We start from the raw sequence: 72089 nt of genomic DNA on the forward strand, positions 1-72089 counted from the left end.
CCGGCAAGAAACCACCAGAGAAATGAGCTTAAATAGCGACACCCACTACTGATGGAACCAGGTGAAACAGGAAAGAGGATGACAAGTCCAATTCCACAAGCGGCCACCGGGGGAGCCCAGAATCCAAATTCACAACAGTACCCCCCCCTCAAGGAGGGGGCACCGAACCCTCACCAGATCCACCAGGGCGACCAGGATGAGCCCTATGGAAGGCACGAACAAGATCAGAAGCATGAACATCAGAAGCATTGACCCAAGAATTATCCTCCTGGCCGTAACCCTTCCAGTTGACCAGATACTGGAGTTTCCGTCTGGAAACACGAGAGTCCAAAATTTTCTCCACAACGTACTCCAACTCACCCTCAACCAACACCGGAGCAGGAGGCTCAACTGAAGGTACAACAGGTACCTCATACCTGCGCAATAACGACCGATGAAAAACGTTATGAATGGAAAAGGACGCAGGGAGGTCCAAACGGAAAGAAACAGGATTAAGAATCTCCAATATTCTATAAGGGCCGATGAACCGAGGTTTAAACTTAGGAGAAGAGACCCTCATAGGGACAAAACGAGAAGACAACCACACTAAATCTCCAACACAAAGCCGAGAACCAACACGACGATGACGGTTGGCAAAACGCTGAGTCTTCTCCTGGGACAACTTCAAATTGTCCATAACCTGCCCCCAGATGTGATGCAATCTCTCCACCACCGCATCCACTCCAGGACAATCCGAGGATTCCACCTGACCGGAGGAAAATCGAGGGTGAAACCCCGAATTACAGAAAAACGGGGACACCAAGGTGGAAGAACTGGCCCGATTATTGAGGGCGAACTCTGCCAATGGCAAAAAAGCAACCCAATCATCCTGGTCAGCAGAGACAAAACACCTCAGATATGTCTCAAGGGTCTGATTAGTCCGCTCGGTCTGGCCATTAGTCTGAGGGTGAAAAGCAGACGAAAAAGACAAATCTATGCCCATCCTAGCACAGAATGCCCGCCAAAATCTAGACACAAATTGGGTACCTCTGTCAGAAACAATATTCTCAGGAATACCGTGCAATCGGACAACATTCTGAAAAAACAGAGGAACCAACTCAGAAGAAGAAGGCAACTTGGGCAGAGGAACCAAATGGACCATTTTAGAGAAACGGTCACAGACCACCCAGATGACAGACATCTTCTGGGAAACAGGCAGATCTGAAATAAAATCCATCGAGATGTGTGTCCAAGGCCTCTTAGGAATAGGCAAGGGCAACAGCAGTCCGCTAGCTCGAGAACTACAAGACTTGGCCCGAGCACAAACGTCACATGACTGCACAAAGACTCGCACATCTCGTGACAGGGAAGGCCACCAGAAGGATCTTGCCACCAAATCCCTGGTACCAAAAATTCCGGGATGACCTGCCAATGCAGAAGAATGTACCTCAGAGATGACTCTGCTGGTCCAATCATCCGGAACAAACAGTCTATCAGGCGGACAACGATCCGGTCTATCCGCCTGAAACTCTTGCAAGGACCGCCGCAGATCAGGAGAAACGGCCGACAAAATTACTCCCTCCCTAAGGATACCTGTGGGTTCAGAATTACCAGGAGAGTCCGGGTCAAAACTCCTAGAAAGGGCATCTGCCTTAACATTCTTAGAACCCGGTAGGTATGACACCACAAAATTAAAGCGAGAAAAAAAATAAAGACCAGCGCGCCTGTCTAGGATTCAGGCGTCTGGCAGTCTCAAGATAAATCAAATTTTTGTGGTCAGTCAATACCACCACCTGATGCCTAGCCCCCTCGAGCCAATGGCGCCACTCCTCAAACGCCCACTTCATGGCCAAAAGCTCCCGATTCCCAACATCATAATTCCGCTCTGCGGGCGAAAATTTGCGAGAAAAGAAGGCACAAGGCCTAATGACGGAGCAGTCGGAACCTTTCTGCGACAACACTGCCCCAGCTCCGATCTCCGAAGCGTCAACCTCAACCTGAAAAGGCAGATTCACATCAGGCTGACGCAACACAGGGGCAGAGGCAAAACGGCGCTTAAGCTCCTGAAAGGCCTCTACAGCATGAGGGGACCAATTAGCAACATCAGCGCCTTGTCTGGTCAAATCAGTCAGTGGTTTAACGACATCCGAAAAACCAGCAATAAATCGGCGGTAAAAGTTGGCAAAGCCCAAAAATCTCTGAAGACCCTTAAGAGAGGAGGGCTGAGTCCAGTCACAAATAGCTTGCACCTTGACGGGATCCATCTCAATGGAAGAGGGAGAAAAAATATACCCCAAAAAGGAAATTTTCTGGACCCCAAAAACGCACTTAGACCCCTTCACACATAAAGAATTAGACCGCAGAACCTGAAAAACTCTCCTGACCTGCTGGACATGAGAGTCCCAGTCATCAGAAAAAATCAGAATATCATCCAGATATATTATCATAAATTTATCCAGAAAATCGCGGAAAATATCATGCATAAAAGACTGGAAAACTGAAGGGGCATTAGAAAGACCAAAAGGCATGACCAAATACTCAAAGTGGCCCTCGGGCGTATTAAATGCGGTCTTCCACTCATCCCCCTGCCTGATCCGCACCAAATTATACGCCCCACGAAGATCAATTTTAGAGAACCACTTAGCACCCTCTATACGAGCAAACAAATCAGTAAGCAATGGCAATGGGTATTGATACTTAACAGTGATCTTATTCAGAAGCCGATAATCAATACATGGTCTCAAAGAGCCGTCTTTTTTTGAGACAAAGAAAAACCCAGCTCCCAAGGGAGAAGAAGATGGACGAATATGTCCCTTTTCCAAAGACTCCTTTATATATTCCCGCATAGCAGCATGTTCCGGCACAGACAAATTAAACAAACGACCCTTTGGATATTTACAACCCGGTATCAAATCTATGGCACAATCGCACTCACGGTGCGGAGGTAACGACCCAAGCTTGGGTTCGTCAAAGACGTCTTGATAATCAGAGAGGAACTCAGGGACTTCAGAGGGAATGGACGACGAAATAGAAACCAAAGGTACGTCCCCATGAATACCCTTACATCCCCAGCTCAACACAGACATTGCTCTCCAGTCCAAGACTGGGTTGTGAGACTGCAACCATGGCAATCCCAGTACCAAATCGTCATGTAAATTATACAGCACCAGGAAACGAATAATCTCCTGGTGATCCGGATTGATACGCATGGTTACTTGTGTCCAGTATTGTGGTTTATTATTAGCCAATGGGGTGGAGTCAATCCCCTTCAGAGGAATAAGAGTCTCCAAAGGCTCTAAATCAAAACCACAACGATTGGCAAAGGACCAATCCATAAGACTCAGAGCGGCGCCAGAGTCAACATAGGCGTCCGTGGCAATGGATGACAAAGAACAAATCAGGGTTACAGACAAAATAAACTTAGACTGAATGGTGCCAATGGAAACAGACTTATCAAGCTTCTTTGTACGCCTAGAGCATGCTGATATAACATGAGTAGAATCCCCACAATAGAAACACAATCCATTCTTCCGTCTAAAATTCTGTCGCTCGCTCCTGGACAGAATTCTATCACACTGCATACTTTCTGGCGTCTTTTCCATAGACACCGCCAGATGGTGCACCGGTTTGCGCTCCCGCAGACGCCTATCAATCTGTATAGCCATTGTCATGGACTCATTCAGACCTGCAGGCAAAGGGAACCCCACCATAACATCCTTAACGGCATCAGAGAGACCTTCTCTGAAAGTTGCCGCCAAGGCGCACTCATTCCACTGAGTAAGCACAGACCATTTACGGAATTTTTGGCAGAAAACTTCAGCTTCGTCTTGCCCCTGAGATAGTGCCATCAAAGTTTTTTCTGCCTGAAGTTCCAAATGAGGTTCCTCATAAAGCAAGCCCAAGGCCAGAAAAAACGCATCCACATCGCGTAACGCAGGATCCCCTGCTGGCAATGAGAAGGCCCAATCTTGAGGGTCACCCCTGAGCAAGGAAATCACAATCCTAACCTGCTGAGCAGGGTCTCCAGCTGAACGAGACTTCAGGGACAAATAAAGCTTACAATTATTTCGGAAATTCTGGAAGCTAGCTCTATTCCCTGTGAAGAAATCCGGCAAAGGAATTCTCGGCTCAGATACCGGAGCATATACCACAAAATCTTGTAAATTTTGTACTTTCGTGATGAGATTATTCAAACCCGCAGTTACACTCTGGAGATCCATTATTGTCAGGTGCACACAGAGCATACAGAGATTAGGAGGAGAGAGAGAAAAAAGACTGCAGCAAGGCAGACTGGAAAAAAAAAAAAAAAAAAAAAAAAAAATTCCAGCAGACTTCTTATAACTCTCCTTTCTCAACCTGGGTCTTTAACACTTTAAGGGCCGGTCAAACTGTCATGATCTCTGCAGGCAGAGATCATAGCAAGCCTATAGAGGGACAAGCTCTCGGAAGATGGAACTATACTGACCATGAACTAAGCCTGCCGCGCAACTAGAAATAGCCAGGTAGCATTTCCTATTTATCGCTAGATGCCCAGCTCTGGCCTAAGACCTAAATAGCTAGCAGAGGGAAATATAAGACCTGGCTCACCTCTAGAGAAATATTCCAAAGAAGACAGTAGCCCCCCACATATAATGACGGTGAGTTCAGATGAAACAACAAACGCAGCAGGAAAATAGTCTTAGCAAATTTGAGGTCCGCTTACTAGATAGCAGAAGACAGATAGTATACTTTCATGGTCAGCAGAAAAACACTAACAAAACACCATCCAGAGATTACCTTAAACTCTGGCATTAACTCATAACGCCAGAGTAGCAATCCCTGATCAACGAGAGCTTTCCAGACACAGTAACAAAACTTCAGCTGTGAACTGGAACAAATAGGCAAAACAAAACATGGACAAAAGTCCAACTTATCTAGTAGTTGTCTAGAAGCAGGAACAAGCACTGAGAGGCATCAGATAACATTGTTGACCGGCAAGAAACCACCAGAGAAATGAGCTTAAATAGCGACACCCACTACTGATGGAACCAGGTGAAACAGGAAAGAGGATGACAAGTCCAATTCCACAAGCGGCCACCGGGGGAGCCCAGAATCCAAATTCACAACAGCCTCCTTTGCTAAAACCTGTTTCATTCCTGTGTTTGTGACTTTCCTCTTAACTCACAGTCAATATTTGTGGGGGGCTGCCTTTTCCTTTGGGGAATTTCTCTGAGGCAAGGTAAGGCTTAATTTCCTATCTTTAGGGGTAGTTAGCTCTTAGGTGGTGAAGAGGCGTCTAGGGAGAGTTAGGTACGCTCCACTGCTATTTCTAGTGTGTGTGATAGGATTAGGGTTTGCGGTCAGCAGAGATCCCACTTCCCAGAGCTTGTCCTGTCTTTTAGTTTAACCATCAGGTCATTCCAGGTGCTCCTAACCACCAGGTCCATAACAGGCTATACAACATATTACCACCACATTGTGACTGAATAGTACAATACTGATAAAAAAATACTATCACTGTAAGTGCCATTATACACAGGAGATCTGTACTTAGTATGCAGTGTCTGTGTACAGGTCATACAGTGATCACAGGTGCCATTAGACACAGGAGCTCTGCATATAGTGTCAGTGTACAGGTAATCTTTATTTATTTATTTTTTTATATAGCGCTAACATTTACAGTTTGCACACATTATCATCGCTGTTCCCGATGGGGCTCACAATCTAAATTCCCTATCAGTATGACTTTGGAATACAGTGATCCTCAGTGACATTATACACAGGAGCTCTGCATATAGTGTATAGTGTACAGGTAATAAAGTGATCACCAGTGGCATTATACACAGGACCTCTGTATACAGTATACAGTGTATAGTGTCAGTGTACAGGTAACACAACAACTCACCAGTGACGTCTCTAGCTGAAGTCCTTCATCTTTGCTTTTTAATCCAGCGCAGACCGCCATCACTTTTTTCAGCCAGGACTTGTCTCTGCATAAAATAACACAGTTACCTAGAGCCCTGCTCCCAGAGCACATTCGCCACTTTTTCACTTTCTTCTACACATCTGAATACAGACATGCACCCACCATCTATATATATAATTGTCTAAGGGTTTTTCCGTCTGTCTGTCTGTCTGTCTGTCTGTCTTTCTGTCTGTCTGTCTGTCTGTCTGTCCTGGAAATCCCGCGTCTCTGATTGGTCGAGGCCGCCATGGCCTCGACCAATCAGCGACAGGCACAGTATCGACGTAGATGTCATAATGGTTGCCATGGCGACGATGATGTCATAAAGGTTGCCTCGACCAATCAGCGACGGGCACAGTCTGCCGCGAATCACATACTACGGGGACATGCATATTCTAGAATACCCGATGCTTTAGAATCGGGCCACAGTCTAGTTAATATATAATTGGTAATTATGCAACCCACCATTCCAAATATAAATTATAATCTTCCACTGTGCCCTCACTATCTATACATAGCCACTTTCCCCATTTAATATATAAATTACTTAACACCTCTACTCTTTCCCCAAATTCATTATCAGTCACTTTATCCTCAACGACCCCACTATGTGCCTCCTACTCTAACCATTACCCCGATTCATTATAGTTACATACCCTTTCTGCCTCAATTCATTGTCATGTCTTATCTCTCCGACCCTCTATTCATTATCAACTGCTCTTCCTCACATTCAATACATCATTTACTCCCCCACCCTCAAAATTCATCATTATTTGCTATACCCACCCCCACACCTTCAATTCAATTGCTGTCCCCATTCTTCACCCCCACTTCATAATTTGCAGTCCCCATCACCTCCACTTCATCATTTGCACTTCCCATCACCCCCACTTATCTTTTGCATTCCCCATCACCCCCACATCATTTGCAGTCCCCATCACCCCCACATCATCATTTAGAGTCCAAATTACTTCATCATTTACAGTCCCCTATACCCCCTTAACTTCATCTGCAGTCCTGTCGCTGATTGGTCGAGGCGAACTCAGGGCAGACTGTGCCCGTCGCTGATTGGTCGAGGCAACCTTTATGACATCATCGTCGCAATGCTGTGCCCGTCTCTGATTGGTCGAGGCCTGGTGGCGGAGACACGGGATTTCCAGGACAGACAGACAGACAGACAGACAGAAAGACAGACAGACAGACAGACAGACGGAAAAACCCTTAGACAATTATATATATAGATAGATACTAGATTGTGGCCCGATTCTAACGCATCGGGTATTCTAGAATGTGCATGTCCCCGTAGTATATGGACAATGATGATTCCAGAATTCGCGGCAGACTGTGCCCGTCGCTGATTGGTCGAGGCAACCTTTATGACATCATCGTCGCCATGGCAACCATTATGACATCTACGTCGATATTGTGCCCGTCGCTGATTGGCGGCCTCGACCAATCAGAGACGCGGGATTTCCAGGACAGACAGACAGACAGACGGAAAAACCCTTAGACAATATATATAGATATACATACACTGAAGCATTATTATTGAAGGTTATTTGTCCTGTTTTGCAAGATATGCTTGGTGAGTCAAGCCCCTATTCCTCATTTTTTATCCTGCACTTTTCTTGCACTTTAATTTATATTTTACATGTAGATTGTGAGCCCTCGCGGGCAGGGTACTATCTCTCCTCCTGTACCAGTTGTGACTTGTATTGTTTAAGATTATTGTACTTGTTTTTTATTATGTATACCACTCCTCATGTAAAGCGCCATGGAATAAAAGGCGCTATAATAATAAATAATAATAATATTGAAAAAAGTTGATGTATTAATTTTCATTTTGTAGCACTTCCTTCTGCCTGTGGTTAATGAGTATATAGGTTGAGATATTTCATCAATTACTTACAGGAAGTGTGTATTTATTGCTATAAGAATACTTTATTACTAGGACCTAAAGCTATATAATTATGATTAGTGTTGAGTAGGGTTGAGCGACCTTTAGTTTTTTAGGGTCCTGTCTTAAAAGTCGAGTCGAGTGTAATCGGCCGACCACCATGAAAAGTCGGGTTTCGGCCGAAACACGAAACCCAATGAAGAAATTTTTTTTATTATTATGTTTTAAATATCTCTCTCTCTCTCTCTCTCTCTCTCCTAAACGCTGATTTTCCACATCGCTCCCAGAACGCTCATTTTACACTTTGCACATCGCTGTAATGCACGCAAAAAAAAATGCCTGTTGTTGTGTACGCCCCCTAACACCTACGTCATCACTCTACCGCTCCTTCATTGGCTGCAAAAATGGCGCTAAACGCGTCGTACGAAACGCGACTTTCGCGCCTAGATCGCGTACCGCATGGCCGACCCCACACAGGGATCGGGTCGGGTTTCATGAGACGCCGACTTTGCCAAAAGTCGGCGACTTATGAAAATGAACGACCCGTTTCGCTCAACCCTAGTGTTGAGCATTCCGATACCGCAAGTATCGGGTATCGGCCGATACTTGCCGTATCGGAATTCCGATACCGAGATCCGATACTTTTGTGGTATTGGGAATCGGTATCGGGATTAATATCAATGTGTAAAATAAAGAATTAAAATAAAAAATAGGGATATACTCACCTCTCCGGCGGCCTCTGGCGGTTACCGCCGTAACCGGGAGCCGTTGTACCTAAGAATGCGCGCTTGAAGGGCCTTAGATGAAGTCACTGCGCTCTGATTGGTCGCGTAGCGGTCGCGTGACTGCTACGCGACCAATCACAAAGCCGTGACGTCACCTAAGGTCTTTCAAGCGCTTGAAAGACCTTAGGTGACGTCACGGCTTTGTGATTGGTCGCGTAGCGGTCACGCGACCGCTACGCGACCAATCAGAGCGCAGTGACCTCATCTAAGGCCCTTCAAGCGCGCATTCTTAGGTACAACGGCTCCCGGTTACGGCAGTAACCGCCAGAGGCCGCCGGAGAGGTGAGTATATCCCTATTTTTTATTTTAATTCTTTATTTTACACATTGATATGGATCCCAGGGCCTGAAGGAGAGTTTCCTCTCCTTCAGACCCTGGGAACCATCAGGATACCGTCCGATACTTGGTGTCCCATTGATTTGTATGGGTATCGGGTATCGGGTATCGGTATCGGATTAGATCCGATACTTTGCCGGTATCGGCCGATACTTTCCGATACCGATACTTTCAAGTATCGGACGGTATCGCTCAACACTAATTATGATAATTGGGTGCAATAAATCTTGGATCACACCGACCTCATGGGACTCAGCACTTCGGGCCATTCAATGACCACTCTGGCCATTGGATAGTCTTTAGCATCGCCGTGAATGCAGCAGACAACCACCTTCTTCCCAGGGAAGAAGCTTACTTGTCTCCTGTTGTGCCAGCTGCTGTTGCTAAAGCTGTTGCTGCTCCTGGAATTGAACCAGGCGCTTGATTAGGTCCTTTATTTTATCTGACCACTGTTCAAACCCTATAGCCGCATTCATCCAGGGCATGCAGCTTATCCACAGCCATCACACTTGCTTCCTATGAATCTTGCCCGCACTTCTAACATCCTCCCATAGGGGTGGAGCCGCATATTCATCACTGTAATGAGCGCTACCACGTGACTGCTCATACAGGACAAGCTGTGGCGCTGAGGGGAAGCATCGCGGGAGCTGGGTGAGTATTTTAATGCCAGTGGGCGGGCGCACAAGGGGTGGGAGGCGGGAGCTGACCAGGAACTTTATTTTTAAAACTAAAAAAATATAAAAAAAACATGATTTTTCATTCCTTCTCTCCAGCGAATGCTGCTGGGGAGAAGGAATGAATGGCGGCTTCAGCACCACACGCAGGGGGGACAGCGCTTAACTCTAGCACTGTCCGTGTGGTCCTCAGTCAGCACACGGGCGGCACATGGCTGACACACGTGTGCCACACTGATGTGCCACGTGAGCACATGGACACACGGATAACTCCGGTACCGATTTTTCCGGTACCGGAATTATCTGGACGTGTGAGACTGGCCTGACTGACGCCACCACTAGGGGGCGCAATCACTAGGGGTCAATGTCCTAGGAGCTGGCGGCTGTCTAAAGGCCCCCATTGGCATTCATTTGGAGCTTCACAGTAGATATTTGTATACTTCCAATATTGAAATTCGGCAGCGTATAGACCAAGTGATCAAATGACTGCAATTAAAAGTAACTCATTGGCACTAATAAATGCAAAAAAAAAAAAAAAAACCTCAACAACTTTGAAATCACTTCTCTTTCCACTTTTTTTTTATAAATAATTTAACTAAAATAAATAAATATGCTTATTAGGTATTGAAGCATCCATTCTAATGAAACATAAAACTAATTAACCCATAAGGGAAACACTAAAGAAATATTGAAACACCATTTTTTTTTTTTTTTTTTGGTTACCGCTCTTCTTTCTTAAAATGCATTGAAAAGGGATAAAAATATTGTGTGGACGCCCAAATGGCACTATTTAAAGCTACAGCTTGGTATACATAAAACAAGGCCCTCACATTCCTCCATCAACACAAAAATACATATGTTACAGATCTCAAAAATGTTAACACAAACCATATTTTATTTATTTATTTTTACAATTTTTTTGCATAATTTTAAATTCACTAAAACCACTATCCTAGATAGCTTATCACGGTAATCATACTGTCCTGGGAAATCAGGTTTCAATGTCACTTTTACAGCACAATGAATACTGCTAAAATGAAACTCAAAGAACAATGGCAAAATTACATTATTTTTATCCATTTCAACATTTCTTTACTGTTATTCAACACCTTGTATAGTAAAATGGCACCTTTTAAAACAGAACTTGCCCTGCAAAAGATAAAATCTTGTACAGCTTTGTCAATTGACTAATTAAAAAGTTATGGCTCTTGGAAGAAGAGGAGGAAAAATGAAATTGCAAAATTGAAATTTGGCTGCGACCTTAAAGAGAATCTGTCAGCAGAGTTTTTGCTATGTAGGCCTGATTCCTAAGATGTGTCACTTACTGGGCTGCTTGATGCAGCTTTAGTAGAATCCCTGTTTTATTTTCTGTAGATCTAGCAGAGCTCAAATACTGAGCTGTGTATAACCCCGCCCACACCACTGATTGGCAGGTTCCTGCGTACATTATAAGAAATCTGCCAATCAGTGGTGTGGGTGGGGTTACACAGTATTTGGACTGCCGTGCACAAGAGACCTAGTCCTTAAGTGATAATCTCCTGCTGATAAATCACTGATTGTGTCGAAACTACAGCAAGCTGCTGAGTAACTGACACATCTCTGGAATCAGGGTATTTGTCCCTGTATTATGCAGCTTTCAGAGTAAATAGTGAAAATCCAATGACAGATTCCCTTTAAAATGTTAACATAAAAATCTGATATAAACATTAAAGTCATGCTTAACGTGGAATAAAGGCAAGTTTGAACAGTTTTGGAAAGTTTCCCAACCCAGAAATCTCCGGAGTGATATCCAAGTCCTGTGGAGGAACCGGTGATTTCAGGCTGAAGTTTTGCAATATGGTGATTAGTATAATAAACATCTCAACTCGAGCCAGATTTTCTCCCATGCAAATCCTCTTACCTGAGCAGAATGAAAATGAAGAGCAGCAGTCACAATATTATAATGCAACTCAACATCTATAATAACCAGGACATAGGCGATTTCTGCCATGTGGTGGGAAAGGAGTAGACAACAGCAGTCATGGTCCAAGCTAAAAGTCAATGTCCACCTTCTAGCATCACGAACCTTGTTCAAACATTGTATGTGGGTAATTTTATAATATATTTTCCATTTAGGGCTTCTTGCTTTAATTTTAATAAAATCACTGCTTTATTTGCTGCAGCTCTGCTAGTACTCTCAATGATACCCTCCATCTAAGGCAAGGGTTACACAACCATAAATTCTCACATCCGATAGAATCGGGCAGATTATGCAAAACTCTGATCAGAGTTCGATAATAGTGTGATCATCTTGTGCTCCGATTCTCTTAGATGAAGAGAAGATGGAGAGAAAAGTTCTCCATCCTCTCCCTTGTGTGTGTTCGTGGAAATTTAATCGCACTCAGACGTCATCCAAGTGCAATCAATTGATTTCCACTCACTCATTGACTTACACGGTCGGGTGCGATCCGAATTTCTGATGAAACTCAGACATATTGTGATTTTTTTCTTCGTTTGAGTAAAATAATTGGATATGTGTGCAGCCCTATAGACTAACATTAGTCCGAGTGCCATCTTTTGTTTTGTCACATAGCACTCAGACTGAAAATATGGTCATCTGCACCTGGTCTCTCTAGCCTAAAATGGAGCTTTTTACAAACACTGCACATTGACATTAAGCTGCAATCAGTGGTGGGCGATAAGGATGGTTGAGCTTTTGAACATGAAGAACTACATGGCGCGAGTCCATTTTTGAGAAGACTAGCAGATCTGCAGCAGAAATAACAGAATTTTTTTATAAAACTACAGCAGCAGTGAGCAGACTAAGCAACCTATTGCTGAAATCAGGATTTCTTCCCTTACTTCAAAAGGGGTAGCAAAAATTTAGAGATGGACAGACCTTTTGAGACCTACTTAGGCCGGCGTCACACTTGGCGTAAGACAATACGCCACGTATTATACGTCCGTACTACGGCCGTAATACGGAGAAATGTTCCCAAAATATTGTTCCGTAGTCAGGGTGTGTCAGCGTATTTTGCGCATGGCATCCTCCGTATGTAATCCGTATGGCATCCGTACTGCGAGATTTTCGCGCAGGCTTGCAAAACCGACATCTAATGGATTTATGTGCTCAAATGTTCGGGAAAACATATATACAGTATATATATATATATATATATATGTCATTGAGACACATATATATATATTCTGTATTTAGATTTCATTCAGCGCGATATCTGTGAAAAGTCGGTAATTCAATTGCCGGCTTTTCATTTCTCCTTCACAAACCCGACAGGATATGAGACATGGTTTACATACAGTAAACCATCTCATATCCCCTTTTTTTTTGCATATTCCACACTACTAATGTTAGTAATGTGTATGTGCAAAATTTCAGCGCTGTAGCTGCTAAAATAAAGGGTTAAATGGCGGGAAAAATTGGCGTGGGCTCCCGCGCAATTTTCTCCGCCAGAATGGTAAAGCCAGTGACTGAGGGCAGATATTAATAGCCAGGAGAGGGTCCATGGTTATTGGCCCCCCCGTTGCTAAAAACATCTGCCCCCAGCCACCCCAGAAAAGGCACATCTGGAAGATGCGCCTATTCTGGCACTTGGCCACTCTCTTCCCACTCCCTGTAGCGGTGGGATATGGGGTAATGAAGGGTTAATGCCACCTTGCTATTGTAAGGTGACATTAAGCCAGATTAATAATGGAGAGGCGTCAATTATGACACCTATCCATTATTAATCCAATTGTTTGAGAGGGTTAAAAAAACACACACACATTATTAAAAATTATTTTAATGAAATAAACACAGCGGTTGTTTTAATAATTTATTGCTCTCTCAATCCATTTGCAGGCCCTCGCTTGGAAAAATAATAAACACACAATATACATACCCTCAGCTGAACCGTCATGTCCCACGATGTAATCCATCTGAAGGGGTTAAAATAATTTACAAGCAGGAGCCCTGCTAATGCAGCGGTGTGCTCGTGCTTGTAATTCCCCGGCGAATGAATGAAATGTAGGTCATTGACCTACATTTCCTTCAGTCGCGGTGATGCGCCCCCTGGTGGATGTCCTCATATGACCTGGAGCGTGGGAAAAAGTTCCCAGGCTGCAGTTCATGAGAACATCCAGCAGGGGCGCATCACCGCGACTCAATGTAAGTACAGATCCAGCTTTCCTTTCAGCACCCGGGGATTACAGGCAAGAGCGAGTTGTTTATTGCAGCTCGTGCCTGTAATATTAGTTAACCCCTTCAGATGGATTACCTCGTGGGACGTGATCGGACATCAGAAGGTATGTATATTGTGCGCTTATTATTTTGCCAAGCGAGGGCCTGCAAATGGATTGAGAGAGCAATAAATTATTAAAACAACCGCTGTGTTTATTTCTTTTAAAATACTTTTAAATCATGTGTGTGTGTGTTTTTTTAACCCTTTCAAACAATTGGATTAATAATGGATAGGTGTCATAATTGACGCCTCTCCATTATTAATCTGGCTTAATGTCACCTTACAATAGCAAGGTGGCATTAACCATTCATTACCCCATATCCCACCGCTACAGGGAGTGGGAAGAGAGTGGCCAAGTGCCAGAATAGGCGCATCTTCCAGATGTGCCTTTTCTGGGGTGGCTGGGGGCAGATGTTTGTAGCCACGGGGGGGGGGGCCAATAACCATGGACCCTCTCCTGGCTATTAATATCTGCCCTCAGTCACTGGCTTTACCATTCTGGCGGAGAAAATTGCGCGGGAGCCCACGCCAATTTTTTCCGCCATTTAACCCTTTATTTTAGCAGCTACAGCGCTGAAATTTTGCACATACACACTACTAACATTAGTAGTGTGGAATATGCAAAAAAAAAGGGGATATGAGATGGTTTACTGTATGTAAACCATGTCTCATATCCTGTCGGGTTTGTGCAGGAGAAATGAAAAGCCGGCAATTGAATTACCGACTTTTCACTAACACCGCTGCGTATTTCTCGCAAGTCACACTGCTGGTCCGTGTGGAATCCGTATTTTTCTCGCACCCATAGACTTTCATTGGCAAATTTTTTGCGCAATACGCTGACAAACGCAGCATGCTGCGATTTTGTACGGCCATAGAAAGCCGTATAATACTGAACCGTAATATACGGCTGATAGGAGCAGCCCCATTGAGAATAATTGTGCCGTTTATTTTGCGAGTTTTACGGACGTAATTTCTGCGCTCTTACGTCCGTAAAACTCGCCAGTGTGACGCCGGCCTTAAAGGTAACCTGTAAATAGACTGAGGCTGTCCAAACCACAGGATGCATGAATTGGAGCCTGGCTTCACGATTGAAGTTAGGTTTGTTCTACTCTGAAATGATGTGGATTTTCATAGAGAAGATAGTTTGAAAAGATGGATGAGATCTGACTAGTAGGCTTCTTTGTTTGCACATGTGGAGAGACTTGTTAATCAACTGGTCCAGTCTCTCCCTATGGTTCCTAATCGTCTGTTCAAACTATGTTATCTCTGAAACTCCTAAACATTTCGGAATAAAACATGCAGATGGGTTTTGATATTACCCATGACTCGGGCAACATGAATCTTATAATTTTCCCTTTAAGGTAAGATGCCTAATATAAACTAGAAGGACACAAGGAGCCCACTAAATTACTCAACGAAAGGCAGAAATTAGACAGTCTAATAGATATGTGAGATTAATCTCCCCCTCATCGTCAACCAGGCAGCAGTCGAATCAATAGAAACTTCTGGACTTCCAAGAACATGGAAATTACATATGACAATCTCTTAGAGATGCAACTTTCATCCTGTGGAGGGAAATTTAGTACAGAATCCTTTAGATTTTTAGCAAACGCCAAAATTCCAAGAAATCTGTTCTAGAAACAATTTTTTTTTCTTAACTCAATTTTTTTTTACCCCTGAACCCAAACCTAAGCTTTAATGATAAAATTCCAAAAAACCTCTTCCATTTTACTTCACTCTACAAGATGCCTATGTTATATGTAAAACTTTTACCTGCAGCGAGAGGGATGAAGGCATCATTCTTTTTAAATTGACCATTTTCATCCAGGAAATTTTGCGGGTTGAATTCATTTGGGTATGGAAAGTGAGTAGGGTCTTTAAGCACTGAGGTCAACATTGGATAAACATTGGTGTTCTGGAAATACAGACAGTATAGCTTATGAAGGAAAACCCATTACTGTCTACTAGTGAAGAGCGAGTGTACTCTTTACTCAGGTGATCTCCGAGTATTTCGGCGTGCTCAAAGATTTCGTTTCTGTCTCGGTAGCTGCATGATTTGCAGCTGCCAGACAGCTTGAATACATGTGGAGGTTGCCTGTTTGTTAGGGAATCTTCACATGTATTCAGGATGTCTAGCAGCTGCAAATCATGCAGCTACCGAGACAGGAACTAAATCTCCGAGCACATCCAAATACTCGGAGGTCACCTGAGCATGCTCGGGAAATCTTGAGTAACGAGTATACTCGCTCATCACTACTGCCTACCCAAAGGTTTTTACTTTTGTACCAAAATTAAAGTAAACTTTTGAATATTTGGGATACCCACCTTAGGAATGGAGTACCCTCTGTAGGTAATGTCTTTTGTCGTTTTCCGTGGTAAACTCATCGGAAGTAAATCTGTGAACCTTTGTATTTCATGTATAACAGCATCAGTGAACGGCATCTGGCTCTGGTCTTGCATCTTGGGGCATTGGTCTCGACCAATCACTTGGTCAATTTCTTTGTGCACTTTTTCTAATTGTAATGGGAAATTCAAATAATGTATATGACATGCTTGATCGAAATCTCTCTCGGTTGGTGCCCCCATACAAATTAGATCGTCAGCGAAACCCACCGCTACTGAGTGGTTCAGCCGACATTAGTCTAATGTGTATGAGGGCCTTCACTCAGGCATTTAAATACTAAATTGTTTATATTAATCAGTAGCAGAAGGGAGATCTCCTGCTACCACACCGTCAACAAGTGCACACTGTCTGGTCTCAGGCCATGTGCACACGTTCAGTATTTTTTGCGTTTTTTTTCGCGTTTTTTCGCTATAAAAACGTGATAAAAACGCAAAAAAAAATGCTTACATATGCCTCCTATTATTTACAGTGTATTCCGCATTTTTTGTGCAAATGTTGCATTTTTTTCCGCAAAAAAATCGCATCGCGGAAAAAAAAGCAACATGTTCATTAAAAATGCAGAATTGCGGGGATTCCGCACACCTAGGAGTGCATTGATCTGCTTACTTCCCGCACGGGGCTGTGCACACCATGCGGGAAGTAAGCAGATTATGTGCGGTTGGTACCCAGGGTGGATGAGAGGAGACTCTCCTCCACGGACTGGGCACCATATAATTGGTAAAAAAAAAGAATTAAAATAAAAAATAGTCATATACTCACCTTCGATGGCCCCCGGAGTGTTCCCGCCTCTCACCGCTGCATGCTGCCGCTTCGGTTCCTAAAGATGGTGTGGTTCAGGACCTGCAATGACGTCGCTGTCTTGTGATGGGTCGCGAGACCGGTCATGTGACCGCTCACGTGACCGCGACGTCATCGAAGGTCCTGAACCACACCATCTATAGGAACGGACGCCGCTGAGGATATCGGCTGTCTGCAGAGGGTGAGTATAACCATTTTTTTATTTTTTTTATTATTTTTAAACATTATATCTTTTACTATTGATGCGGCATAAGCAGCATCTATAGTAAAAAGTTGGTCACACTTGTCAAACACTATGTTTGACAAGTGTGACCAACCTGTCAGTCAGTTTTCCAAGCGATGCTACAGATCGCTTGAAAAACTTTAGCATTCTGCAAGCTAATTACGCTTGCAAAATGCTAAAAAAAACGCGAAAAAAACGGGAAAGAAACGCAAAAAAAAAAATGCGGATTTCTTGCAGAAAATTTCCGGTTTTCTTCAGGAAATTTCTGCAAGAAATCCTGACGTGTGCACATACCCTCAGAGACGGCATTGACATCACTTAGTGTAGGCGCACCTGGCAGCCAAACAGGTACAATCAACCATTTCCTGTGTTAATATCTAGGCTAAATAAAAATCATGAAAATGCTAGAAAGGTCTTTACCTACCAAGGATTTGGGGGTATTTCATAAGAAGAAGTAGAGAATAGGTCAGGGTTGTGCTGATAGTCTCCACCCCAGCAAAGAAAATCTGTAAAGTACTGTTCAATAAATTGTTCATATGAAATTCAGTTTTTGGATTAGTATTTTCCTGTGAAGAAAAGAGGAAAGACATTTACATCTACATTATACTGTAGCCTATTATTATTTGTCATATTATGGCCACATTCACACAGTTAGTTTTTGGTCACTGTTATACATTAATATTTGTAAGCCAAAATCGGAAATGGAACAGAGAATAAGTATGATGGAAACACATCACCACTTCTGCATTTTTCATCCACTCATGGTTTTGGCTTACAAATACTGAGGTAAAATACTTGCCAAATACTGGACGTGTGAATGTGGTCTAAGGCTTAGGTTAGACGCTGCACAGCGTTTTTTTGGTTGCTTTACCCATCGTGTGGCTAAAGAACACGAGGGTACTGCAGCTGCAGCAAGCAAGTTGTAAAAAATCCAAAAAGGTTGAACTTCTTGCAACTTGCTTGTCATGGTCGCAGTATCGTCGGAGGGCATAATAAGTAAGATGCCACATTTTATAAAATATTTGTAGCTAACATTGCTCATGAAAGGTGAAAGCAGCTGAGCTGGCAGTGTACCAGGCATATGACAAGAAACCGTACGAGTTGCAATTGCAGATCTATGCTCATTAGTTCATAGTTGGGTCATACATTATGTACAGTATATAAGGAATTCTTATTTTTATGCTATGGACTTAAGGGCAAAAATAAAATGAAGAGGTAGATGAAATGAACAAATGTGTTTCCATATTATCATCTTTATACTGCCCACTGGGGCATTTCTAGACTCCTTGTTCTCTCAGGAAACACATGTAAATCATTCACGAAAAGAGTATGAAGTTATGTTTTGCATTTAAAGCATCTAATGAGCATGTGCAGAGGTCATTGTACAGGAGGAGGAGGAGGTGAGCTGTGACATCACCTATTGTGAATGGCGGATCCTGTGTTATCTACTGTATATAGAGGTGTTATCAGTCATTATACAGGAGGAGGAGGAGTGCTGTGACATCACCTATTGTGATTGGTGGATCTTGTGTTATCTACTGTATATAGAGGTGTTATCAGTCATTGTACAGGAGGAGGAGGTGAACTGTGATATCACCTATTGTGGATGGTGGATCCTGTGTTATCTACTGTATATAGAGGTGTTATCAGTCATTGTACAGGAGGAGAGGAGCTGTGACATCACCTATTGTGAATGGTGGATCCTGTGTTATCTACTGTATATAGAGGAGTTATCAGTCATTGTACAGGAGGAGGAGGTGAGCTGTGACATCACCTATTGTGAATGGTGGATCCTGTGTTATCTACTGTATATAGAGATGTCTTCAGTCATTGTACAGGAGGAGGAGGTGAGCTGTGACATCACCTATTGTGAATGGTGGATCCTGTGTTATCTACTGTATATAGAGGTGTTATCAGTCATTGTACAGGAGGAGGAAGTGAGCTGTAACATCTCATATTGTGAATGGTGGATCCTGTGCTATCTACTGTATATAGAGGTGTTATCAGTCATTGTACAGGAAGGGGAGGAGGTGAGCTGTGACATCACCTATTGTGAATGGTGGATCCTGTGTTATCTACTGTATATAGAGGTGTCTTCAGTCATTGTACAGGAGGAGGAGGTGAGCTGTCACATCGCCTATAGTGAATTATGGATCATGTGTTATCTACTGTATATAGAGGTGCTATCTGTCATCATACAGGGGGGGAGGTGAGCTGTGAAATCACCGATTGTGATTGGTGGATCCTGTGTTATCTACTGTATATAGAGGTGTTATCAGTCATTGTACAGGAGGAGGAGGTGAGCTGTGACATCACCTATTGTGAATGGTGGATCCTGTGTTATCTACTGTATATAGAGGTGTTATCAGCCATTGTGCAGGAGGAGAAGGTGAGCTGTGACATCACCTATTGTGAGTGGCGGATCCTGTGTTATCTACTGTATATAGAGGTGTTATCAGTCATTGTACAGGAAGGGGAGGTGGTGAGCTGTGACATCACCTATTGTGAATGGTGGATCCTGTGTTATCTACTGTATATAGAGGTGTTATCAGCCATTGTGCAGGAGGAGAAGGTGAGATGTGACATCACCTATTGTGAATGGTGGATCCTGTGGTATCTACTGTATATAGAGGTGTTATCAGTCATTGTACAGGAGGAGGAGGAGGTGAGCTGTGACATCACCTATTGTGAATGGTGGATCCTGTGTTATCTACTGTATATAGAGGTGTTATCAGCCATTGTACAGGAGGAGAAGGTGAGCTGTGACATCACCTATTGTGAATGGTGGATCCTATGGTATCTACTGTATATAGAGGTGTTATCAGTAATTGTACAGGAGGAGGAGGTGAGCTGTGACATCACCTATTGTGAATGGTGGATCCAGTGTTATCTACTGTATATAGATGTGTTATCAGTCATTGTATAGGAGGAGGAGAAGGTGAGCTGTGACATCACCTATTGTGAATGGTGGATCCTGTGTTATCTATTGTATATAGAGGTGTTATCAGTCATTGTACAGGAGGAGAAGGAGGTGAGCTGTGACATCACCTATTGTGAATGGTGGATCCTGTGTTATCTACTGTATATAGAGGTGTTATCAGCCATTGTGCAGGAGGAGAAGGTGAGCTGTGACATCACCTATTGTGAATGGTGGATCCTGTGGTATCTACTGTATATAGAGGTGTTATCAGTCATTGTACAGGAGGAGGTGAGCTGTGACATCACCTATTGTGAATGGCGGATCCTGTGTTATCTACTGTATATAGAGGTGTTATCAGTCATTATACAGGAGGAGGAGGAGAGCTGTGACATCACCTATCGTGAATGGTGGATCCTGTGTTATCTACTGTATATAGAAGTGTCTTCAGTCATTGTACAGGAGGAGGAGGTGAGCTGTGACATCACCTATTGTGAATGGTGGATCCAGTGTTATCTACTGTATATAGAGGTGTTATCAGTCATTGTACAGGAGGAGGAGGTGAGCTGTGACATCACCTATTGTGAATGGCGGATCCTGTGTTATCTACTGTATATAGAGGTGTTATCAGTCATTATACAGGAGGAGGAGGAGAGCTGTGACATCACCTATCGTGAATGGTGGATCCTGTGTTATCTACTGTATATAGAAGTGTCTTCATTCATTGTACAGGAGGAGGAGGTGAGCTGTGACATCACCTATTGTGAATGGTGGATCCTGTGTTATCTACTGTATATAGAGGTGTTATCAGTCATTGTACAGGAGGAGGAGGTGAGCTGTGACATCACCTATTGTGAATGGTGGATCCTGTGTTATCTACTGTATATAGAGGTGTTATCAGTCATTGTACAGGAAGGGGAGGAGGTGAGCTGTGACATCACCTATTGTGAATGGTAGATCCTGTGTTATCTACTGTATATAGAGGTGTCTTCAGTCATTGTACAGGAGGAGGAGGTGAGCTGTGACATCGCCTATAGTGAATTATGGATCATGTGTTATCTACTGTATATAGAGGTGATATCTGTCATCATACAGGGGGGGAGGTGAGCTGTGACATCACCAATTGTGAATGGTGGATCCTGTGTTATCTACTGTATATAGAGGTGTTATCAGCCATTGAGCAGGAGGAGAAGGAAGGCTGTGACATCACCTATTGTGAGTGGCGGATCCTGTGTTATCTACTGTATATAGAGGTGTTATCAGTCATTGTACAGGAAGGGGAGGTGGTGAGCTGTGACATCACCTATTGTGAATGGTGGATCCTGTGTTATCTACTGTATATAGAGGTGTCTTCAGTCATTGTACAGGAGGAGGAGGTGAGCTGTGACATCACCTATTGTGAATGGTGGATCCTGTGTTATCTATTGTATATAGAGGTGTTATCAGTCATTGTACAGGACGAGAAGGAGGTGAGCTGTGACATCACCTATTGTGAATGGTGGATCCTGTGTTATCTACTGTATATAGAGGTGTTATCACCCATTGTGCAGGAGGAGAAGGTGAGCTGTGACATAACTATTGTGAATGGTGGATCCTGTGGTATCTACTGTATATAGAGGTGTTATCAGTCATTGTACAGGAGGAGGAGGTGAGCTGTGACATCACCTATTGTGAATGGTGGATCCTGTGGTATTTACTGTATATAGAGGTGTTATCAGTCATTGTACAGGAGGAGGAGGTGAGCTGTGACATCACCTATTGTGAATAGTGGATCCTGTGTTATCTACTGTATATAGAGGAGTTATCAGCCATTGTGCAGGAGGAGAAGGTGAGCTGTGACATCACCTATTGTGAATGGTGGATCCTATGGTATCTACTGTATATAGAGGTGTTATCAGTCATTGTACAGGAGGAGGAGGTGAGCTGTGACATCACCTATTGTGAATGGTGGATCCAGTGTTATCTACTGTATATAGATGTGTTATCAGTCATTGTACAGGAGGAGGAGGTGAGCTGTGACATCACCTATTGTGAATGGCAGATCCTGTGTTGTCTACTATATAGAGAGTTGTTATCAGTCATTGTACAGGAGGAGGATGTGAGCTGTGATATCACCTATTGTAAATGGTGGATCCTGAGTTATCTACTGTATATAGAGGTGTAATCAGTCATTGTACATGAGGAGGAGATGAGCTGTGATATCACCTATTGTGAATGGTGGATCCTGTGTCATCTATTGTATATAGAGGTGTTATCAGTCATTGTGCAGGAGGAGAAGGTGAGCTGTGACATCACCTATTGTGAATATTGGATCCTGTGTTATCTACTGTATATAGAGGTGTTATTAGCCATTGTACAGGAGGAGGAGGAGGTGAGCTGTGACATCACCTATTGTGAATGGTGGATCCTGTGTTATCTATTGTATATAGAGGTGTTATCAGTCATTGTACAGGAGGAGAAGGAGGTGAGCTGTGACATCACCTATTGTGAATGGTGGATCCTGTGTTATCTACTGTATATAGAGGTGTTATCAGCCATTGTGCAGGAGGAGAAGGTGAGCTGTGACATCACCTATTGTGAATGGTGGATCCTGTGGTATCTACTGTATATAGAGGTGTTATCAGTCATTGTACAGGAGGAGGAGGAGGTGAGCTGTGACATCACCTATTGTGAATGGCGGATCCTGTGTTATCTACTGTATATAGAGGTGTTATCAGACATTATACAGGAGGAGGAGGAGAGCTGTGACATCACCTATCGTGAATGGTGGATCCTGTGTTATCTACTGTATATAGAGGTGTCTTCAGTCATTGTACAGGAGGAGGAGATGAGCTGTGACATCACCTATTGTGAATGGTGGATCCTGTGTTATCAACTGTATATAGAGGTGTTATCAGTCATTGTACAGGAGGAGGAGGTGAGCTGTAACATCTCATATTGTCAATGGTCGATCCTGTGTTATCTACTGTATATAGAGGTGTTATCAGTCATTGTACAGGAAGGGGAGGAGGTGAGCTGTGACATCACCTATTGTGAATGGTGGATCCTGTGATATCTACTGTATATAGAGGTGTCTTCAGTCATTGTACAGGAGGAGGAGGTGAGCTGTGACATCGCCTATAGTGAATTATGGATCATGTGTTATCTACTGTATATAGAGGTGCTACCTGTCATCATACAGGGGGGGGGAGGTGAGCTGTGACATCACCTACTGTGATTGGTGGATCCTGTGTTATCTACTGTATATAGAGGTGTTATCAGTCATTGTACAGGAGGAGGAGGTGAGCTGTGACATCACCAATTGTGAATGGTGGATCCTGTGTTATCTACTGTATATAGAGGTGTTATCAGTCATTGTACAGGAAGGGGAGGTGGTGAGCTGTGACATCACCTATTGTGAATGGTGGATCCTGTGTTATCTACTGTATATAGAGGTGTCTTCAGTCATTGTACAGGAGGAGGAGGTGAGCTGTGACATCACCTATTGTGAATGGTGGATCCTGTGTTATCTATTGTATATAGAGGTGTTATCAGTCATTGTACAGGACGAGAAGGAGGTGAGCTGTGACATCACCTATTGTGAATGGTGGATCCTGTGTTATCTACTGTATATAGAGGTGTTATCCGCCATTGTGCAGGAGGAGAAGGTGAGCTGTGACATAACTATTGTGAATGGTGGATCCTGTGGTATCTACTGTATATAGAGGTGTTATCAGTCATTGTACAGGAGGAGGAGGTGAGCTGTGACATCACCTATTGTGAATGGTGGATCCTGTGGTATCTACTGTATATAGAGGTGTTATCAGTCATTGTACAGGAGGAGGAGGTGAGCTGTGACATCACCTATTGTGAATGGTGGATCCAGTGTTATCTACTGTATATAGAAGTGTTATCAGTCATTGTACAGGAGGAGGTGGTGAGCTGTGACATCACCTATTGTGAATGGCAGATCCTGTGTTATCTACTATATAGAGAGGTGTTATCAGTCATTGTACAGGAGGAGGATGTGAGCTGTGATATCACCTATTGTGAATGGTGGATCCTGAGTTATCTACTGTATATAGAGGTGTTATCAGTCATTGTACATGAGGAGGAGATTAGCTGTGATATCACCTATTGTGAATGGTGGATCCTGTGTTATCTATTGTATATAAAGGTGTTATCAGTCATCGTACAGGGGGAGGAGGTGAGCTGTGACATCACCTATTGTGAATGATGGATCCTGTGTTATCTACTGTATATAGAGGTGTTATCAGCCATTGTGCGGGAGGAGAAGGTGAGCTGTGACATCACCTATTGTGAATGGTGGATCCTGTGGTATCTACTGTATATAGAGGTGTTATCAGTCATTGTACAGGAGGAGGAGGTGAGCTGTGACATCACCTATTGTGAATGGTGGATCCAGTGTTATCTACTGTATATAGAGGTGTTATCAGTCATTGTACAGGAGGAGGAGGTGAGCTGTGACATCACCTATTGTGAATGGCAGATCCTGTGTTATCTACTATATATAGAGGTGTTATCAGTCATTGTACAGGAGGAGACTGTGAGCTGTGATATCACCTATTGTGAATGGTGGATCCTGAGTTATCTACTGTATATAGAGGTGTTATCAGTCATTGTACATGAGGAGGAGATGAGCTGTGATATCACCTATTGTGAATGGTGGATCCTGTGTTATCTATTGTATATAAATGTGTTATCAGTCATCGTACAGGGGGAGGAGGTGAGCTGTGACATCACCTATTGTGAATGATGGATCCTGTGTTATCTACTGTATATAGAGGTGTTATCAGCCATTGTGCGGGAGGAGAAGGTGAGCTGTGACATCACCTATTGTGAATGGTGGATCCTGTGGTATCTACTGTATATAGAGGTGTTATCAGTCATTGTACAGGAGGAGGAGGTGAGCTGTGACATCACCTTTTGTGAATGGCAGATCCTGTGTTATCTACTATATAGAGAGGTGTTATCAGTCATTGTACAGGAGGAGGCTGTGAGCTGTGATATCACCTATTGTGAATGGTGGATCCTGAGTTATCTACTGTATATAGAGGTGTTATCAGTCATTGTACATGAGGAGGAGATGAGCTGTGATATCACCTATTGTGAATGGTGGATCCTGTGTTATCTATTGTATATAGAGGTGTTATCAGTCATTGTACAGGGGGAGGAGGTGAGCTGTGACATCACCTATTGTGAATGATGGATCCTGTGTTATCTACTGTATATAGAGGTGTTATGAGCCATTGTGCGGGAAGAGAAGGTGAGCTGTGACATCACCTATATATTGTTTTGCATTTAAAGCATCTAATGAGCATGTGCAGAGGTCATTGTACAGGAGGAGGAGGAGGTGAGCTGTGACATCACCTATTGTGAATGGCGGATCCTGTGTTATCTACTGTATATAGAGGTGTTATCAGTCATTATACAGGAGGAGGAGGAGTGCTGTGACATCACCTATTGTGATTGGTGGATCTTGTGTTATCTACTGTATATAGAGGTGTTATCAGTCATTGTACAGGAGGAGGAGGTGAACTGTGATATCACCTATTGTGGATGGTGGATCCTGTGTTATCTACTGTATATAGAGGTGTTATCAGTCATTGTACAGGAGGAGAGGAGCTGTGACATCACCTATTGTGAATGGTGGATCCTGTGTTATCTACTGTATATAGAGGAGTTATCAGTCATTGTACAGGAGGAGGAGGTGAGCTGTGACATCACCTATTGTGAATGGTGGATCCTGTGTTATCTACTGTATATAGAGATGTCTTCAGTCATTGTACAGGAGGAGGAGGTGAGCTGTGACATCACCTATTGTGAATGGTGGATCCTGTGTTATCTACTGTATATAGAGGTGTTATCAGTCATTGTACAGGAGGAGGAAGTGAGCTGTAACATCTCATATTGTGAATGGTGGATCCTGTGCTATCTACTGTATATAGAGGTGTTATCAGTCATTGTACAGGAAGGGGAGGAGGTGAGCTGTGACATCACCTATTGTGAATGGTGGATCCTGTGTTATCTACTGTATATAGAGGTGTCTTCAGTCATTGTACAGGAGGAGGAGGTGAGCTGTCACATCGCCTATAGTGAATTATGGATCATGTGTTATCTACTGTATATAGAGGTGCTATCTGTCATCATACAGGGGGGGATGTGAGCTGTGAAATCACCTATTGTGATTGGTGGATCCTGTGTTATCTACTGTATATAGAGGTGTTATCAGTCATTGTACAGGAGGAGGAGGTGAGCTGTGACATCACCTATTGTGAATGGTGGATCCTGTGTTATCTACTGTATATAGAGGTGTTATCAGCCATTGTGCAGGAGGAGAAGGTGGGATGTGACATCACCTATTGTGAATGGTGGATCCTGTGGTATCTACTGTATATAGAGGTGTTATCAGTCATTGTACAGGAGGAGGAGGAGGTGAGCTGTGACATCACCTATTGTGAATGGTGGATCCTGTGTTATCTACTGTATATAGAGGTGTTATCAGCCATTGTACAGGAGGAGAAGGTGAGCTGTGACATCACCTATTGTGAATGGTGGATCCTATGGTATCTACTGTATATAGAGGTGTTATCAGTAATTGTACAGGAGGAGGAGGTGAGCTGTGACATCACCTATTGTGAATGGTGGATCCAGTGTTATCTACTGTATATAGATGTGTTATCAGTCATTGTATAGGAGGAGGAGAAGGTGAGCTGTGACATCACCTATTGTGAATGGTGGATCCTGTGTTATCTATTGTATATAGAGGTGTTATCAGTCATTGTACAGGAGGAGAAGGAGGTGAGCTGTGACATCACCTATTGTGAATGGTGGATCCTGTGTTATCTACTGTATATAGAGGTGTTATCAGCCATTGTGCAGGAGGAGAAGGTGAGCTGTGACATCACCTATTGTGAATGGTGGATCCTGTGGTATCTACTGTATATAGAGGTGTTATCAGTCATTGTACAGGAGGAGGTGAGCTGTGACATCACCTATTGTGAATGGCGGATCCTGTGTTATCTACTGTATATAGAGGTGTTATCAGTCATTATACAGGAGGAGGAGGAGAGCTGTGACATCACCTATCGTGAATGGTGGATCCTGTGTTATCTACTGTATATAGAAGTGTCTTCAGTCATTGTACAGGAGGAGGAGGTGAGCTGTGACATCACCTATTGTGAATGGTGGATCCAGTGTTATCTACTGTATATAGAGGTGTTATCAGTCATTGTACAGGAGGAGGAGGTGAGCTGTGACATCACCTATTGTGAATGGCGGATCCTGTGTTATCTACTGTATATAGAGGTGTTATCAGTCATTATACAGGAGGAGGAGGAGAGCTGTGACATCACCTATCGTGAATGGTGGATCCTGTGTTATCTACTGTATATAGAAGTGTCTTCAGTCATTGTACAGGAAGGGGAGGTGGTGAGCTGTGACATCACCTATTGTGAATGGTGGATCCTGTGTTATCTACTGTATATAGAGGTGTCTTCAGTCATTGTACAGGAGGAGGAGGTGAGCTGTGACATCACCTATTGTGAATGGTGGATCCTGTGTTATCTATTGTATATAGAGGTGTTATCAGTCATTGTACAGGACGAGAAGGAGGTGAGCTGTGACATCACCTATTGTGAATGGTGGATCCTGTGTTATCTACTGTATATAGAGGTGTTATCACCCATTGTGCAGGAGGAGAAGGTGAGCTGTGACATAACTATTGTGAATGGTGGATCCTGTGGTATCTACTGTATATAGAGGTGTTATCAGTCATTGTACAGGAGGAGGAGGTGAGCTGTGACATCACCTATTGTGAATGGTGGATCCTGTGGTATTTACTGTATATAGAGGTGTTATCAGTCATTGTACAGGAGGAGGAGGTGAGCTGTGACATCACCTATTGTGAATAGTGGATCCTGTGTTATCTACTGTATATAGAGGTGTTATCAGCCATTGTGCAGGAGGAGAAGGTGAGCTGTGACATCACCTATTGTGAATGGTGGATCCTATGGTATCTACTGTATATAGAGGTGTTATCAGTCATTGTACAGGAGGAGGAGGTGAGCTGTGACATCACCTATTGTGAATGGTGGATCCAGTGTTATCTACTGTATATAGATGTGTTATCAGTCATTGTACAGGAGGAGGAGGTGAGCTGTGACATCACCTATTGTGAATGGCAGATCCTGTGTTGTCTACTATATAGAGAGTTGTTATCAGTCATTGTACAGGAGGAGGATGTGAGCTGTGATATCACCTATTGTAAATGGTGGATCCTGAGTTATCTACTGTATATAGAGGTGTAATCAGTCATTGTACATGAGGAGGAGATGAGCTGTGATATCACCTATTGTGAATGGTGGATCCTGTGTCATCTATTGTATATAGAGGTGTTATCAGTCATTGTGCAGGAGGAGAAGGTGAGCTGTGACATCACCTATTGTGAATATTGGATCCTGTGTTATCTACTGTATATAGAGGTGTTATTAGCCATTGTACAGGAGGAGGAGGAGGTGAGCTGTGACATCACCTATTGTGAATGGTGGATCCTGTGTTATCTATTGTATATAGAGGTGTTATCAGTCATTGTACAGGAGGAGAAGGAGGTGAGCTGTGACATCACCTATTGTGAATGGTGGATCCTGTGTTATCTACTGTATATAGAGGTGTTATCAGCCATTGTGCAGGAGGAGAAGGTGAGCTGTGACATCACCTATTGTGAATGGTGGATCCTGTGGTATCTACTGTATATAGAGGTGTTATCAGTCATTGTACAGGAGGAGGAGGAGGTGAGCTGTGACATCACCTATTGTGAATGGCGGATCCTGTGTTATCTACTGTATATAGAGGTGTTATCAGACATTATACAGGAGGAGGAGGAGAGCTGTGACATCACCTATCGTGAATGGTGGATCCTGTGTTATCTACTGTATATAGAGGTGTCTTCAGTCATTGTACAGGAGGAGGAGATGAGCTGTGACATCACCTATTGTGAATGGTGGATCCTGTGTTATCAACTGTATATAGAGGTGTTATCAGTCATTGTACAGGAGGAGGAGGTGAGCTGTAACATCTCATATTGTCAATGGTCGATCCTGTGTTATCTACTGTATATAGAGGTGTTATCAGTCATTGTACAGGAAGGGGAGGAGGTGAGCTGTGACATCACCTATTGTGAATGGTGGATCCTGTGATATCTACTGTATATAGAGGTGTCTTCAGTCATTGTACAGGAGGAGGAGGTGAGCTGTGACATCGCCTATAGTGAATTATGGATCATGTGTTATCTACTGTATATAGAGGTGCTACCTGTCATCATACAGGGGGGGGAGGTGAGCTGTGACATCACCTACTGTGATTGGTGGATCCTGTGTTATCTACTGTATATAGAGGTGTTATCAGTCATTGTACAGGAGGAGGAGGTGAGCTGTGACATCACCAATTGTGAATGGTGGATCCTGTGTTATCTACTGTATATAGAGGTGTTATCAGCCATTGTGCAGGAGGAGAAAGTAGGCTGTGACATCACCTATTGTGAGTGGCGGATCCTGTGTTATCTACTGTATATAGAGGTGTTATCAGTCATTGTACAGGAAGGGGAGGTGGTGAGCTGTGACATCACCTATTGTGAATGGTGGATCCTGTGTTATCTACTGTATATAGAGGTGTCTTCAGTCATTGTACAGGAGGAGGAGGTGAGCTGTGACATCACCTATTGTGAATGGTGGATCCTGTGTTATCTATTGTATATAGAGGTGTTATCAGTCATTGTACAGGACGAGAAGGAGGTGAGCTGTGACATCACCTATTGTGAATGGTGGATCCTGTGTTATCTACTGTATATAGAGGTGTTATCCGCCATTGTGCAGGAGGAGAAGGTGAGCTGTGACATAACTATTGTGAATGGTGGATCCTGTGGTATCTACTGTATATAGAGGTGTTATCAGTCATTGTACAGGAGGAGGAGGTGAGCTGTGACATCACCTATTGTGAATGGTGGATCCTGTGGTATCTACTGTATATAGAGGTGTTATCAGTCATTGTACAGGAGGAGGAGGTGAGCTGTGACATCACCTATTGTGAATGGTGGATCCAGTGTTATCTACTGTATATAGAAGTGTTATCAGTCATTGTACAGGAGGAGGTGGTGAGCTGTGACATCACCTATTGTGAATGGCAGATCCTGTGTTATCTACTATATAGAGAGGTGTTATCAGTCATTGTACAGGAGGAGGATGTGAGCTGTGATATCACCTATTGTGAATGGTGGATCCTGAGTTATCTACTGTATATAGAGGTGTTATCAGTCATTGTACATGAGGAGGAGATTAGCTGTGATATCACCTATTGTGAATGGTGGATCCTGTGTTATCTATTGTATATAAAGGTGTTATCAGTCATCGTACAGGGGGAGGAGGTGAGCTGTGACATCACCTATTGTGAATGATGGATCCTGTGTTATCTACTGTATATAGAGGTGTTATCAGCCATTGTGCGGGAGGAGAAGGTGAGCTGTGACATCACCTATTGTGAATGGTGGATCCTGTGGTATCTACTGTATATAGAGGTGTTATCAGTCATTGTACAGGAGGAGGAGGTGAGCTGTGACATCACCTATTGTGAATGGTGGATCCAGTGTTATCTACTGTATATAGAGGTGTTATCAGTCATTGTACAGGAGGAGGAGGTGAGCTGTGACATCACCTATTGTGAATGGCAGATCCTGTGTTATCTACTATATATAGAGGTGTTATCAGTCATTGTACAGGAGGAGACTGTGAGCTGTGATATCACCTATTGTGAATGGTGGATCCTGAGTTATCTACTGTATATAGAGGTGTTATCAGTCATTGTACATGAGGAGGAGATGAGCTGTGATATCACCTATTGTGAATGGTGGATCCTGTGTTATCTATTGTATATAAATGTGTTATCAGTCATCGTACAGGGGGAGGAGGTGAGCTGTGACATCACCTATTGTGAATGATGGATCCTGTGTTATCTACTGTATATAGAGGTGTTATCAGCCATTGTGCGGGAGGAGAAGGTGAGCTGTGACATCACCTATTGTGAATGGTGGATCCTGTGGTATCTACTGTATATAGAGGTGTTATCAGTCATTGTACAGGAGGAGGAGGTGAGCTGTGACATCACCTTTTGTGAATGGCAGATCCTGTGTTATCTACTATATAGAGAGGTGTTATCAGTCATTGTACAGGAGGAGGCTGTGAGCTGTGATATCACCTATTGTGAATGGTGGATCCTGAGTTATCTACTGTATATAGAGGTGTTATCAGTCATTGTACATGAGGAGGAGATGAGCTGTGATATCACCTATTGTGAATGGTGGATCCTGTGTTATCTATTGTATATAGAGGTGTTATCAGTCATTGTACAGGGGGAGGAGGTGAGCTGTGACATCACCTATTGTGAATGATGGATCCTGTGTTATCTACTGTATATAGAGGTGTTATCAGCCATTGTGCGGGAGGAGAAGGTGAGCTGTGACATCACCTATTGTGAATGGTGGATCCTGTGGTATCTACTGTATATAGAGGTGTTATCAGTCATTGTACAGGAGGAGGAGGTGAGCTGTGACATCACCTATTGTGAATGGTGGATCCAGTGTTATCTACTGTATATAGAGGTGTTATCAGTCATTGTACAGGAGGAGGAGGTGAGCTGTGACATCACCTATTGTGAATGGCAGATCCTGTGTTATCTACTATATATAGAGGTGTTATCAGTCATTGTACAGGAGGAGACTGTGAGCTGTGATATCACCTATTGTGAATGGTGGATCCTGAGTTATCTACTGTATATAGAGGTGTTATCAGTCATTGTACATGAGGAGGAGATGAGCTGTGATATCACCTATTGTGAATGGTGGATCCTGTGTTATCTATTGTATATAAATGTGTTATCAGTCATCGTACAGGGGGAGGAGGTGAGCTGTGACATCACCTATTGTGAATGATGGATCCTGTGTTATCTACTGTATATAGAGGTGTTATCAGCCATTGTGCGGGAGGAGAAGGTGAGCTGTGACATCACCTATTGTGAATGGTGGATCCTGTGGTATCTACTGTATATAGAGGTGTTATCAGTCATTGTACAGGAGGAGGAGGTGAGCTGTGACATCACCTTTTGTGAATGGCAGATCCTGTGTTATCTACTATATAGAGAGGTGTTATCAGTCATTGTACAGGAGGAGGCTGTGAGCTGTGATATCACCTATTGTGAATGGTGGATCCTGAGTTATCTACTGTATATAGAGGTGTTATCAGTCATTGTACATGAGGAGGAGATGAGCTGTGATATCACCTATTGTGAATGGTGGATCCTGTGTTATCTATTGTATATAGAGGTGTTATCAGTCATTGTACAGGGGGAGGAGGTGAGCTGTGACATCACCTATTGTGAATGATGGATCCTGTGTTATCTACTGTATATAGAGGTGTTATGAGCCATTGTGCGGGAAGAGAAGGTGAGCTGTGACATCACCTATTGTGAATGGTGGATCCTGTGGTATCTACTTTATATAGAGGTGTTATCAGTCATTGTACAGGAGGAGGAGGTGAGCTGTGATATCATCTATTGTGAATGGTGGATCCTGTGTTATCTACTGTATATAGAGTTGTTATCAGTCATTGTACAGGGGGAGGAGGTGAGCCGTGACATCACCTATTGTGAATGGTGGATCCTGTGGTATCTACTGTATATAGAGGTGTTATCAGTCATTGTACAGGAGGAGGAGGTGAGCTGTGACATCACCTATTGTGAATGGTGGATCCTGTGGTATCTACTGTATATAGAGGTGTTATCAGTCATTGTACAGGAGGAGGAGGTGAGCTGTGACATCACCTATTGTGAATGGCAGATCCTGTGTTATCTACTGTATATAAAGGTGTTATCAGTCATTGTACAGGAGGAAGATGTGAGCTGTGATATCACCTATTGTGAATGGTGCATCCTGTGTTATCTACTGTGTATAGAGGTGTTATCAATCATTGTACAGGAGGAGGAGGTGAGCTGTGACATCACCTATTGTAAATGGTGGATCCTGTGTTATCTACTGTATATAGAGGTGTTATCAGCCATTGTGCAGGAGGAGAAGGTGAGCTGTGACATCACCTATTGTGAATGGCGGATCCTGTGTTATCTACTGTATATAGAGGTGTTATCAGTCATTATACAGGAGGAGGAGGAGAGCTGTGACATCACCTATTGTGAATGGTGGATCCTGTGTTATCTACTGTATATAGAGGTGTTATCAGTCATTGTACAGGAGGAGGAGGTGAGCTGTGACATCACCTATTGTGAATGGTGGATCCTGTGTTATCTACTGTATATAGAGGTGTTATCAGTCATTGTGCAGGAGGAGGAGGTGAGCTGTGACATCTCATATTGTGAATGGTGGATCCTGTGGTATCTACTCTATATAGAGGTGTTATCACTCATTGTACAGGAAGGGGAGGAGGTGAGCTGTGACATCACCTATTGTAAATGGTGGATCCTGTGTTATCTACTGTATATAGAGGTGTCTTCAGTCATTGTACAGGAGGAGGAGGTGAGCTGTGACATCGCCTATAGTGAATGATGGATCATGTGTTACGGTATCTACTGTATATAGAGGTGTTATCTGTCATCATACAGGGGGGAGGTGAGCTGTGACATCACCTATTGTGAATGGTGGATCCTGTGTTATCTACTGTATATAGAGGTGTTATCAGTCATTGTACAGGAGGAGGAGGTGAGCGGTGACATCACCTATTGTGAATGGCAGATCCTGTGTTATCTACTGTATATAGAGGTGTTATCAGTCATTGTACAGGAAGGGGAGGTGGTGAGCTGTGACATCACCTATTGTGAATGGTGGATCCTGTGTTATCTACTGTATATAGAGGTGTCTTCAGTCATTGTACAGGAGGAGGAGGTGAGCTGTGACATCGCCTATAGTGAATGATGGATCATGTGTTATCTACTGTATGTAGAGGAGCTATCAATCCTTATACAGGAGTGGGAGAGGTGAGCTTTGATATTACCTATTGCGAATGGTGGATTCTGTTTTATTAGCTATATGGAGTAGCTATAAATCATTGTACAGGAGGTTGAGGAAATGATCTGCGACAACGGCTATTGTGATTTGTGATTGCTGTATTATCGGCTGTTTGTACAGATGTTATCAGTTATTATATTCCTTCCTCAGCTGATTATGAATCTGTAAAAACGCTTCCTGAAAAAACAGGAATTATGAGTCTAAAAAAGCCCTGGTGGCAAGTGTAGAAACTGCAAGATGACTCATTTTGGTTTGGTTTTTTTAGGAAAGATTGGGATATGAAAAAAAGGCAAATGCAAAAAACTGCTTGCTACAAAAAAGGTGATTTAAGACAGGGAACACAGTAGTCTGGTGTATGAAAAGAGTGAAAGGGACAATAATATAGTAGCTGATGTGGGTAATAACAATGCTCCAGCCTTCCTCGAAAATACAGGATTGGTCTGGTGTTTGATATTAATGCAGAAGTCTAAATTAATTTTTTATAAGCCGCTTGCATTTTTTGCAGTGATCGGCTGGGAGAGTCCTGTACACGCGGCTCTTTTTGTATTTACCTTTTCCATTCTAATGAGAAAGACATCAGCATAACTCCGGGGTTTATTCTCATCCAGATTTTTTTTGTTCAGTTCAACTCTTTTTTTCACAAACTGAAGGAGGTTTTTCAGACTGATCAAGATCTTCTGGTGTCTCCCAGGAATATATTGCATGACCCAGGGAAACATCTCATATAACTAAAGTTAAGAAAAGAAATGTGCGGTTAGAGCAAAATCATAACAAAGACACCATCAGAGCACTAAGCAAAGGGGGAAATTACTTAGGGAGGGGTGGACCATTAACTCCTGCAGGTTTGTTTGTATAGCGGTGTAGACTTTAACTCCGTAACACTGGATGCCTTCCCCGGAGCCCACACCTTTTCCGGCACATGATAGCTGATCTGATCAGCTGACTTGTGCCGCTAACAGTCGAGGGAGGAATTGTGGGCTGTTAACCCGTTAAATGCCACTGTGAAATGCTGACAGCAGCATAAACATGCATTTCTGGCAATCGTGCTGGAAATCCACCCATCGGTGATCCCCGTCAAGTGATTGCGGGTCACCAATTGGTTGGCATGACAACCAGAGGTCTCCTGGAGATTGCTCTGAGCACCACCCGGTGGTCGGCGCTCATAGCAAGTGAGGTATTCTGCTACATGCAGGCGATCTGATCATCACCTGTATGCAGCAGAGCTGGTTGGGTTCTGGCAGCTTTTAGTCTCCCATGGAGACTATTGAAGCATGTCAAAAGTGAAAAAAATATTTTTAAAAATATAAAAAAATAAAAGTTCAATTCACCCCCCTTTTGCCCCATTCAAAATAACGCAGTAAAAAAAAATCAAACATATACATATTTTGTATTGCCGAGTTCAGAATCACCAGGTCTATCAATATAAAAACTGTGCCTATGGTCTCAGCCTCTGCGTGCAGCATTAGCAGCATGCCCACTTCCCGGTCCATCAATGCACATTTTAAAATACTTGTGCATTTTAAATTAGGTATATAATATGTGCCTGAAAACTTCACGGTATTAATAGGGAAAAGAAAATGTGTAGCCCTGAAAAGGAGTTTTGTTTTTAGGTTGCAGCAGCAGTATACCTATTGAAGGACTGTAAGGCAATAAACCCTGCCTATATGCCTCTAATCTACACTTGTTCCTCCTCCACCGCCTATCTCTATACTGAATGCAGGTTATAGCAGTTTCATTAGAGAATGGACAATATGTAGTCCTGAAAAGGAGTTTTGTTTTAATGGGGCAGCCACAGTATACAAGTACTGCAATAGCAATTAAACACTGCCCATATGCCTGCTCTAATCTAAGTTCTCCTCCGATCAACTGTCCCAAACTGCTTCCAGAGGACAGGGTGCCAAGCATCTCATTACTAAATCTTGTATAGGACCCGTTTATGCGATGCAGCCTACCAATCACAGTAATGTCAGTAGCCAACATGGCTATGGCATTACCGTGTATGGTAGGAAATCAATGGATGTTTAATGGCTTTCTAACATGCACAACACACACTCAATCAAGTAACGAGCACACCGGAGAACCGTGATGCTCAAACAAGTATCGAGCAGTAGCCAGCACACTTGCCCATAACTAGTTGTATTGAAAACATGCCGATCTGTAGCACTCTTTTTTCCATGCAACTTGAGAATTCTGAGGTACGGACTTTGCATAAATCGACCAATTCCTGTTTCTTTCAAGGTTATCGTTCGGACAATGCAGTAATCTAGTGCATCAAAAGGAAAAACAGTATTCCTAACCTGGAGACCTTTGGGTCTGCAGAAGAAGCTAGGGTTAAAGTAATCAAGTGCATTAAAACCAATGGCAATATGCCGTTCCTATGTGCCCTTGAGTCAGTGGGAGCAACTAAGGGTAAATCTCACTAAGTGCACTAAAAAGTACGGTCAATATAAGTTTAGTCTGGGTACCCATGAGTTGGTGGGAGTAACTAAGGGTAAATGTCATCCAGTATACAAAAAATTATTGACAATGGAGTGGCAGGGTTATTAATAATTCCTTCTTACACTTTTTTGTAGGTTTATTTCAATTACTATGTCCAAACATTATAAATGTTATCTAATAGTTATTAATGTTTACCTGTTAAGTACTCTCTTTATAATATATTTCTTTATGTACCATATATACTCGCCAAGAAAATACTGTAAGGTGTTTATAAAAATTAAAAAATAAATGGAATAAATAAAATTTTGTCCAGTGGGGTTAGTTACTGTGCATAATAGTGGCTTTCTAGAACCGAAAACGGTGAATTGATTAAAACTAGCTAGAATACATGCAGTAAAATAGTTTTTGAGATATGACAGATGTCCCTATACATGTATTCACACTGCTGTTGCCTCCTTTATTATTGTTTAGTTTCCACATTTCACATTACAGGATTTTTCATGACTGTTAATTCTCCTTAGTTACCTTATCATCAGTCACAAGATAGTAGAATCGCATTGTTTAAATTAAGGCCCCGTCTCACATAGCGAGATCGCTAGCGATATCGCTGCTGAGTCACAAGTTTTGTGACGCAACAGCGACCTCAGTAGCGATCTCGCTATGTGTGACACGTACCAGCGATCAGGCCCCTGCTGTGAGATCGCTGGTCGTGCCGGAATGGCCTGGACCTTTTTTTGGTCGTTGAGGTCCCGCTGACATCGCTGAATCGGTGTGTGTGACACCGATCCAGCGATGTCTTTACTGGTAACCAGGGTAAACATCGGGTTACTAAGCGCAGGGCCGCGCTTAGTAACCCGATGTTTACCCTGGTTACCAGCGTAAATGTAAAAAAAAACCAAACACTACATACTCACCATCTGATGTCCGTCAGGTCCCTTGCCATCTGCTTCCTGCTCTGACTGAGATCCGGCCGTACAGTGAGAGCACAGCACAGCAGTGATGTCACTGCTGCGCTCTGCTCTCAGTGTACGGCCGGCACTGTCAGAGCAGGAAGCAGACGGCAAGGGACCTGACGGACATCAGATGGTGAGTATGTACTGTTTGTTTTTTTTGGTAACCAGGGTAAACATCGGGTTACTAAGCGCGGCCCTGCGCTTAGTAACCCGATGTTTACCCTGGTTACCCGGGTGCTGCAGGGGGACTTCGGCATCGTTGAAGACAGTTTCAACGATGCCGAAGTCGTTCCCCTGATCGTTGGTCGCTGGAGAGAGCTGTCTGTGTGACAGCTCCCCAGCGACCACACAACGACTTACCAACGATCACGGCCAGGTCGTATCGCTGGTCGTGATCGTTGGTAAATCGCTATGTGAGACGGGGCCTTTAGTCTGTTGTAGCTCTGGAATTTTGTGCAAAGATGAAAAATTATTTGTATGCACATGCACAGTCTTTCCATAGTATGTGAAACTGGTTGATGTCGCTATTAGGCATGGTTGATGGTAGTTGGTGAAGTCCATTTAAGGTGACAATTGGCCTCTTTGGTGGAGATTTAAGAGTCAAGTGGAAGTTGCAGACGAGTTAAAGAGAACCTGTCAAACTGATTCTCTTTTATAAGCTTATATGCTATTTGGTGTCTGATGAATCCTGTACTAAATAGCCCTATGTATATACATACAACACCTTACTCTATTCCTATCTAAGAAAGTAGCCAGTCATAAAAATAATATTCACGATATATTTTAACACAATGATGCAACAGAGGGGTTGAAATCATTATTTTACCAGTGTGAATATCATATCTCCTGTGTGCCCTGAGTCGCTATGTTCAGTGGCAACAATTTCCTCTTTTTGTATGCGCTCACACACTGGTCCTTGGAAAACAGTGGGCGGTGCATGCACAAATTGTGCAGATTGAGAGATCGATGCCATTACGCATGCGCCACCACAGTTTTGTTGAAGCCAATTTTTTTTTTTGAAGACCAGAATATCAACTGCGTATTCGCAGTATTTAAATTAGGAGCCAGGGCACCTCCTGCATGCCGCCCCAAAGCACAAGAATCTAATTTACATAAAACTGTAAACACAGATTAAACAACAACCACAAGACAATGGTTAAGCACAGGAGTGAGAATAATAGCGTCATTGGTGGCCTGAAAGTTTACTTCAGGCGTGCCACTCCTTTATGGCTGTCGGTCCTGGTGCTGTATGTCAGAGAGCTGGGGATGTCACAATACTTGTGAATCCCAATGTACTAGCACTTAACCTGACTCCTATTGTGATTGTTTTAATCCTGTGATTTAAATAAAGCTGTGCCATTTTAACAACCAAAATAATTGCTGTAAGCCACGGGGGAGGCGTCAGATGCTGCAGAGGGGCCAGCTGGGAGATGTAATTCCTCCCACTGGTAGCAGATTTTAATGTCGTGGTAGCTGAAGCGGGTCACTAGGATCCCTAAAAACTTTCTTCGTGTCCACAACAATTGTCAATAGCGGGAGGTGACACTTATGGAAATGGTATGGTCCCCTGTGGGCGCTCCTGTAGAGGGGGTGTCTAGATGCAGGTGTTGGAGCGCCCATGATGTTTGTGCAATTACAAGTAGCCAGACACTGCTGTACTCACATATTATGACGACACAATAGTACTGTGGAAGTTCTCACAGTTTAGGCCCTAGCTTTCCATGTTGCAGGGAAAGGTCAGACAAGATGAAAAAATCTTTTCAGTGCCGGTACAAATCCCTTCTATATTTTACAGTAATACCGCTCTTATCTGCAATTCATGTAAGGTGAGGTGTGGCAGTAGCTACAGCTTATGACAGGCATCTAGTCAGGGATTATTGCATTATAAATTTTTAGCCTTGCTGCTTTTTTCCATTAACTCATTAACCAACTCGTTTTTTTTTATGGTGATATGCACTCAGAAATTCATCAAAGCTGGCAATGTTACTTGCGTTCTTCCACAGTTTGTCGCTGCCACTTATAAGAAAAAAATATTTCAGGGCTGGTTCAAATCCCTTCTGTATTTTACAATAATACCTCTCTTATCTGCAATTTGTTTACGGTGAGGTGTGACAGTAGGCATCTAGTCAAGGACTATTGCCTTATAAATTCTAAGCCTTGCTTAGTATGTTAGTATGTACTATTTATTCATTGTACTGTGTTGTTTCATGTAGATTGTTCACTGACATCTAAATTAAATCTTTTTGGCTACATTGGGATTTACACTTTGTTCAATATGCACTGAAGCACCTTATTGCAGTCGGCTTAGTGATTGTGACCTTGTGGATATCCCAGCTTCTATGGTTCATACCAGGTAAATCCTGACCATATGCACGGTAATCTACATACACACATATGCTGGCACTTGGGTTTTATGGGTGTATTTCCTCCCATATATTATGGATAAGATATTAAATATTTAGCCATTTTCTCTTATCTATATGAACATATGCACTAGCATGGACTTTAACAGAGGTGTCAAACTGCATTCCTGAAGGGCCGCAAGCAGGTCTTGTTTTCAGGATTTCCTTGTATTGCACAGGTGATAATTTAATCACCTGCACAGAATGATTCCAGCACCTTGAGCAATGCGAGGGACATCTTTAAAACACGCATGGTCTGAGGTTCTCGAGGAATGCAGTTTGAGACCGCTGGACTAGAATATTAACCCAATGTGCTGCAATCTACTGTTAGTATGTGCTGTTTATTCATGGTACTGTGTTGTTTCCTGGAGATTGTTCACTGACATCTAAATTAAATCTTTTTGACTACATTGTCTTAGTGAATGGGACCCTGTGGATATATAACACCTATATTGCTATATTATTGGTATTATGCACTTGGCCCTGTGATATTTTCTATTTCCATCATAATATATATATATATATATATATATATATATATATATATATATATATATATATATATATATATATATATATATATATATATATATATATATATATATATATATATATATATATATATATATACATATATATATATTTATTTTTTTCTTATTAAATGTACCACAGGTTCAATCTCCATGAAGCTATAGAGTTGTCAAAATTACAGGTGCTTCTCACAAAATTAGAATATCATCAAAAAGTTAATTTATTTCAGTTCTTCAATCCAAAAAGTGAAACTCATAATATATAGAGTTATTACAAACAGAGTGATCTATTTCAAGTGTTTATTTCTGTTAATGTTGATGATTATAGCTTACAGCCAATGAAAACCCAAAAGTCATTATCTCAGTAAACTTGAATAATTAAGAAAAACACCTGCAAAGGCTTCCTAAGGGTATGACTCCACTGTCAGGATGGCCGGCGATATCGCCGCAGCGGCGAAGCCGCTCGGCGCTAAGCCCCGCCCCCTTTCTGGGACGCGATCATGCCGGATGTGTTAACTCTTCACATCTGGGATGATCGCTCTGTCCCATAGGGCCCTGTGATATGCCTTGCGGGGACGCTGCGTCCCCGCAAGGTGTACGGGCATGCTGCGATCTGAAAAGACGCACAGCATGTCCGTAGTCGCAGGGCCGCCGCGTGCGGGTTTCCACGCATAGTGGAGACGGGATTTCATCAAATCCCCTCCACTATGCTGGAACATCTGGACGCTGCTTGTTTGACGCTGCAGCGCTGCGCAGCGTCAAACAAGCAGCGTTTCCTGAACGTGGAAACATACCCTTAGGGTTTAAAAAGTGTCCTTAGTCTGTTTCAGTAGGCTCTACAATCATGGAGAAGACTGCTGACTTGACAGATGTCCAGAAGGCAGTCATTGACACACTCCACATGGAGGGTAAGCCACAAAAGGTCATTGCTAAAGAATCTGGCTTTTCACAGAGTGCTGTATCCAAGAATATTAATGGAAAGTTGAGTGGAAGGAAAAAGTGTGGTAGAAAAAGGTTCACAAGCAACTGGGATAACCGCAGTCTTGAAAAGATTGTTAAGAAAAGGCCATTCAAAAATTTGGGGAAGATTCACAAGGAGTGGACTGCTACTGGAGTCATTGTTCAAGAGCCACCACACACAGACTTATCCAGGACATGGGCTACAAGTGTTGCATTCTTGTGTCAAGCCACTCATGACTATTAGACAATGCCAGAAGCATCTTACATGGGCCAAGGAGAAAAAGAACTGGACTGTTGCACACAATCCAAGCTGCTTGAGGTCTAGTGTGAAGTTTCCACAATCAGTGATGGTTTGGGGAGCCATGTCATCTGCTGGTGTAGATCCTGTCATGATCCATTTCTGGGTTTGTTTTCTGGTATCATCTCTCTGGACTGGTGATGCGGGGTCAATCCCCTCAGCCTCGTTTTGGAGCTGGCTGGGCTTTTTAAGTCCTCTGTAGTCTGCTGGCCAGCGTCAGTGATAGTTCATGCTTCCAGGCTAGAGCAGCTGACCCGTATACACTGGTGATCCTTCTGCCTCTGACTTCCCGTATTTGTATTAGACCTGTTCCCTATCCCTGATTTAGTGTTTGTCTGGTTGTTTCCCTACAGTGTATAACTCGGTCTGATCTCTGAACCCCGTCTCTTCTTTTCCGTCTCTGATACCACGTTCCCCAACCGGCTTTGACTCGCTGGCTTGTACCCCAACTTCGTCTTACGTCTCACGTTTTGGATACCGCGATCCCGTTTGGCTCTGACTTCAGACTTGTTTCTGACTAGGTGCATTGTTGTTACTTCTGGTAATTTTGCTCCTGGCAGGTTCTGACTCATCTCGTCTGACCACTCTTTTCGTTACCCGAGACACCTGTGCGGCTGCTCAGTGTTGCTGCGGTTGCGCTACACTGCACTGCAGCCACATCACAGGTCCACTGTGTTCGATCAAGACCAACGTCAGCACAGCCATCTACCAATAAATTTTAAAGCTCTTTATTAGTGATGAGCGAACCTGCTTGTCACTACTTGGTACTCGCCCGAGTATCACTACGCTCAGTGTACTCGGCGAGCACCGAGTATTTCCTGTATTAGGCAAGAGCTTGGGTCTCCTCCTTTTAATTGTAGCCCTTATTAGAGTGCCAATCAGCATGCAGGGATTGTCAGCCATACACTGTAATACCGCAGCCATCTTTTGTTGTGGCATTACAGTGATTGGCTGGCCGCACAGCGTCATCAGGTCTATAAGAAACCTGGCGCCACCCTGCTCACCGCATTCTGCTCCAGACTTAGCTAGTGTAGGGAGAGCTGCTGCTGAGATACGGTCAGATTCATTCTTTTAATAGTTAGTGTGGGTCTTCTAGTCTTCTATCCACAAATCCTGATAAACCAACAGTCCTTTTTAGGGCTAATTCGGGGGTATATAGATTGCAGTGCTAGGTAGCCAGGGGAGTCTATGTGCACATACACACATCAGAGTAAGGCCTGAAGGCACTCTATGTGAGTTTATAGATCTCACTGCATACCTCAAAAAGCTCCATTCCTGTCTGCTGCAGTGTATTTTATATATATGTAGCTGCAGGTATCCGTAGCAATTTTTATTTTTTTTTGCAGCTTATACCTGCTCATTTTATTAGAAAGCAATTCATAGCCCCCTTTTTTCTACATTTATTTGCTTGGTCATGCTGCAATCTGCCGCCAGGTCATTGCAATACAAGAGCGGGAAAATCTAGCAATTTAAAAAAAAATTTGTCCCAGGAATCAGATGTGAGTGTGTATACCATTGCGCTAAATATTGTACAATTTTAGTACTCCAAATTTTTTATTTTAGTGTCATAGCCCACTTATTGACACAATTTTGGTGGTCTGCAAAAAATCAAGACCACATTTTGATCAGTCTGTATCTCCGTCAGACGCACGGTGTATCTGTGGTGTCCAAATCCTCGCTTTGCAGGCATACATTGCATTTTTGGGTCTGCTACCCTTGCTGTATACAGAATTTTGGGGTTTAAAAATTTTACAAAATACAGGCCACATATTAAAAGTCTTATCTCAGTCAAACGCCTGGTCTATCTGTGGTCTCCAAATCTTTGCTTTTCAGGCATACATTCCAGTTTTTGGTATGCTACCCTTGGTGTATACAGTACTTTGTTGTTTTTAAAATTGTAAAAAATACAGGCCACATATTGAAACAGTCTGTTATCTCAGTCACATGTCTGGTCTATCTGTGTTCTGCAAATCTTGGCTTTTCAGGCATACATTCCAGGTTTTTGGTCTGCCACTCTTGGTGTATACAGTATTTTGTAGTTTTTAAAATTGTAAAAAATACAGGCCACGTATTGAAGCAGTCTGTTATCTCAGTCACACGTCTGGTCTATCTGTGGTCTGCAAATCTTGCCTTTTCAGGCATACATTCCAGTTTTTGGTCTGCCACCCTTATTGTATACAGTATTTTGTGGTTTTAAAAATTTTAAAAAATACAGACCACATATTGAAACAGTCTGTTATCTCCGTCGGACGCCCGTTCTATGTGTCGTTTAAAAATAGTTGTTTTTCATGCATACATTCCAATTTTTGGTCTGTCGAATACCCTAGGTCTTAACACTATTTTGGTAAAAAAACAACAACATATATTACAGTGTGGTAGATCCGTGGCACGCCTCATCTATCTGGCTTTGAGGCTTCCATCTCCTTTTTTTTGGTGTGTTACACTAGCTCTAATCACTATTTAGCAGTAAAAAATAAATATACAGGCCACATATTGAAGAGTTTGGTATCTCATTCAAACACCAGATGCATCTGTGGTCTACAAATTGTGGCATTTCAGGGCTGCATTCCACTGTATTTGCGGTCTTTGGCCTGATTTCTATACAGTATTTTTTGGGTCCAAAATAAAAAAAAAAGGCCACATATTTTACAGTGTGGTATCTCCGTGACACGCCTCATGTATCTTGGGCATACATAGTGTGCTTTTCAGGCTTCCATTCACCTTTTTTGCTGTGTGTTACCCTAGCTTTAAACAGTAAACACTATTTTGGGCTGATTTTTTTTTTTTTTTTTAAATGTACCCCCCATGGGGAAATGTTTGTCAGCCCGTACATTTAGTGTATGGGCATTTAGAGTCTAGGAGACCCGCTCCTTCTAAATTGTGACTTTCTTAATGAGGCCTTTCTCCATGTCTCATCATCCACCACCACTAGAACACAAGGGTGAACGTGTTCTATGCTGCTACAGCCAGTCAATTTTTTGGAAAGGGTGTCTATGATCCCCATAAAAAATTGTTTCAAAAATGTACCCCCCATGGGGAAATGTTTGTCATCCCATACACTTAGTGTATGGGCATATGAGTATAGGAGACCAGCTCCTTTGTAATGGGACAGTTTTTTTTATGAGGCCCTCCTCCATGTCTCTTCCAAGGGGGATTGGGGTGCGTGCAAATTTGGGTCAAGCCAGCCTTTGCATTCAATGGATAAGGAAACTGTATGGCAGGACCAACTGAAGACTGTGAAGTGGGTTTTCCTGTGGCCATCTAGTACCTGGGTTCAAAGGCTTATTGGGGTGCATATGACTTGATGGAAGGGCAGGCCTTGCCTTCAATGCAACATTTTTTCAGGAAGCCCTCCCATACCTCTCGTGAAAGGGGTATTGGGGTGCGTTGTAATTCTTAGCAGTCCATCCACTCACTGCATAGGCAATAACAGCATGGAAGACCCACAGTTTAATAATGGCCCTTTAAGAATATTAATGCCGCCTGATGCCCTTCTAAAAGTAGGTCTTGTGACTTTAACATATTTCCCAGCAAAATCCATTTCGGTTACATTTTGTATGTTTTTTGGTGCACCTGTAAAAATGGCATGAAACTCTGACAACATTGCTTACCACTGTGACCTAGGAGTCAGAAATGCTTCCAGGGGCAATCCCCATGATGTTCCTGTGTCATTTGAGCAGTGTTTCCATCATTTTCTGACATTTTTAGACCTTAAAAGGACCCCTGGCTGGGAGGATAGCTGTCAAAATACTCGGGTTTCCCATAGACTTACATTGGCTTGTTGCTCGGGTCGAGTACCCGAGTATTCCAATTTGCTCGACCCGAACAACGAGCACCCGAACATTTTAGTGCTCACTCATCACTACTCTTCATGCTTCCCTCTGCCGACAAGCTTTTTGGAGATGGAAATGTCATTCCCCAGCAGGACTTGGCACCTGTCCACACTGCCAAAAGTACCAATACCTGGTTTACAAACAAAAGTATCACTGTGCTTGATTGGCCAGCAAACTTGCATGACCTTAACCCTATGGGGTAATCTATGGGGTATTGTAAAGAGGAAGATGAGAGACACCAGACCCAACAATGCAGATGAGCTGAAGGCTGCTATCAAAGCAACCTGGGCTTCCAAATTAGAAAAAAAATATACTTTGCAAAAGTCAATGTCTATTTGGAATTAATCCATCCTTACTTCTTACCTGGCCCCATTTCGAGCTGGCGATTGAGACTGTGGTATACATCATGGACATAACATTCAGGAGCTCTGCATCCTCGTAATCATGACGATTTCCAAACATGATAGTAAAGATAACATTATAGGCAGCTTTACTGAGGTATTGGCGAGGCTCCACCAATGATTCTAGAGAAAGAAAATGATATGCATGAACTATTTAGATATTTATACACATTGCTGTCATGACCCCAATGTGCATGAAAAACTACAAAAAGAATGATGCAGCCCATTTGAACCCATTGAATGGATAAAAGCCCCTTACCTAGGACTTTCATGCATTGGTCAAAAAGTCAAAACCTGCAAACTTCCTTGACCTAACAGCATCATAGATCACTACAATTCCCATGAAATAAGGTAATTTGACCCTGCATACTTATTAGAATTTGTGTTGATGATTTAGCCCTGGCACCTTATACCTACAAGTACTTTTAAACTTTTTCAGTATATGAAGGTTCTAGGCCAGATGCTTTATAAAATATAGGGGATCTCTCAACTTGAGAATGTAATAATCCTACAGTGAGCTGTATCTCCCAGCAATGAACAATGACAATAATTCAAAATCTTCTTTTAGAACAAAACAAAAATTCATAACTAGTATCTGGTGCAAGAACATCTGATATCATTGTCCTGTGTTGCTTTTGAAGACAGGAAGAGTTTTTATAGAATTTATGTCTACTCACCATCAGATAACCTACATCAATTACCTGTCCACAGCAGTGATGGGGAAGGAGAGTTTAAAGGGAACCTGTCACCCCCAAAATCAAAGATGAGCTAAGCCCACCGACATCAGGGGCTTATCTACAGCATTCTGGAATGCTGTAGATAAGCCCCCGATGTATCCTGAAAGATGAGAAAAAGAGGTTAGATTATACTCACCCAGGGGCGGTCCGATTTGATGGGCATTGCGGTCCAGTCCTGGGCCTCCTATCTTCATAGGATGCGTCCTCTTCTTGTCTTCACGCTATGGCTCCGGCGCAGGCGTACTTTGTCTGCCCTGTTGAGGGCAGAGCAAAGTACTGCAGTGCGCTGGTGCCGGGCCTCTCTGACCTTTCCCAGTGCCTGCGCAGTGCAGTACTTTGCTCTGCCCTCACCAGGGCAGGCAAAGTACGCCTGCGCTAGAGCCACAGTGTGAAGACAAGAAGAGGATGTCATCGTAAGAAGATGGGAGACCCCAGACCGGACCACGACGCCCTTTGGACCGGACCACAGCAGGACCGCCCCTGGGTGAGTATAATATAACCTCTTTTTCTCATCTTTCAGGATACATCCGGGGCTTAACTACAGCATTACAGAATGCTGTAGATAAGCCCCTGATGCTGGTGGGCTTAGCTCATCTTCGATTTTGGGGGTGACAGGATCCCTTTAACAAAAAAGAGGTAAGAGATCTATTTTCCATATGCAATAATTGCCAGCTCTTTTTCCCATTTCCATTTTATAATGAAGCCATGCTTCTATTCTCAATATAAGGGTGACACGTCCCCTCTCGAGAGGATTTTAGAGATTGCTCTTATTTTGTCATTACATTTATGACAAGTTTTTATGTTTTTTTCCCAGATTTGTGTGGTCTTCCTCTGGATTCTTTGATATCCTCCCACAATCCAATTTAGAATTTAGATTGTGAGCCTCAATGGCAACAAAGATAATGAAGTTGGTAAAGCGTTATGGAATATTATGTTCCTTTAAAAGCGAAATAAAATTAATAAATCCTCCCTTTTAATTATGTACCCAAACATGATAATCAAACATGACAGGGCCTAGCCCAGGAGACACCTTTTACATTTTAATATTTTCACATATAAAGCCTGGAGGAAAATTATTATTATTATTTATCATTATAGCGCCATTTATTCCATGGCGCTCTACATGTGAGGAGGGGTATACATAATAAAAACTTAATTAATCTTAAACAATACAAGTCACAACTGGTACAGGAGGAGAGAGGACCCTGCCCGCGAAGGCTCACAATCTACAAGGGATGGGTGAGAATACAGTAGGTGAGGATAGAGCTGGTCATGCCGCCAAAGTAATCCGAACCGATATAGCAACCATTGTAGTCACTGTATGTATGTGTTTTTACATCTATGTCTTTTTATGTATGTGATTTGTATTATATTTTTGCGTTGTGATAAGATTTTCTTGCTAAAACAAAAGATGTTTTGATTTTAGAAACCATCGCATAAGACATCAGGTTATTATCGCCTGTAACAACCTTTTGTTTTCTTGAATTCCGTCACTAGACACAAAGCTTCTTCTTGAATCCGATCCTCTATTGTCCTTTTTCCCATGCCAAAATCTTTCATTGCAGAAGCAGAAAACCTGCGAAGCGTCTTCCATCTCTCCATGTCACTCGTGAAGGCAATTCCTAAGAGGGTGAAAATAGCCAGAATGATTTTCTTACCAGTTCAAGCAAGCAAATAACATAGCAATCTATTTATCAACTGGAGTTGAATTTGTTTCCTTGTTTTCTTAGGTTGCTATTGAAAAAAACCCTTTTTTCACATTAGGAGAGATTTCCAATAAGTGCAGGTTGCTTAGAACATGTAAATCATTTGCTTTCGTCCACACCACCCTGAACATGCCCAAATCTCATCTGATCTCGGAAGCTAAGCAGGGTTGTGACTGGTTAGTACTTGAATGGAACTTGGATAGAAAAATCATTTATCCTTAGAAGGTGTGGAGCAGTTTGATCACGTAGTTGCACAAACCTAACGCTAGACAAGTATAGGCTATCCCTAAACCTGCACCAACCTCATACACATTTGTGAAATAGTTTGTGAGAAGAATGCTGTAGATAAGCCCCTGATGGCGTTGGGTTTAGCTCATCTTCGATTTTGGGGGTGACAGGTTCCCTTTAATATCAGCTCCCATCTGTGGGCTTTCCCTGTGCTGGTTATGAAAAATGCACTAGAGCCCAAGCCATTTTTTAATGTAGTTATTAATTTTACAAAGGAAGGAGACAGCTGCTGCGGAATAAAACTCCCATCACTGTCTCCTGGCCGCTCTGATCTCAGCGCGAGCAGGAGACAATAATGAGAGCTGCCTTCAGCAGACAGCCGGAACTTGGGAACAGCGCAAACTGTACCACTTCTTCCCACGCGTAGGTATGTATCACATGGACAGCACATGGATGTAACACACGGACACATGGACATATGGACAGCAAGCACGGACAGCACACAGACTGCATACTGATGTTACATACGTACACACAGACTTGGACCACAGATCTCACCAGTAATGTTTTTCCTACACAGGAATCACCAGGATGTTTGAAGGTCTAAAGTGTTGAAATAAAGACTCACCATAGTTTTTGTAAACAGAATCAAAGGAAGCGACATTGCCTCGAGCTAAGAAATCATCCCCCCTGTCCAAGAGAACTTCTTTCACAGCTTTGTATCCTGTGACCACTATGACTGGCCGGGAACCCAGGTAGATGGTGAACACTTCTCCGTATTTCTCACTAAGCTGGATGGAATATAAAAATGAATATTGTCATTTCAAAGTAAAGTCAATCCCTTAATCAAAATCCCTACAAATCTGAGGTTTTCACTTGGGATAAAAATTGACACTGTTGTAATGCAAATAAACCGATTTCCTCAAATGATCTGTGGATTATTAGCCATAATGAGAGGAAAATCTTTCTTTATATGAGAGACTCTTCCAGAGGTGACAGTACAAAAAAGGGCGATTGCAGCTCATAGTCAAGGGAGGATCGCAAAACAGGTCATTTTTAAATTGCCTGTATCTACAATTCAAATCTACATGAAACATCCCTTTTAATGAAGTCAGGATAAACCCCATCTCTTATGTAGGTTGGTCTGTGGGACAGCACCATAAAGGAAAAAGAATACTGCATCAGTCCACTTGATATCCTGTAAGTCTTGACAAGCAATGAGCAAACTTGTTCAGAAAACGTTCACCAATCGCAAATTTGGCATGAATGTTGCACTGATTAATTTTCTGGTTCCCGAGCTATTTTCCTAAAAATCTGTAAAAGTCTGGAAGAAGTTCAGTAAATGACAGAGTTAACTAAGGACTCTTTTGAGACATCAGTATTTCCGGTAGCAGCACAGGCCATAAAACATCCCGAACATGTGCACACTGATGACACACGGATGACATCCCTGTGACAAGTACAGGCGCCTGGGAATCAGCAGTACTGTGCGCCGCTCCCCGGTGCTGGGTGCCGAATTTATGAGAGCTCACATCACTGTCCCCTGCTCGCACTGCGATCATCACTAGCATGGGACAATGCTGAGAGTTGTATTCAGCTGTTCATAGTGAGAGCAGGCGGCAGCTAATCGGAGTATTCATCAGCCGCTGCCTGCTCTATAAATAAATGTAAAAAATGATGTGGGTTCCCCTGTATTTTTGATAATCAGCCAGGCAAAACTGACATCTGTCAGCTTCAGCAAGGCTGGTTTTCAAGAACAGAGAGGTCCCCATGCCGTACTTTTTAATTATTTAAATAAATAATTTAAAAAAACGGTGTGGGGTCCCTCCAATTTTTGACAACCAACCAAATCTAAGGCAGACAACTGGGGGCAGGTTTTCTCAGGCTGGTAAGGGCCATGTATATTGGTTCCCTCCATCCTAAAAATAGCAGCTCGCAGCCACCCCAGAAAAGCTTCTATTTGATGCCCAATTCTGGTGCCTTGCCTGACTCTTCCCACTTGATCTGTGGCGATAGCAAGTGGGCTTCATATTTGTGGGGTTCTATTCTTGATAACAAGCATTGCTAACGCTGCAGCCCGCAGCTGTTAGCTTTGCCTGTCTGGTTATCAAAAATACAGAGGAACCAACGTCAATTTGTTAAAGTATTTATTTATAGCACAATTGATGGGTCAATTGATGCCACTTTTGATGGTGTCCACCCCTAATTTTAGATGTTTTGGCAACTTTTGGGCACCCATAAGGGTGTTGTCTATGCATCTGGTTTTGCCTCCCTTTGAAGTCAATAGGCTTTGGGTATGAACATCGGGATGTTCGCCGATCCGAAATAAACCTTGAATGGCTCGGTCATCTCTATTCTTGACCATTAATATTTTTCTTTTAGTACTAAATAAATACTCTAATGCTGATCTAAAAGTGATTTTTTTTACCTTTAATACAATAATAGTGCCAGCCACTGTGCCGAATCTCTTACCTCAGTCAGTTACGACACCATTGGTGGTTTACTGATGGCAGCATGGACTGACATGTGTCCTTTCTGCTGGCACAATAGCGAGTCCATACAGTACATTCAGCAAATATAACTTTAGATTAGTCACTCATAGGTTGATCAGATCTTGGTAAACACTTACGTTCAGCAGAGATTTAACTATGTCTCCTTTGCTAAGTTGTAGTATGTTTCCCAATATTGGCAGTGGGGTAGGTCCAGGTGGTAAGTTCCTCTTTCTCCAAAAATGCATGAAACTTATGATTAGGATAAGACAGTAAATCACCACTGTCAGAAGGAAGGTAATATTTTCTGACAAATGCATTCTGGCTTCTGATCGTTCTTCAGGTGATTTCTTGCTTGAAGACAGTTCTGTTCTTGATATGACAAGTAAGGATTTGCACATGGGTGAGGCTAAGTGTTGCCTCATTTGGCATGTGTTTTGTTTATTTGTAACTCAGGAAGTTTTTAGAAACTTTTAGGGTTAGGTTTAGGAAGAGACTGTATTTAATGAACTAGGTGCTTTGTGCTATTTAGCAAAATACCCTATATAATAATACAGTCCCTAAGAGCTGGGGCCCCGGCTGCAAAAGCTCCTTTGATTGCTTGGATTGTGTACATGATTTTATGCAATACTATAAAGCAATTGCCAGCACAGTAAAATGTCTTTTTAGCATACATATTAGTGATGAGCGAGTATACTCGTTGCTCGGGTTTTCCCGAGCACGCTTGGGTGATCTCCGAGTATTTATTATTGCTCGGGAGATATAGTTTTCATCACCTCAGCAGCAAGATTTACGACTGCTGGACAGGCTGAATACATGTGGGAATTCCCTAGCAAAGAGGCATTCCTTATATAACAAATACTCGGAGATCACCCGAGCGGGAAAACCCGAGCAACGAGTATACAGGTCCTTCTCAAAAAATTAGCATATAGTGTTACATTTCATTATTTACCATAATGTAATGATTACAATTAAACTTTCATATATTATAGATTCATTATCCACCAACTGAAATTTGTCAGGTCTTTTATTGTTTTAATACTGATGATTTTGGCATACAACTCCTGATAACCCAAAAAACCTGTCTCAATAAATTAGCATATCAAGAAAAGGTTCTCTAAATGACCTATTACCCTAATCTTCTGAATCAACTAATTAACTCTAAACACATGCAAAAGATAACTGAGGCTTTTAAAAACTCCCTGCCTGGTTCATTACTCAAAACCCCCATCATGGGTAAGACTAGCGACCTGACAGATGTCAAGAAGGCCATCATTGACACCCTCAAGCAAGAGGGTAAGACCCAGAAAGAAATTTCTCAACAAATAGGCTGTTCCCAGAGTGCTGTATCAAGGCACCTCAATGGTAAGTCTGTTGGAAGGAAACAATGTGGCAGAAAACGCTGTACAACGAGAAGAGGTGACCGGACCCTGAGGAAAATTGTGGAGAAGGACCGATTCCAGACCTTGGGGAACCTGAGGAAGCAGTGGACTGAGTCTGGTGTGGAAACATCCAGAGCCACCGTGCACAGGCGTGTGCAGGAAATGGGCTACAGGTGCCGCATTCCCCAGGTAAAGCCACTTTTGAACCATAAACAGCGGCAGAAGCGCCTGACCTGGGCTACAGAGAAGCAGCACTGGACTGTTGCTAAGTGGTCCCAAGTACTTTTTTCTGATGAAAGCAAATTTTGCATGTCATTCGGAAATCAAGGTGCCAGAGTCTGGAGGAAGACTGGGGAGAAGGAAATGCCAAAATGCCTGAAGTCCAGTGTCAAGTACCCACAGTCAGTGATGGTGTGGGGTGCCATGTCAGCTGCTGGTGTTGGTCCACTGTGTTTCATCAAGGGCAGGGTCAATGCAGTTAGCTATCAGGAGATTTTGGAGCACTTCATGCTTCCATCGGCTGAAATGCTTTATGGAGATGAAGATTTCATTTTTCAGCACGACCTGGCACCTGCTCACAGTGCCAAAACCACTGGTAAATGGTTTACTGACCATGGTATTACTGTGCTCAATTGGCCTGCCAACTCTCCTGACCTGAACCCCATAGAGAATCTGTGGGATATTGTGAAGAGAAAGTTGAGAGACGCCAGACCCAACACTCTGGATGAGCTTAAGGCCGCTATTGAAGCATCCTGGGCCTCCATAACATCTCAGCAGTGTCACAGGCTGATTGCCTCCATGCCACGCCGCATTGAAGCAGTCATTTCTGCCAAAGGATTCCCGACCAAGTATTGAGTGCATAACTGAACATTATTATTTGATTGTTTTTTTGTTTGTTATTAAAAAACACTTTTATTTGATTGGACGGGTGAAATATGCTAATTTATTGAGACAGGTTTTTTGGGTTATCAGGAGTTGTATGCCAAAATCATCAGTATTAAAACAATAAAAGACCTGACAAATTTCAGTTGGTGGATAATGAATCTATAATATATGAAAGTTTAATTGTAATCATTACATTATGGTAAATAATGAAATTTAACACTATATGCTAATTTTTTGAGAAGGACCTGTACTTGCTCATCACTAATACATATATATTAAGCAAAAAGGAAGGACAAACTGCAAGACTTATAAAAACAAGCAAGCCTTTATTAAAGCCTTTATTAAATAAATGTAGACAATACTTAGACATGAATACAGCATAATAATATAAAGGAGGGCATAAGCATAACAGGTATGGAGAGTAACATACACAGAGGTGGTTAGGGATAATGACTACTTATAATGGTGATTAACACAGGTACACACCCAAGGGAGGGAGAGGGGGTCATGCAGATCCCACCACTGTTACCAATTTGTCTCAGATGATAGCGGAGAGATCACACAGATCCCACCGCTGCCACCAGTTGTCAAGAGAATGCAACCTCGCTGCCCCCAATCTTCAGGATAATTATGCAATTGGCTGGCGAGTGATGGATGAGACCGCTGCTTCTACCAGGGCTGCCATCAGGGCATTAAGGCCCTAACTGGTGTTTGTGGGCCCCATCTCTTTTGCTTCTAATCACTGGGCCCCTGAGCAAAATAATGCATCATGTGACAGAGCACTAGGAGATTTCCTGGAGCTCCATGCCTGTCAAAACAGAACAGCAGCACTGCTCCAGGGGCGTTCCCTCCGCTTTTTCTGTGACTTGCTGGTGATGGCGTCTACGCGATGATGTAATCGCAAATGTGTCAGCACTGGCATGAGAGGTAATTATGAAAACCTTTTTAAAAAAATAAAATGAATGGCATGGGTGTGGGGGAGCAAATGATGATGTTTTGAGGGTGGCGAATGAGGACAGCAAACGATGACGAATTGAGGATGAGGAAAATTCAATGACGTATTGAGGTGGGGGAGCGCAAATAATGATGAATTGGGGATGGCGGACAAGGGACAGCTAATTATGAATTGAAGGTGGGGAAAGCAATGATGAATTGAGGGTGGCAACAGCAAATGGTATCAAATTTAGTGTGGGGTGGGAGAAAGCAAATAATGAATTGGGGCTAGGATGACTAAAGGAATATGTGTTGAAGGTAGGGAAAAGCAAATGACGAATTGAGGGTGGAGGACAGAAAATGATGAATTGGGGTGAGGGCAGCAAATATTGATAAATTGAGTGTGGGGGAGAGTAAATGATTGAGTGTGGGGGAAATTAAATGATGATAAAATTGAGAGTGGAGGTGAGAAGTTGATCATGAATAGAGGGTGGTGGTGGGAGAGAGTGAAGACATAGCATAATGAATCTGGGTGGTGAGGTCATGTAAATATAATTAATCAAGGAAGTGGGAAGGGAAGTACTAAGTGGGGGCTGGGAGGATGCAGGATTGTGTTTTAAATTGGGGGAAAGAGTACTGGGGCTAATTAATTTATATATTCATTGGGTGGGAAAAGTGGCTATTTTTAGTTAGTGGGGCACAGTGATGAATTATATTTGTTATGGTGGGTTAAATAATTATAATTATATATTAATGGTGGGTGCACATCTGTATTCAGCTGCATAATGTAAAAGTTGGGGGAAAGTGGGAAGTGTGCTTTGGAAGCGATGCTTTAGATAACTGTTATTTTCTGCAGCGATGAGTCCTGGCTGGAAGACGCTATAGTGGTCTGCACTGGCTGAAGTAGAAATGTGAAGATGAAGAACTTCAATTACAGACGTCACTGGTGAGTCAATGTGTTACCTGTACATTTATACTATACACAGAGCTGAATGTAATGTCACCAGTGATCACTGTATTGCCTGTACACTATACACTATTTACAGAGCTCCTGTGTATAATGTCACCGGTGATCAATGTATTACCTGCACACTGGCACTATATACAGAGTTCCTGTGTATAATGTCACCGGTGATCACTGTATTACCTGTACACTGGCACCATATACAGAGCTCCTGTGTATAATGTCACTAGTGATCACTGTATTACCTGTACACTGACACTATATATAGAGCTCCTGTGTATAGTGTTACTGGTGATCACTGTATTACCTGTACACTGGCACTATATACAGAGCTCCTGTGTATAATGTCACCAGTGATCACTGTATTACCTGTACACGGACACTATATACAGAGCTCCTGTATATAATGTCACTGGTGATCACTGTATTATCTGTACACTGGCACTATATACAGATCTCCTGTGTATAGTGTTACTGGTGATCACTGTATTACCTGTACACTGGCACCATATACAGAGCTCCTGTGTATAATGTCACTAGTGATCACTGTATTACCTGTACACTGGCACCATATACAGAGCTCCTGTGTATAATGTCACTAGTGATCACTGTATTACCTGTACACTGACACTATATATAGAGCTCCTGTGTATAGTGTTACTGGTGATCACTGTATTACCTGTACACTGGCACTATATACAGAGCTCCTGTGTATAAAGAAACCGGTGATCACTGTATTACCTGTACACTGGCACTATATACAGAGCGCCTGTGTGTAATGTCACCAGTGATCACTGTATTACCTGTACATGGACACTATATATAGAGCTCCTGTGTATAATGTCACTGGTGATCGCCATATTACCTGTACAATGACACTATATACAGAGCTCCTGTGTATAGTGTTACTGGTGATCACTGTATTACCTGTACACTGGCACTATATACAGAGCTCCTGTGTATAAAGAAACCGGTGATCACTGTATTACCTGTACACTGGCACTATATACAGAGGGCCTGTGTATAATGTCACCAGTGATCACTGTATTACATGTACACGGACACTATATATAGAGTTCCTGTGTATAATGTCACTTGTGATAACTGTATTAACTGGGTTGCATACAAACCACTCAGTATATGAAGGCGATACAAAGTAAACATGAATTCTTTTGAATCCTGGGTAAATCTCACTCAGGGTTGACCATTAATGATAATTTTTTACTGAAGAGGGGAGGAAACAGTTCATAGGCACATAGCTATGACACAGTTCTGAGCTGAAGTTGATCACAGGGGTTTTATTCAAGATTCTTTTCATCACACAGAATCTCTTCTCTAATATTCCATCAACAAATATGAAAGTCTCTTTACAGATAACTTCTCTTCACACAAAGTTGCAAATGCACCAAGGTGGGGGAGGGGGGTGAGTCCTGTCTTGTAACTCTATCACTTCTATCTTGAGGTAATAAAGATGCTCCTGGCTTCCCTGACTGCTTCTATAATTACAGCTCAGGCCTCCTTTTTTTGGAGGCCTGAGCAGGTAATCATCTCTGCTTATTTTCCCTGTGATTTTTTTCAAATTTTTGGAGGATTTTTAAGTCCTCTTTTTGTGTCAGTGAGCTTACTTTTCATGTTTAGCGCTAGGACTGGAATATGTAAGGACCCTTGATGCGGGTTGCCAGCTTACATATTGTGGCCCCAATATTAACTAATACCTTACATACTGTATATTGATTTTCTTTGGACTTTATAAAACAGGGTGCAGTTGGACCAAGATGGCTCTGTAAACTGTGGCCTCTGTTCACACAGTGTGCATTTTGTAGCACTAGGCAGCCCGCCTGTATGTGCGTTACTAATAGGCTGTTAGCCAGATGCTCTTCATTGCTTGTGTGAATAACGCCGCACACAGATTATTATCTTTTATCTTTTGTGCACTAAAATACCAAACAGCCAACACTGGATTGAAAGAGGTTGTTTCATCGGTATTGCTGCAACTGTGTTTCATCATTAATCGTGTCCGCTGCACCCTGTCAATGCATTTGTTTGGAGGCCTGAGCAGGTAATCATCTCTGCTTTTCTCTGTAATTTTTTCAATTTTTTGGAGGATTTTTAAGTCCTCATTTTGTGTCTGTGAGCTTCCTTTTATTACAACAATCACTGCTGTAGAAGAACTGGTCTATACAGCTTGTCTAATTTCAGTCTGACAGGAGACTAACACACTGAGACAAAGTCCCTGGCAAAGTCCTGGAGGGGAAATCCATTTCACTGAAGCCATTAGCTTCAGTTATATGAAACCTAGAACTTTCCTCCAGCACACTATGTGTTGAGAGGGGTTAATTGGCCATTTTAAGGGCTGGGTTTTTGTTGACAACCATAGAGCGGGTGGGAGGTTGTCGACCTTATCTCCACCCCAGGGTGGGATCTGGGGTTCAAATAGTTGGCCTCCAGACACATTCAGTGCTCAGGAGGGCTGGAGAGAGGTACTCCAGTGTTTTTTTTGTCCTGAGAAGGAAAAACTGAACCAGTGAGTATTTACAGTGGGTATGGAAAGTTCATTTTTTTTCATTAATATGTACACTCTGCACCCCATCTTGACTGAAAAAAACAGAAATGTAGAAATTTTTGCAAATTTATTAAAAAAGAAAAACAAATATCACATGCTCATAAGTATTAAGACCCTTTTCTCAGACACTCATATTTAAGTCACATGCTGTCCATTTTCTTGTGATCCTCCTTAATTATAATGATAGGACTTGATTTGGAAAGGCACACACCTGTCTGTATAAGACCTCACAGCTCACAGTGCATGTCAGACCAAATGAGAATCATGAGGTCAAAGGAACTGGCCAAGGACCGCAGAGACAGAATTGTGGCAGGGCACAGATCTGGCCAAGGTTATAACAGAATTTCTGCAGTACTGAATGTTCCTACAAGCACAGTGGCCTCCATAATCCATAAATGGAAGACGTTTTGGACCACCAGAAGTATTCCTAGACCTGGCCATCCAGCCAAACTGAGAAATCGTGGGAGAAGAGCCTTGGTGAGAGGTAAAGAAGAACCCCAAGATCACTGTGGCTGAGAGGCAGAGATGCAGTAGGGAGATGGGAGAAAGTTCCACAAAGTTAACTAATCATTGCAGCCCTCCACCAGTTGGGCCTCTATGGCAGAGTGGCCCAACGGAAGCCTCTCCTCAGTGCAAGACATATGAAAGCCTGCATAGAGTTTGCTAAAACACAAGTGAAGGACTCCCAGACTATGACAAATAAGATTCTCTGGTCTGAGACGAAGATAGACCTTTTTGGTGATAATTCTAAGTTGTATGTGTGGAGAAAACTAGGCACTGCTCATCACCTGCCCAATACTAACCCAACAGTGACACATGGTGGTGGCAGCATCATGCTATCGGCGTGTTTTTCAGCTGCAGGGACCGGATGACTGGTTGCCATTGAAGGAAACATGAATGCAGCCAAGTACAGGGATATCCTGGATGAAATCCTCTTCCAGAATGCTCTGGACCTCTGATTTGGCCAAAAGTTCACCTTCCAACAAGACAACAAGATAAGCACACAGCTAAAATAACAAAGGAGTGGCTTCAGAACAACTCTGTGACCATTCTTGACTGGCCCAGCCAAAGCCTTGACCTAAACCCAATTGAGCATCTCTGGAGAGACCTGAAAATGACTGTCCTCCAACGTTCACCATCCAAATTGACGGAACTGGAGAGGATCTGAAAGGAAGAATGGCAGGGGATCCCCAAATCCAGGTGTGAAAAACTTGTTGCATCATTCCCAAGAAGACTCATGGCTAGTGTTGAGCATTCCGATGCTGCAAGTATCGGGTATCGGCCGATACTTGCTGTATCGGAATTTCCGATACCGAGATCCGATATTTTTGTGATATCGGGTATCGGTATCGAAACAACATTAATGTAAAAATGTGTAAAAGAAAGAATTAAAATAAAAAATATCGCTATACTCACCTGTCCGACGCAGCCTGGACCTCAGCGAAGGAACCGGCAGCGTTGTTTGTTTAAAATTCGCGCTTTTACTTGGTTACGTGAATTCCCGGCTTGTGATTGGTCAGGGCGGCCATGTTGCCGGGACGCGGACCAATCACAGCAAGCCGTGACGAAATTACGTCACGGTTTGCTGTGATTGGTCCGCGTCCCGGCAACATGGCCGCCATTAACCAATCACAAGCCGTGACGTCACGGGAGGCTGGACTTGCGCACTTTTTAAAAAGCGCGCGTGTCCAGCCTCCAGTGACGTCCCGGCTTATGATTGGTCACGGCGCCATGTTGCCGGGACGCGGACCAATCACAGTAAGCCGTGACGAAATTACGTCACGGTTTGCTGTGATTGGTCCGCGTCCCGGCAACATGGACGCCATTAACCAATCACAAGCCGTGACATCACGGGAGGCTGGACTTGCGCACTTTTTAAAAAGCGCGCGTGTCCAGCCTCCAGTGACGTCCCGGCTTATGATTGGTCACGGCGCCATGTTGCCGGGACGCGGACCAATCACAGTAAGCCGTGACGAAATTACGTCACGGCTTGCTGTGATTGGTCCGCGTCCCGGCAACATGGACGCCATTAACCAATCACAAGCCGTGACGTCACGGGAGGCTGGACTTGCGCACTTTTTAAAAAGCGCGCGTGTCCAGCCTCCAGTGACGTCCCGGCTTATGATTGGTCACGGCGCCATGTTGCCGGGACGCGGACCAATCACAGTAAGCCGTGACGAAATTACGTCACGGCTTGCTGTGATTGGTCCGCGTCCCGGCAACATGGACGCCATTAACCAATCACAAGCCGTGACATCACGGGAGGCTGGACTTGCGCACTTTTTAAAAAGCGCGCGTGTCCAGCCTCCAGTGACGTCCCGGCTTATGATTGGTCACGGCGCCATGTTGCCGGGACGCGGACCAATCACAGCAAGCCGTGACGTAATTTCGTCACGGCTTGCTGTGATTGGTCCGCGTCCCGGCAACATGGCCGCCCTGACCAATCACAAGCCGGGAATTCACGTAACCAAGTAAAAGCGCGAATTTTAAACAAACAACGCTGCCGGTTCCCTCGCTGAAGTCCCGGCTGCGTCGGACAGGTGAGTATAGCGATATTTTTTATTTTAATACTTTCTTTTACACATTTATATGGTTCCCAGGGCCTGAAGGAGAGTTTCCTCTCCTTCAGACCCTGGGAACCATCAGGGATACCGTCCGATACATGAGTCCCATTGACTTGTATTGGTATCGGGTATCGGTATCGGATTGGATCCGATACTTTGCCGGTATCGGCCGATACTTTCCGATACCGATACTTTCAAGTATCGGACGGTATCGCTCAACACTACTCATGGCTGTAATAGCTCAAAAGGTGCTTCTTCCCAATACTGAGCAAAGGGTCTGAATACTTATGACCATGTGATATTTCAGGGGGTTTTTTTTTATAAATTTGCAAAAATTTCTACATTTCTGTTTTTTTTTCAAACAAGATGGGGTGCAGAGTGTACATTAATGAGAAAAAAATGAACTTTATTCAATTTACCAAATGGCTGCAATGAAACAAAGAGTGAAAAATTTAAAGGGGTCTGAATACTTTCAGTACCCACTGTATGAAAGTGTGGCAGTGTGCTTTCCAGCCCTGAAGACACTTCACGTGGATGCAAAGGTAGGTGAGTCTCTGAAGGCGCTTACTTTTAAAGAAGGATCCCAATGCGATTGGACATAATTCAATGTAGGTTTATTAACCGTAATTAACCCCTTTACTGCCAAGGGTGGTTTGAACGTTAATGACCAGGCAAATTTTAACAATTCTGACCACTGTCCCTATATGAGGTTATAACTCTGGAACGCTTCAATGGATCCCGGCGATTCTGACAATGTTTTCTCGTGACATATTGTACTTCATGATAGTGGTAAAATTTATTTGATATTACCTGCGTTTATTTGTGAAAAAAATGGAAATTTGGCAAATTTTAAAAATTTCACAATTTTCCAACTTTGAATTTTTCTACAATTAAATCACAGAGATATGTCACACAAAATACTTAATAAGTAACATTTCCCACATGTCTACTTTACATCAGCACAATTTTGGAACCAAATTTTTTTTTTTTGTTAGGGAGCTATAAGGGTTAAAAGTTGACCAGCAATTTCTCATTTTTACAGCACCATTTTTTTTTAGGGACCACATCTCATTTGAAGTCATTTTGAGGGGTCTATATGATAGAAAATAACCAAGTGTGACACCATTCTAAAAACTGCACCCCTCAAGGTGCTCAAAACCACATTCAAGAAGTTTATTAACCCTTCAGGTGTTTCACAGGAATTTTTGGAATGTTTAAAAAAATGAACATTTAACTTTTTCTCACAAAAAATTTACTTCAGCTCCAATTTGTTTTATTTTACCAAGGGTAGCAGGAGAAAATGGCCCCCAAAAGTTGTTGTACAATTTTTCCTGAGTACGCCGATACCCATATGTGGGGGTAAACCACTGTTTGGGTGCATGGCAAAGCTCGGAAGCAAAGGAGCGCCATTTGACTTTTCAATGCAAAATTGACAGGAATTGAGATGGCACGCCATGTTGCGTTTGGAGAGCCACTGATGTGCCTAAACATTGAAACCCCCCACATGTGACACCATTTTGGAAAGTACACCCCCTAAGGAACTTATCTAGATGTGTGATGAGCACTTTGACCCATTAAGTGATTCACAGAAGTTTATAATGCAGAGCCATAAAAATAAAAAAATCATATTTTTTTCACAAAAATTATCTTTTCGCCCCCAATTTTTTATTTTCCCAAGGGTAAGAGAAGAAATAGGACAAATTGTACAACAACTTTTGTGTCCAGAGTACGCTGATACCCCATATGTGGGGGGGAACCACCGTTTATGCGCATGGCAGAGCTCGGAAGGGAAGGAGTGTCATTTGGAATGTGGACTTAGATGGATTGGTCTGCAGGCATCACATTGCGTTTGCAGAGCCCCTAATGTTCCTAAACAGTAGAAACCCCCCACAAGTGACCCCATATTGGAAACTAGACCCCCCAAGGAACTTATCTAGATGTGTTGTGAGAATTTTGAACCCCCAAGTGTTTCACTACAGTTTATAATGCAGAGCCATGAAAATAAAAAATCCTTTTTTTTTTCCACAAAAATTATTTTTTAGCCCCCAGTTTTGTATTTTCCCAAGGGTAACAGGAGAAATTGGACCCCAAAAGTTGTTGTCCAATGTGTCCTGAGTACGCTGATACCCCATATGTTGGGGTAAACCCCTGTTTGGGTGCATGGGAGAGCTCGGAAGGGAAGGAGCACTGTTTTACTTTTTCAAAGCAGAATTGGCTGGAATTGAGATCGGACGCCATGTCGCGTTTGGAGAGCCCCTGATGTGCCTAAACAGTGGAAACCCCCCAATTATAACTGAAACCCTAATCCAAACACATCCCTAACCCTAATCCCAACAGTAACCCTAACCACACCCCTAACCCTGACACACCCCTAACCCTAATCCCAACCCTATTCCCAACCGTAAATATAATCCAAACCCTAACCCTAACTTTAGCCCCAACCCTAACTGTAGCCTTAGCCCTAGCCCCAACCCAAACCCTAGCCCTAACCCTTGGCCTAACCCTTGCCCAAACCCTGACCCTAACCCCAATGGGAAAATGGAAATAAATACTTTTTTAAATTTTTTTATTTTTCGCTAACTAAGGGCGTGATGAAGGGGGGTTTGATTTACTTTTATAGCGGGTTTTTTAGCGGACTTTTATGATTGGCAGCCGTCACACACTGAAAGACGCTTTTAATTGCAAAAAATATTTTTTGCGTTACCACATTTTGAGAGCTATAATTTTTCCATATTTTGCTCCACAGAGTCATGTAAGGTCTTGTTTTTTGCGGGACGAGATGACGTTTTTATTAGTGACATTTTCAGGCATGTGACATTTTTTGATCACTTTTTATTCTGATTTTTGTGAGGCAGAATGACCAAAAATCAGCTATTCATGAATTTCTTTTGGGGGAGGCGTTTATACCGTTCCGCGTTTGGTAAACTGGATAAAGCAGTTTTATTCTTTGGGTCAGTACAATTACAGCGATACCTCATTTATATCATTGTTTTATGTTTTGGCGCTTTTATACGATAAAAACTATTTTATAGAAAAAATAATTATTTTTGCATCGCTTTATTCTGAGGACTATAACTTTTTTATTTTTTCTTTGATGAAGCTGTATGGCAGCTCGTTTTTTGCGGGACGAGATGTCGTTTTTCAGCGGTACCAAGGTTATTTATATCTGTCTTTTTGATCGCGTGTTATTCCACTTTTTGTTTGGCGGTATGATAATAAAGCGTTTTTTGCCTCGTTTTTTTTTTTACACTGTTCGCTGAAGAGGTTAACTAGTGGGACAGTTTTATAGGTCGGCTCGTTACAGACGTGGCAATACTAAATATGTGTACTTTTATTGTTTTTATTTTATTTAGATAAATAATTGTATTTATAGGAACAATATATATATATATATATATACACTCACCGGCCACTTTATTAGGTACACCATGCTAGTAACGGGTTGGACCCCCTTTTGCCTTCAGAACTGCCTCAATTCTTCGTGGCATAGATTCAACAAGGTGCTGGAAGCATTCCTCAGAGATTTTGGTCCATATTGACATGATGGCATCACACAGTTGCCGCAGATTTGTCGGCTGCACATCCCAAAGATGCTCCATACAAGGCAGGATGGATCCATGCTTTCATGTTGTTTACGCCAAATTCTGACCCTACCATCCGAATGTCGCAGCAGAAATCGAGACTCATCAGACCAAGCAACGTTTTTCCAATCTTCTACTGTCCAATTTCGATGAGCTTGTACAAATTGTAGCCTCAGTTTTCTGTTCTTAGCTGAAAGGAGTGGTACCCGGTGTGGTCTTCTGCTGCTGTAGCCCATCTGCCTCAAAGTTCGACGCACTGTGCGTTCAGAGATGCTCTTAGGCCTACCTTGGTTGTAACGGGTGGCGATTTGAGTCACTGTTGCCTTTCTATCAGCTCGAACCAGTCTGCCCATTCTCCTCTGACCTCTGGCATCAACAAGGCATTTCCGCCCACAGAACTGCCGCTCACTGGATTTTTTTCTTTTTCGGACCATTCTCTGTAAACCCTAGAGATGGTTGTGCGTGAAAATCCCAGTAGATCAGCAGTTTCTGAAATACTCAGACCAGCCCTTCTGGCACCAACAACCATGCCACGTTCAAAGGCACTCAAATCACCTTTCTTCCCCATACTGATGCTCGGTTTTAACTGCAGGAGATTGTCTTGACCATGTCTACATGCATAAATGCACTGAGTTGCCGCCATGTGATTGGCTGATTATAAATTAAGTGTTAACAAGAAGTTGGACAGGTGTACCTAATAAAGTGGCCGGTGAGTGTATATATATATATATATATATATATATATATATATATATATATATATATACACACACTTTTTTTAATTTTGGGGTGGGATTTAAAAAAATTTTTTTTACACATGTGAATATTTTTTTTATACACTATAACATTGCCCCGGGGGGGCATCATGTTATAGTGTAAGATCGCCGATCTGACACTTTGCTGTGCACTGTGTCAGATCGGCGATCTGACGTGCACAGCTCCTGGAGGCTTCCCGGTGCCTGCTCTGAGCAGGCGCTGTGAAGCCACCTCCCTGCAGGACTTGGATGCTGCGGCCATTTTTGGTCCGGGCCTGCTGCAGTGAGGAGGAGGTAAGAGACCCTCGGAGCAACGCAATCACATCGCATTGCCCCGGGGGTCTCACGGAAGCACGCAGGGAGCCCCCTCCCTGCACGATGCTTCCCTATACCGTCGGAACACTGCGATCATGTTTGATCACAATGTGCCGGGGGTTAATGTGCCGGGGGCGGTCCGTGACCCCTCCTGGCACATAGTATAGTTATTAAGGTTAAAGGAAGACTTTAAGTCCATCTAGTTCAACCCATAGCCTAACTTAACATGCCCTAACATGTTGATCCAGAGGAAGGCAAAAAAAAACCATGTGGCAAAGAGTAAGCTCCACCTGGGGAAAAAAATTCCTTCCCGACTCCACATACGGCAGTCAGACTAGTTCCCTGGATCAACGCCCTATCAAGGAATCTAGTGTATATACCCTGTAACATTATACTTTTCCAGAGAGGTATCCAGTCCCCTCTTAAATTTAAGTAATGAATCACTCATTACAACATCATGAGGCAGAGAGTTCCATAGTCTCACTGCTCTTACAGTAAAGAATCTGCGCCTGTTATTATGCTTAAACCTTTTTTCCTCCAGACGTAGAGGATACCCCTTTGTCCCTGTCTCAGGTCTACGATTAAAAAGATCATCAGAAAGGTCTTTGTACTGTCCCCTCATGTATTTATACATTAAAATAAGATCACCCCTTAGTCTTCGTTTTTCCAAACTAAATAGACCCAAGTGTAATAACCTATCTTGGTATTGCAGACCCCCCAGTCCTCTAATAACCTTGGTCGCTCTTCTCTGCACCCGCTCTAGTTCAGCTATGTCTTTCTTATACACCGGAGACCAGAACTGTACACAGTATTCTGAGTGTGGTCGAACTAGTGACTTGTATAGAGGTAAAATTATGTTCTCCTCATGAGCATCTATGCCTCTTTTAATGCATCCTATTATTTTATTTGCCTTTGTAGCAGCTGCCTGACACTGGCCACTGAATATGAGTTTGTCATCCACCCATACACCCAGGTCTTTTTCATTGACGGTTTTACCCAGAGTTTTAGAATTAAGCACATAGTTATACATCTTATTACTTCTACCCAAGTGCATGACCTTACATTTATCCCCATTAAAGCTCATTTGCCATTTATCAGCCCAAGCTTCTAGTTTACATAAATCATCCTGTAATATAAAATTGTCCTCCCCTGTATTGATTACCCTGCAGAGTTTAGTGTCATCTGCAAATATTGAAATTCTACTCTGAATGCCCCCTACAAGGTCATTAATAAATATGTTAAAAAGAAGAGGGCCCAATTCTGACCCCTGTGGTACCCCACTGCTAACCGCGACCCAGTCCGAGTGTGCTCCATTAATAACCACCCTTTGTTTCCTATCCCTGAGCCAGCTCTCAATCCACTTACACATATTTTCCCCTATCCCCATTATTCTCATTTTATGTAACAACCTTTTGTGTGGCACCGTATCAAAAGCTTTTGAAAAGTCCATATACACTACATCCACTGGGTTCCCTTGGTTCAGTCCGGAACTTACCTCTTCATAGAAGCTGATCAAATTAGTCTGACGTGAACGGTCCCTAGTAAACCCATGCTGATACTGGGTCATGAGGTTATTCTTCTTCAGATACTCCAGTATAGCATCCCTTAGAATGCCCTCCAGGATTTTACCCACAGTAGAGGTTAAGCTTACTGGCCTATAATTAGTTCAGTTTTTGTCCCCTTTTTGAATATTGGCACCACATTTGCTATACGCCAGTCCTGTGGTACAGACCCTGTTATTATGGACTCTTTAAAGATTAAAAATAATGGTCTATCAATGACTGTACTTAATTCCTGCAGTACTCGGGGGTGTATCCCATCCAGGCCCGGAGATTTGTCAATTTTAGTGATTTTTAGACGCCGCCGTACTTCCTGCTCGGTTAAGCAGGTGACACTTAATGGGGAATTTTTATCACTAGTCATTTTGTCTGCCATGGGATTTTCTTTTGTAAATACTGGTGAAAAAAAGTCATTTAGCATATTGGCTTTTTCTTCATCCTCATCCACCATTTCACCCAGACTATTTTTAAGGGGTCCAACACTATCATTTTTTAGTTTCTTACTATTTATGTAGTTAAAGAATATTTTGGGATTATTTTTACTCTCTCTGGCAATGAGTCTCTCTGTCTCAATCTTTGCTGCCTTGACTTGCTTTTTACAGAATTTATTTAATTTTTTGTATTTATTTAATGCCTCATCACTACCTACTTCCTTTAATTCTCTAAATGCTTTCTTTTTGTCACTTATTGCACCCCTTACAGCTCTATTTAGCCATATTGGTTTCCTCCTATTTCTAGTATGTTTATTCCCATGCGGTATATACTGTGCACAGGTCCTATCCAGGATGCTAATAAACGTCTCCCATTTTCTTTGTGTATTTTTATGTCTCAGGATATCGTCCCAGTTAATTGCACCAAGATCATCTCTTATCCGTTGGAAATTTGCCCTCCTGAAGTTTAGTGTCCTTGTCACCCCTCTATTACACATCTTATTAAAGGATACATGAAAACTTATTATTTTGTGATCACTATTCCCCAAGTGACCCCCAACCCTTATATTTGATATGCGGTCTGGCCTGTTGGTTAATATTAGGTCTAGCAGTGCCCCCCTTCTTGTTGGGTCCTGAACCAGTTGGGAAAGGTAATTGTCTCTCATAGTTGTCAAAAACCGATTACCTTTGCTGGAACTGCAGGTTTCTGTTCCCCAATCTATTTCAGGGTAGTTGAAGTCCCCCATAATAATGACTTCTCCTTGAGTCGCAGCTTCATCTATTTGCTTTACGAGGATATTCTCCATTGCTTCCATTATTTTTGGAGATTTATAACAAACCCCTATCAGTAATTTATTATTTTTTCCCCCTCCCCTTATCTCCACCCACAGGGACTCTACATTTTCATTAGATTCACCTATATTATCACGCAGGATGGGTTTTAAGGACGATTTTACATATAGACACACACCTCCCCCTCGCTTATCTGTACGGTCATTTCTGAAAAGGCTATAGCCCTGCAAGTTAACAGCCCAGTCATGGCTCTCATCCAGCCATGTCTCAGATATCCCCACCATGTCATAATTATGCTCCAACAACATTAGTTCTAATTCGTCCATTTTGTTGGCGAGGCTTCTGGCATTAGTATACATGCACTTGATGTTCCTCTCTGTACCTCTATTCTTTCTTAAATTACTAACTGTTCTAACCCCACCCCCCATGCCACCGCCACCCCCAACTTCCTTATTTGTGCCCAGGTCTCTATCTGCACTATCTACCCCTCCTATAAATTGAATACCCTCCCCGAATCCCTAGTTTAAACACTCCTCCAACCTTCTAGCCATTTTCTCCCCCAGCACAGCTGCACCTTCCCCATTGAGGTGCAGCCCGTCCCTAGCATAGAGCCTGTAGCCAACTGAGAAGTCGGCCCAGTTCTGCAGGAACCCAAACCCCTCCTTCCTACACCAATTCTTGAGCCACTTATTAACCTCCCTAATCTCCCGTTGCCTCTCTGGGGTGGCACGTGGTACAGGCAGTATTTTCGGAAAATACCACGTTGGAGGTCCTTGCTTTCAGCTTGCAGCCTAATTCCCTGAAATCATCTTTAAGGACCTTCCACCTACCTCTAACTTTGTCATTTGTGCCAATGTGCACCATGACCACTGGGTCCTCACCAGCCCCTCCCAGTAATCTGTCCACCCGATCAGCGATGTGTCGGACTCGAGCGCCAGGTAGGCAGCACACCGTCCTACGATTCCTGTCTTTGTGACAGATTGCCCTATCTGTTCCCCTAATAATTGAGTCCCCCACTACCAGCACCTGTCTGGCCTGCCCAGCTCTCCTATTTCCCTCCTTACTGGAGCAGTCACTCCTCTGGCTTTCAGAGGACATGCCTGGCTGCAGCAGTGCTACCCCTGTACTGGCACCCCCCTCATCTGCCAACTTAGCAAACTTATTGGGGTGTGCCAGATCAGGACTAGCCTCCCTGGCACTCTTCCCTCTACCCCGCTTTCTGAATGTCACCCAGCTAGCTACTTCACTGTCCTGCAGCTCCATCCTACCATCCCCCCCTCATCTGTCCCATTGAGCATCTGCTCAGTGAGCAGAAGACTCCTCTCCATATTGTCTATGGATTTCAGTGTTGCCAGCTGCACATTTAGATTCAGAATCTGGGTTTCCAAATGCACAACGTGCTCACATCTCGCACAGCAGTATGCACCCTCGACCGGCTGATCAAGGACTGCATACATGTGGCAAGATGTGCACTGGATGGCATTAACAATAGTGGAGCACATTTCCTAATGGGGATTGCACCACACAAACGTTAAATAAAAAATAAATACAAAGTATTAATAAAAAACAGACAGCAATTCCTCCCCTGGAAACTCCCTGATTCTAAAGTCACTGAATCACAAGTCACACTTACCGCCGTTCACACTTACGCTCAGGTCACACTCAGCTCGCTCACACTCGCTATGCTGAAGATTTAAAGATTTTTTTTTTCTCTCTCTATTTCCCCTCAACAGCAAGCCACCTTGCTGTTCAAATGCACTTCCAAAAAGGACTAGAGCCCCGAACAGCTGCCCCTTATAAACCCTTAATTATGAGCCCCCACCCTAAGTTAACCCCTTGTGAAGATAGCTATTCCCAATTCAGCAATTCACACATGTATTTAGTAAAGGCTTTCCAAATACCTCTTCACTGAATCACAAGTCACACTTACCGCCGTTCACACTTACGCTCAGGTCACACTCAGCTCGCTCACACTCGCTATGCTGAAGATTTAAAGATTTTTTTTTCCCTCTCTCTCTATTTCCCCTCAACAACAAGCCACCTTGCTGTTCAAATGCACTTCCAAAAAGTGCCGGATTTCAGCCGCGATAGTCAGCTGACACCCGGCCGCGATCGGCCGCGCTCCCCCCGCGAGCGCAGCCAATCGACTATGACGTACTATCCCGTCGGTGGTCATATGGGCCCACCCCACCTCGACGGGATAGTACGTCCAATGTCAGAAAGGGGTTAAGACACATGAAAACAATATCACGGAAATCAAGACATCCACCCATGCGAACTGCAATTACCATGTATGAACATGATTTTAAATTTAGAAGAGAAATGGTGAGAACTTTGGGTCAGTGCAGTGAGCCTCAAACGTTTCCTCACTTACAAAATCCACCATCAGGCTTCAATCTACCAAGGAAAACCTGGGTTACTCTGAATCGTATCAGAACAAACTTTGGTGTCTGTGCAGATGCTATGCATAAGTGGGGAAAATCTGACTCCCCTGCCTGTGACTGTGGAGCTGACCGTCAAACAATCCAGCACATTGTCGAGGAATGTCCCCTCAGATCTTACACTGGTGACAAGAATGATTTCTACACTAGAAATGACAATGTTACTGTATCCATAGAAAATCTTGACATTCGACTCTGATCTCTGTTCCTTTGTGCATTTTCAATCACTGTTTATTGTTCGTTATTCACTCTTATATTATGTTAAAATATATGCTCATACAATTATATATACTGGAGGAAGAAAAGAGGGGTTAACTTATATCAGAGCAGGGCTACAGGGAAAGAGGGAGGACAAACTACCAAAAGGCAAACCTGATTCCAAAGCAGTAGAACAGCAATACAATGACAATAAAATACTGTATGATTCCCAAGTCCGGGGACATGACAGTGACCCCTGGAAGAAGTTGGGTCGAAATATGCATCATGGTCTGGGGTGGAGGTTAATGTAGTGATCTATCTCCACTGTGAGTGATAAGCATGATACTTTTAATATATACAGTACATGTCATCATGATTGCATATTATATCTGTATTTTGTTTTATTGTGTATTACACTGTTATTTAGTAACTTTTCTATACACATTTCAATATTACTATTATTTTGCCATCTAGTGCTTGAGCCTGATAATGCACTATGCTTATTTATATATTTTAGTCAGCATCAACCTCCTTCCTCATTTGTGTTTTTAATATTTTTTAATCATAATATATCAAACTAATAAATTATTAATAAATGATACTCTGGGCCCGTTGAAGCGTGGAATACGCGAAACGGCCGTAGTCCGTTCACTGCACCAGCTCTGTCTGCAATTCATCCTGCCCTCTATCACCTTGTCCACAGCATGTTGTTTGTTTCTTACCTTGACTTATATATAAATATACATATTATTATTAATTATACATGCAAAAAAAATTATATATAAAAAAACTTCCTTCTTACCCCCAATGGGAGTGGTCTTTGTTTTCCTTTCTCATTCTCAGGTCCTCTACCAGAGGCCTGGGAGTTTGAGGGTTTTGCACAGGATCTTAGCTGTTCCCAGCATTGTCCTTTTTCTGGAGCTCAGATGTTGCTCCTGGGATCTGTTGCAGCCATTTTCCCAACTTAAGGGTCACTGCTCCAAGTGCTCCTATCACCACTGGAATCACTGTTGCCTTCACCTTCCACATCTTCTCCAGTTCTCCTTTGAGGCCGTGGTATTTCTTCAGCTTCTCATATTCCTTCTTTCTGATGTTCCTGTCACTTGGCACTGCCACATCTATTATCATTGCTGTCTTCTGATCCTTGTCTCCTATCACAATGTCTGGTTGGTTAGCCAACACCTGCTTATCCGTTTGGATCTTGAAGTCCCACAGGATTTTTGCCCTTTCATTCTACACCACTTTTTCTGGGGTCTCCCACTGGGACTTAGCCCATATGCTGTGGAGATGTTCCTGCATACAATCCACGCTACTTGGTTGTGGCGTTCGGTATACGCTGTTCCTGCTTGCATTTTGTATTCTGCCACTATGTGTTGGACGGTTTCTGAGGTTTCTTTGCATAGTCTGCACCAGGAGTCTTGTCTTGTCTGGTAGATTCCTGCTTCTATGGATCTGGCACTTAGTGCTTGCTCTTGTGCCACTAAGATTAGTGCCTCTGTGCTGTCTTAGAGTCC

The 72089-nt window shown here is 42.9% G+C and overlaps 1 protein-coding gene across 1 annotated transcript; it reads right to left on the minus strand.

The window, feature by feature from the left end:
- Window positions 1-10492: 10492 nt before the first annotated feature.
- LOC143805920 (cytochrome P450 2G1-like) lies at window positions 10493-51586 on the minus strand. Its single transcript, XM_077285679.1, has 9 exons — window positions 51353-51586; window positions 49352-49514; window positions 48259-48411; window positions 46015-46175; window positions 34788-34964; window positions 17682-17823; window positions 16158-16345; window positions 15606-15747; window positions 10493-11515 (listed from the first exon to the last, which is right to left on the minus strand). Exons 1-9 carry the CDS (start codon window positions 51530-51532, stop codon window positions 11334-11336), a joined length of 1488 nt encoding a protein of 495 aa, XP_077141794.1. The 5' UTR covers window positions 51533-51586; the 3' UTR covers window positions 10493-11333.
- Window positions 51587-72089: the final 20503 nt, after the last annotated feature.

This window comes from Ranitomeya variabilis, chromosome 2 (genome assembly GCF_051348905.1).
Source record: "Ranitomeya variabilis isolate aRanVar5 chromosome 2, aRanVar5.hap1, whole genome shotgun sequence".
NCBI lineage: Eukaryota > Metazoa > Chordata > Amphibia > Anura > Dendrobatidae > Ranitomeya > Ranitomeya variabilis.

Coding starts and splice junctions, on each gene's coding strand:
- LOC143805920 (XM_077285679.1), bottom strand. CDS start 51,532: ATGCATTTGTCAGAAAATATTACCTTCCTTCTGACAGTGGTGATTTAC. Junction 46,176..48,258: donor GGAATTCAAGAAAACAAAAG/GTTGTTACAGGC, acceptor TTCTTTCTCTAG/AATCATTGGTGGAGCCTCGC. Junction 16,346..17,681: donor GAAATACCCCCAAATCCTTG/GTAGGTAAAGAC, acceptor CATTACAATTAG/AAAAAGTGCACAAAGAAATT.